Source organism: Epinephelus lanceolatus, chromosome 9, assembly GCF_041903045.1.
Source record: "Epinephelus lanceolatus isolate andai-2023 chromosome 9, ASM4190304v1, whole genome shotgun sequence".
In the NCBI taxonomy this organism is placed as follows: domain Eukaryota; kingdom Metazoa; phylum Chordata; class Actinopteri; order Perciformes; family Serranidae; genus Epinephelus; species Epinephelus lanceolatus.
In genome coordinates, this window is record NC_135742.1 from 15,337,888 (window position 1) to 15,401,056 (window position 63,169).

Below are 63,169 nucleotides of genomic sequence, written 5' to 3' on the forward strand. Positions count from 1 at the left end.
TTCCTCTCCATCACAAATGGGCACGGTGATCAGGCGGGTAAAAAGAGTTATTAAAGCAGCTTCATGTTAAAAAATCAGTGGTTTTCTAAGCTCTTGTCACAGAGGGGTTTCTAAATATGGTGGCCAACGTGAAAATACAAGAACATGAATGAGCCTATCCAGAGCCAGTGTCAGAGCCAGTGTTTGGTTTGTCCATTCTGGGCTACTGTAGAAACATGGCGGTGCAACATGGCACACTCAGTGACCAAGCTTGCTATGTAGATATAAATGGCTCATTCTAAGGAAACAAAAACAACAATTCTTATTTTCAGGTGATTATACACTAAAGAAAACATACTTTTTATGTTATCTTCCATTTCTGCCATTATGTCCCACTAAATCTGACACGCTGGACCTTTAATGCTGAGCCAAAGATTATACATTACGGACTCAGCTTAATTTGATGCCCCAATGATGTGAAAATGAAATGCTATGACAGCGGTGATGAGGGGGACAGCCTGACTTTTGTGTGGCACTGGTTTCCCTTCTCCCACAAAAAAACATCAACGCTGCTATTCAGAGCACGGCAGCCACTATTCCTGATTAGCTCCAGCATCTCATCAATAGGCCTGACTGTCTGCTCCTGCCTTTGGACAAATAACCCTTTCTACTCAACCTCACTCCTTACTGCTTTAACGGCTGGAACAGCTCAGAGAAGAGTTAATTATTGCATAGCACATGGCTGGCATACAGCACCGTGGCTGCACCAGTAGAGGAAGCATGAATGTGTCACAAGACACCCCACAGTTTAATGCATGTGATGAACAAGGATGTAAGAAGCTGCAGCGTCTGTTCGTACAGAAAGAAAGACACACAGAGAAAAGCAGAGTGTTTTCAGTAAATAGAATAGGTAGTTTTATTCAATTATATGATTCATGCATGAGCCAATACAAACACCTCAGTATGCACATGGTGGATAATCACTCACATGTGCTGACAATTCAAATATCAATCCTTTCAACACCACCACCAACATACGAGCATATACCAGCCAAAGACATACACACACCTCCCACATCAACACACCCACTGCACTTCACACTGTCAGCATCAATATGTCTTTGTTTGTGGTGTGAAATCCACAACATTAATTACTTTTCTTTTAAGCTCTCAGCATCATTCTGTCATGGTTTGATTTCAATAGACACTGACAATTCAGAGTCGGGTTCAGCGTAACGAGGCATTAGAAATGTATTGGTTTATTATTTTTAATTCTTTCTATTTATGTGGTCATTATCTACATCAAGCTGATTTTTTATTTATGCTATTGTTTATGTGCTGTCATCACCTTTTTGTGTCGTTTAAGATCTTGAAGCTTATTCTCTTCTTCTTGAATGTTTTTTTGTCTCTCAGTTATACAGTTTGTGGTGACACTTTTCTCTGTTTGTACTTCTCTTTTTTTTTCATCTGTCTATATGAAATAGACATATAGCATAGAAAACATTCCTTTAAAGAAGCTGTGCGTGATGTTACGAGCATATGAGGTTACAGTGAAGGAAAGAAGCACTGCTTGGCTCTGATGCCTGGTCTGACAGGTACTCTTTGTTGAGGCAGTTAAAAGTGAAAAAAAGAAAAGAAAACAAGATGTTGGAAGTCTCAAATGCAGATAACCACAGAAAGTCCTGCTTAAGGTGAAATTATCTCACATATTTAAGTCTTCATCAGGGTATAATCAAGGGTCACCCTCCGAGCCTGGAAAATGAAGCCAATGTGAAAGTGCCAAAAATTGCAGTTCACTGAAAGGCCAACTTAACAGCAGAAAAAAACATGTTTACAACCTGGTACAAAAAATAGTTTGAGCCTCCATAACTAATTTCAACATTCATGACAACTGTAAAAGGGGTGATTTTTTTGTAACATATTTGTTTTTATATTATTAAGGTCTAAAATTAAGCATAACTAAAGGTGGGGCCGCTCAAGTGAAAGGCTGTCTGCCAATAGTGTCTTCAGCTTCTCAGTCAGATCCACCCTCACTCCTCCACAACGCCAGCCTCTTGTCCAAAATGGATAGTTCTAGCTCCAAAAAAACAAGATGGCGACGGCCGAAATGCCACACTTGAGGCTTCAAAATGGCAGTCCAGAAAACACTGAATGATGTCAGGTAGCTACACCTGTTATTTATCCAGTCTGTGTCTGATCAAGACCTTGAATCATTATGCATAGGTCTGTTAGATTGCAAATGCTCAAAGAATAGATATGAGATTATTTCACCTAAAGAAGGAGTGCCTTCTTTTTTCATCATTGTCTGCATTAATTTGAAACATAGGGGACTGTGTTTTTTTTTTACTCACAACATATGTGCAGCATATGTCTGCATACTGTTCTCAACATTGAGGAGACTGAGCTGGCAGTGATCAGCTAATGGTCCCAGTAGCTAAAAGCGTTGACAATGGCAACAATGCTGACAGAGCTAACAGTGTTAACCTGGAGGGAACCAGAGGGTGGGCACTACACCTTCAAGACAATGCCATTCACCCACCGTGGGTCAGGACGACGTTTAACAGTATTGTCTGCAGTATCAGTGGTAACTGTTGTATGAGCGCAGTTCAGAGTGGCAGCAATAAGCTAGCCAGTGGGATACACACACAGGTACTCACATGCACCATCATGCACCAGCAGCCGGACCATCTAACACAACAACGCACAGAGTGGCTCAGGTTAGGACACACACAGGGAGTGTGACTTCATTCCACGCTCAGGACACCAATACTCCACAATATCTTTACGTAACACAATTGTTTGCTGCCGTATTAATGTTCTAAATGTCAAACACAGAACCTTTAATTAACAACAGAGTATGAGGAACATATTACTGCAATTAAAAGTGGATGCCAACAAAACTTTGCTTAAGCTGTCATTCAAGATTTGTGAGCCGGCCTAAGCTTTGAAGTTACGTGTGTCACTCTTGGCTATAGACTAGTACAGTGCAGATGTACAATCTGCTGTATGCACACACACACACACACACACACAAACACACACACACACGCACACACACGCGCACTACACTAACTACAGGGATTAGATCAGTACACCTGCAGGACCACGGGGAGTAGCCATGACAGTCAGTGATCTGATCTCATCAAAAATACATCAAGGTGTTTCCCTCTGGACATCTGTATGCAATGAAATATTAACCAAATAGAGCGTCAAGAATCCAGCCATAAACAACCATCAGCACATTTTGCTTTTCATTAAAACCTCCTGTGCATCAGCCGTGAGAACTAAAAGCAAGAGCCGCCCTGTGTGCTGTCATGGGATCTACACCTTTCTTTCCACCACTCACTCTCTCCCACTCCCTGTTTGGCCTCCAGTGTGTTGACCTGAGCTTGGTTGTCTCTTTCCTCAGGGCTCTCACTCTCCTTTGCTGACACACCCAACATCCACTCCCACATCCCTCCAACAACACACAGTCATTTATATGAATGCCAGAGTATCGTTTGTCTTTCCAAATGTAGATGAATAAATAATTTACATGTGATGGCAGGACAGCAAAATAAACCAAGACAGTCTCTGGTGCATTTTTGTCTCTAATCTTTCACTTTAAAAGCAGTTACCAAACATGTGTTTTTGAAGTATGTATTTGATGATGAATGTTTCCGATAATTCCCTGATGTCACCTCTTTGAGTTAACACACTCCTGTCAGTGTATTTGCAGAATGTAACACACCCACTCCCAGGTGTTTCTGTACATCAAAGTTTAACATGAACCTGGAGGGAGATCTGCCAATTTGTTGATGCATTTTTGGGCAGGGCACGTTTGCAAGAATTTATGTGATTCACACAATGCTGTGTCTAAAGCCCATATTCCACCGTGGCAGAAACAGGTAAGCACATGTTAGCCTCTATTTAAAGCCACACTGCTGTCAGAGGGCAGGACCCTCTTCAAAAGCAGAGTCACTTATTGCATCTGCAAATGCTCCGAGGCCTGCTCAAGGCCACTCTCATTATCTGACAGGGAAACACTTTGACAGCTGTAATGCCTGAGCTCTGTTTCACACCTTTCCTGGTATTATTTCAGTGTATTATATCTTATCAACAGTGAGAGCCAACCTCAAAAGCAGTAATGAAATCTGTGGATTTGATTTCACGCTAGTTATGACTGAGTGCCACTGAATCAATCATGAGTGACACTGTCAAGAACTTGGAGACACATTAAATGTGTCATTATGTGCTGCCCTCTGGTGGATATAAATATAAAATACAACACATTGGGGGTGTAGAGAAACATGATTTGCACATTGTCTCAAGTTGCTGGCACATGTCACACATAAATGAGGCTTGTGCTACATAACAGGAGGAGGGATCATTTGGTTCAGGGTGTCTACAGCTGTCATACATTTAAATTCAATGCTTTTAAAGACCTGTTTGAGATCACATTTGACCAAATGTAAGACAAAATTTGGTCAAATGTTTTTCTAATTCAAGCATTGCAGCTACGTATATGTAGTCCCATGCAGAGGTAGGTTTTATGCAAGAATACAGTTATTAAAGTGAGTCAGGTTAATCTACATTTGTCAGCGGGTAAGTGCAAGTATAAAATAAAGACACAGTATTAGGTTCAGTGGTAAGTTTAAAGATTTGTAGTGTCAGAAAATTGAACTTTCACTCACAAGAGTTGGCTCATTTTGTCAAAAAGAGATTAAAAGATGGATAAATGAAATAAGATAAAATGTCTGAGGCAATTAAAACCTCACAGATTCAAATTTAGGACTATTTAATGATTTTCAAGGCCTAATAGAGAGATTTTGGGGCATCCATAAATATAGCCCCAGGTACATCCCTCACTTCAGTGAGTATTGATTATGCTCTACTCCTACCGTTGTTTTAATGGAAGACATTTTTAACAATTATTGATGATATTTTCCTTCCCTCTTACTGTAAAATGAAAGACCAATAATCAATTCACCACCACTGATCTTAAAACAGCCATACTGGGGGACGATGCCTTCAGCTGCAAGATCTGATGATGTGGGTGCTTCACTGTTACAGCAAACATGAAATATAGAAAAATGATAAAACAGAGCGAATGATGTGCCACACAGCTGAGTTTAAAGTAGTTTTACAAAAAGAAACCCATCTCATTCATTGCACTTATTTGACAATACTCTGTATAAATAACATGTTTAACTTACCAAGTGTCTTTCCAGTATCACAACCTCCATGTTAACAGCCTACTGAGTTTTTGAATCACACTTTAAAAAACAGACTTTAAAGTAGCACTGACTTTTACTTTTTTTGTCTGGTCCACAAAAAAAACTAACTTTAAGTCAGGAACACACTTGTCAGAGATTTAACCATTTATTGCAACAAATGGAGACACAATTATACTTTGCGCTTATGGCTCAACTCCCTGGATCAGACAAGCAGCATGCTAAACCAATACAGGGGGCGCAATGCAGAGATTCCCTGGGGGTGTACAAGAGTGGGCCCAAAGCAGGACATAAAATAATCTTTTTACCTTTAAGACATGATAGGACTCTGAATTAGAAAGGTGGAGGCTGGGGTGGAGGAGGCAAAGCTTTACAAGCAGCAGCAGTGTGTGGTGGCATTAGTGTAACAGTTATTGGTGAGTAGGAGGCCATATTTAAATGATCGGATCATATTTAAAGCAGTAATCCAATCAGCTGGTGGTCAGCTGGTTACAGCTGGGGCGTATGACATCCGTGTCTTGCATGAACTAATGCAAAGCTTCATTTACTGAAACTTATTTTTCTCTAACTCCCGTTGCAGATGTGAGGCACTTAAACAGCACTTTGTGGTACCATAAAGTGTCTGCACTATGAATTTTTCTATATATAGGATTTATTTTACATATGTACAAGGGTGTAGGTTCCATTTCAACACATATGAAACGAGGGGTTTGGGGGTCCTCTCCCAGTGTGAAACATTTAATTTTCTGCATTCAGGTGATTTTTTTATGCATCAATTTAGGGTGGAAATGTCTTTAATTTCCACAAAATAAAAGACCTCTACTACTTTCATGTTTTTATTGGTAGGGATTAATGGACATGTTCTAAATATTGAGGTGGACATGTAGCCTGCATCCTCTCTGAAATATACGCCTCTGTATATATAACAACTGAAACACCACCAGCAAGCATAAGAATCTTTACGTTAATAGATCTTTATTTGATTTCATATCTTATGCATTCTCATTCAAAAGGCATGAAGATAGAAAAGGAGACAGAAAATGGTTCATGGATATAAATATACAAAGAGAGGCAAATCTTTACAATCAGTAACATTACATAAAGGCTTACGCTAGCCATATGGACATTAGGCACAGCACTTTGGATTACTAAAATAACTTTTCACCAAAAGCCACATTGGACACAGGCTACAGGGTAGTTACTGCTTAACTTCATGCAACTGCCCAACATTCAAGCTGTGTTTTTACCTTCATCAAAAAACAATAGAAAAGTCTGATTTATGTGCATTATCTTCCCCTCCCCCCTTTGGCAACGCTAAATGTACAAAACTCAGCCCCAGTGTTTCCCAGAACTTATGTGCATCATTTCTCCCGTGTGAAGCGCGAATACACAAACCAAAAAGAACAGACAGTGTAACTCATGTATGTACAGTCAGTCGTCACTGTTAAATACAAGACGAGTACCATGCTACAGATCTAAGAACTCTGACTGGTCCAATAAAAAGAGAAGCACAGTAGTACAGTCAGGTACGACATGACAGAAGAGGCCACATTGGTCAGAACTGAAACCGTCTACTTTAGCTACTTCAAGTATCCAATTACATTTCAAACCCCGTCGAAAATCAACAGCTTTAAGAACCCACATTCACAAACATTACACGTGATTTAAAATTGGCACAAAACTCTGATTAAGTGTTTGCTCAACGTGCATGTTACTAAGAGCTTTTTTTTCTTCTAAGTGCACAGAAGTCAAGATGCTAGTGCAATAATATAACAATAATTCATAATAACAATAACTTTAACATAAGATAATAAATAAGGGAACAAACATCTAATATAAAGAAAACATGGTCTGCGAGGAAACGAGAAGCAAAGGCAAACACAAGGAACAACATCCAACAATCAGCAGAAACAATGAGCCACAATCTTCAATGGTGAACATTAACAGAGGCACACACACAAATGCGCACACACACACACACACATACACACGTTATGTACCAGTCAATATATGCACATGCTTAGGCACAGACGTTTAGTATGGGATCTGGTTTTGGTAATACTGGATCATGTCGTAGGTTCGACTCCTGCAAGAGAGAAAAATATAAAAGCCATTAGCAAAGCAGAACAGCACATACAATTAGCACAGCAGTCACGTCAGATAGGTCGGCCCATCGTGTTTAACTATATATCTTTACACGTTACAGTCGCAGCTGAAAATGACAGCAAACATAATCACGTTTGCTGATTTCAATCTGCAATTGAAAACAATATCTGATTCGGCCTATAATGTTTTCTGGAAACCAATATGAGTTAGAATATGAGCAGAATATGTAAACTGGTTGGCTCTTGCACTGACCTGTTGCTGAGGAAGCAGTTCTGGATGACTTTGATAATGAAGGCCGCTGCATCTTTCTCACTCAAACCAGGGTTAAATCGCTGCCTAAATGTGGGGAGAAAAAGTATGAGCAACAACAGCAAATGACATGCAAACTGCTTATTATCATTCACATTCACATTTACACACACATACAGACGCATCCACACGCCCGACTCACTTGAGCAATTTGATGGTCTGTCCTCTGAAGCAGGGAAGGCCAGTGTCCAGCATGAGTGTAACTAAGGAGACCACTCCATCCATGTAGGGCCTGATTCACCACAGAGACTTGTCTTAATGTTACACGTCAGCCATCTTGGTAATGAAATGAACACACTTGCTTTGGCACTTGCATGCACACTCACCTGACAGCCAGGTATCCCCTAACACACATCTCCATGAACCATTTGAAGGGTGTTGCCTCCATCTTCCCACCCATGATCATCACCATCTCGTCAGTGAGCTTGATATCTGGCTCCCAGCCAAGGTTCCCACCAGGAGAGCTCTCGAACATGAACCCAAAGTCTGGAAACACACACATTCACAAGGACACACAAACACACTAGCTTAGGACCACACATACATATGAACTTCAATAAACACACGAGGAAATGCACACAATACACACCAATGTGGATGAGATGGCCCTGGCTGTCCAGCATGATGTTGCCGTTGTGTCTGTCTTTTATCTGCAGCAGGAAGAGCAGCAGGCTGTAAGCTGCCATACTGCGGATGAAGTTGTACCGTGCCTGAAAGAGAGGTGTTGAAAAGATAAATGTGAGCACTCATTTTACAATTTTACAGGCGTACATGACTGAGAAATGACTGGAAAAGCCTGTTAAAGCCTGTTTTAAGATTTGGCATTTACCTTCTGGAATGCTAGTGTGGATTCGTCTCCATACTGGTTCCTGAAGTAGTCATACATGCCAAAGTCCGTCTGTCGGCCCAGCTGGTCGCGAGACTTGCAGTCCGGGATGCACTCGATCACTCCACACTGTGGTGGAACATCAGAAGTAGGAAGTATGAGAAGTTGTTTGATTACAGGGGGAAAGTTAGTCTCAGAGGAAAACTTGTTTTGGAAATTCAGTAGCTCCTGTCACAAAGTAATATCAACATCGTAACACCTCAGAGCTCCAGGCTCAGGCCCACCTCTGGTAGATGGACAACATTTAGATGAACTTACACCAGGGGCTGTGGCCACCACCCTGTAAGGAAACACGTAGAGATCCAGGCCCACCAGCTGGAAGATGTTCTTAAACAGGCTGATGATCTGAAGAGCCAGCATGTCCTGTGAACACAAAGGATGAAATGGTAAAAAAAGGGAATTCAAAGGAAGATGTCATTAAATGGATGGGACATAGCAGTGTGGTAAGTGAAAGGAGAGAAAACTGTGAAACTGAGACCTGTCTGCAGTCATCTCCCACTTTAAAGATGGCCGCCTGCCAGCAGATTCTCTTGGCCACCTCTTCATTCTTCTCGTCATCTATAGAATCTGAGCGACACTTCAGACCTGAGGGGAAGATGTCATGACTCATTCATCTGTGCACAAATCTGAGAAATACAACATCTACTCGTTTTAACATTAGCAGTACCTTCTTTTTCCAGCTCGCTGACTCCACACCTCTTAACTTTGAATTTAGCCAGGTAGGGAGCTTTGGCAGCGCTACACAGAGACACAAAGCGACGATGAAAAGTGCTTTTGTAAGTTCACAGAAGCAGTCACATTTCTTTGTAAATCCTGGAAACAGTTTTGAGCATTATAGAAGATGCGTTTGAGGCCCACCTTTGCATGGGGGTGCCAGACTTGTAGTCTATATCCAAAACTATGGCCTCTGGGTTACTGGGCAGATAGCAGCCAGGTTGGACTTTGATCTGTGACATGGCCTCCAGGCAGGCCCTCTTCCTCTCCTCCCCTTTGGGAAAAGGTCTGATGAGGACAAACAAAAACAACTTGAGGACACAGAGTTTCCACACCTCTATGACTGACTGTACAAAGAACAACATGCATGGGTATCTCACTGCAGGACTTAATGCCACAAGTGACAGTCAGGCTCTGCTGTTATTCACAGAGGGGAGTCACTGGGGTAGAGAGTAATAGAGAGTGTAAGCCAGGGGACAGAACAAGTTTCTCCCCTGGATAGTTGCAATTAACGCTGTAATGAGGGCTGTGTAGTCTCTAGTGGGCTGACAAAACACTCTGTACGAACAAGCAGTAATGGCCTGTCAGAAAACTTCCAGACCGGTGAATAATCAAAGAGACAGTGCAGCAACAAATGGCTAAACAAATGATCAACAAAGGGATTAAGAGAGTAAACCACAGATGGTACAAGGCAGGGAAAAGAACAAAACATCTTGGCTCAGGGGAGCACTTGTTATCACTTCATAAACACCTTGAAGATCACCTGGAGGATTCTGTTTAAGACAAAAGTTAAACTCTAGTACTACTTTGAGGCCTTTGGCAAAGATCAGCTTCTTAGCTGCTTCATAAAAGTTTCTCTTTTCTCTCACTGTCCCTGTCAAGACTATGAGTGTATTATACTGTATGAAGAACGTCAGAGATAAGGTTGAAGCCAAAACAAGTGTGTTGACAAAGTGATGAAAATGAGATAATGACAATAATGACATATCAAATTAAGTGGAGCAGAAAGGGGAAGACATAGAAATCCAGTTTATGTCTTACATAACAGGGATTGCAGACCTTGTTACAGCCTGTCAACTACAAGTAACATTTACTCTACTGGCAGAGGACACAGCCATCAATTTGTATTGGATGTTTTTAAAGCAGTCCCAGCTTCCAAACTGTCCCAGCTCTCACCTGCAGTACTAAAACTCTGACAAAAAACACATTTAATGAAGTATTTCACTGCCGGAAAGATCATCTTTTCATAAAAGTGGACTGCCTTTGCAGGTGCCATTTGCAAATTGTCCAATGGCAAATTGGTGCTACAGGACCAAAGAAAACAGAGAAGAAGTGCTGTGGCATTTGCTTTTACTGAGGAGGTAAAAAACCTACAACTACTAGAATGCACTGTCCTGCACTGGACCAATTAACGCTCCAGCTGATGGATGACGCAACCAAGTTGCCTGTCTTAAAGCAACATGGTGGCCAGCTGGTAACAAACAATCTTGCATTACAGTTAAACAGTAAGCTAAAATGTGTTTATGAAAACATTTTAAATGAGAAACAGTAACAAAATATCAGCTCATATTTGAACAGCGCTGCTTAATTTACTGTTTGATCTGAATTTTTTCGTTTTTACAATACAGGGTACAGTATGGCAGCCATTTCCTGTTCACAAATTTTGTATTATAGTCAAACAGCGCATTGAAATATGTTTCTGAAAACATCTCAGGCGAGAAACAGGCAACAACAGTAACAGAATATTGGCTTATCTTTGCTCAGCACTGCCTAGTATTTAGCATTTGATCTGAGTTTGAGCCAGAGAGACAGAGAAAGAGGGGTGGCTTTGTCTGCTTCTGTACTCTTTGTGTCCATGGCTGCGGTGGGTATCCAAAAATGAGGAAGTGCAAGCTGTAGTTTGACCAACAGACCAAGAGCCAGGGAAAATTTGCAGGATGATGCGGCTAATGTGCAGGAATACCTGGGCCCTGGTAAAATGGAGGGAAGTCTACCACATTCATTTATACATACGTCCCACATTGTTATAATGCAAAGTTGGCTGTAAATCAGCAAGCTCTCCCTTTAAGTAAATGTTTGTTGTGGTGGAACCTCAACCAAATTTCAGGTGTCTAAAAACTGATACTTGCACTAAACTGAAATCAATGGATGTCAGTAGGCAGTCAGTCTAAAATATTATGGCAAGTTTGGGAAAAGTGCAACAGTAATGTAAAAAATATGCTACTGTAATTAACAGTCTAAAAGTTGAATAACGCACAGTAGTGAAAAAGTAAAGTGTGTTCATACTTGATAATGGCTGACACATTGGTGATCTTGTTAAAGAAGTCAAACTCTCTTTGGTAGAAGTCTTTGGCCGGGCCTGACAGAGAGCCAGTGATCTCCTCCACCATCTGCTCCAGCAGCTCTCCGATGTCAGCTGCAGGGACAGAGAGGATCCAAGTCTTTAACATTTGTATGTTCACATGTCGTGGTGCGAATGTGTTGAGTCAGTAAAGAGACAATGAGGATGAATATCTCACGGTCTTTCTGGCTTCCTTCCTCGTCCAGGTATATATTGGTCTTCATGTTCCAGATGAACTGGTGAGCCAGAAGCTGAGACTTCTGAGCGGCCCACAGGATGTACTCTCTCACATAACCCATCTACACCAGGTTGTAACAGGAAAGAAAGATCATTTCATAATCTGAAGATGCATGGGCTTTAAATGGATTAGCTGACTCAGAAATCTGATATTTACCTTGTCATAACGAAGCGCTTGGACAATTTGAGGAATGTAAAACAAAATGGCATCCTAGAAATGGTGGGAAAAATCATATTTATCAGCAAGAAATAAATGTGTCCTACCAATGATATGGGCATCACTTTGGCTAATTGGGGAACAAAAATAAATTCAACAGTAAGGACAACCAGCAATTGTGTACGTGTAGCACATGTGTGAACGTACAGGAGGAAAAGAGCGGAGTACTTTGACCCCGTACTGAGCTGTGAGGGGGTGAGGGGGGTACAAGGAGGAGAAGTAGGACAGTCCAGTTGGGGGATCTGCTGGTGCCCAGCACAGGATATGACTCAGCTCTGGAGAGTCAGCATCAATGGTGTGCCACGTCACCAGGAACTGAAGAAAACCAAAAAAGAGAGAAACTAAATTGAGAGATCGATACTCTACTTAATGTTCAGCATGCATCACAGGATCCATATTGCTGCATCAAATATGACACATCTGATGCAAGGCTACAGCCCCAAGCCTGATGGTGTGCTAATTAGCCTCCAGGGGTCAGGAGGATCATGTACTAAATTATGGTGGCCTCTGGGGAGGGCCGTGCTCTGCTTCCCCTGCTTCGTTTTTAGGCAGGTAAGAGGCTCATTAAGACTTCAGTCAGGTAGAATTAAATGAAGAGGACTGGAGGAAGCTGGAGGGAGAGAGATTACTTTGACAACATTTCTCTAGTGACAGAATATGGTCAGTGAGAGCAACACACTGAGTGAAAAACTTCTTACGTTTAACTTTTGTTGAAACTTAACAGCATGGAGAAGTGGGAACTTAAGAATTCAAGGAACAAATTACTTTAAACATCACGTGAGAAAATTGAAATACCAAAAACCAAAGAGAGCCAACAGCACTCAATGAAATGACAAAAACCCTGCTGAAGATAAAAGTGTAGCTATGGTTATAGATGATTGTAATGGCTCTATATATGTTTCATTCAAATGCAAAATGAGGTCAAGAAAGGGTGTTAGTCACAACAGATCTTGAGATTTATCATGAAAATAAAAAAAGAAAAAGTGAGTGCAAAAAAAAAAAACATAACACAACAATATGAGCAGAGTGGAAAGACAAACTACCAACTTGTCACGGTACAGTGACAGCAATCGAACCTCACGCAATGAGTAAGCGTGTAAGTGTAATATACATGCTGGTAGAAAAATAAAGCCTACTATACCAAACATGCACGAGCAGAATTTAGCCACAAAATATGTGGGGTTCATAGAAACCAGTCTTGTCCAGAGGCTTAAACCTGTTACAGAACTTAAACCCACTTAGTAAAAATGTGTCCTTGTCCTTATTATTATTATTATTATTTATTTATTTTTAGATATTTTTTGGGGCATTTTTGCCTTTATAGACAGGACAGTTAAGCATGAAGGGGGGAGAGAGAGCGGGGTAATGACATGCAGCAAGGGGCCACAGGCTGGAGTCGAACCCGGGCCACTGTGGCAACAGCCTTGTACATGGGGCGCCTACTCTATCCACTAAGCCCCGTCCTTATTATTTTATGATTATCTACATATCAATAACACGATGGCAGACATAACTGTCATCCTGTCAGTTTGTAGTGGCAGGTGGAGGACCTCACCTTGACTGCTTCTGGAACATCACATACAGCAGCCGGATCCATTCGCACTAGGCGAGTCACCTCAGAGACAATCACCTCTGTGTTTTTAAATCTGAAAAACAAAAACAAATTGAATAGGTGTATGCCCAATGACTGACTTTATCTGTTCAGATAAAATGCACTTTAATAAACTTGCACCTATGTGTGTATGAACTACATTGTGTATGGATAAAGTCGGTGCTTGAGAGGTCCACTTGCCAGTTATGTTTGCTTGATGACAACAAGAAGATTGCTTAAGTTGCAGTATAAGTAAATCATAGTCTGTGCATCAGCCATTTGTTGGAGAATGTATAATGCACATAAAGGAAAAATGTTGAGGGTAGTTTCATTCAGCTAGAAATTGTAGCTGTCTACACACAATAATGCTGTAGGATGATGTCACAAGTGCATCACTGAATTCTCTGTCTGCTTTTTTGTGTTATACTACAACCATCACTTGATTACTTCTGGCTGCAATAAAGGGCAACAATGTGCGATGGTTAAGGCTTTCGGCTTTTAAAAACTTCACTTCCTGGCTTGTGTGGGACACTTTTATTTGTTAGACAAAACCTATACCTACTGATGAAACTTGGGGATGTAATGCATTTTGTCTCTCTGTGTACCTAGCAGGCAGCTGCAGGGCGAGGTAAGGTGCTATGCTCCAGGCCAGGTTGATGTTGTCCTTCCACTGTTTCTCCGTCAGACTGATGTATTTGGACCTCCAGTTAGCAATGCTGGTCTCCACCGACTGCTCAGTGGCGATAGCGAGCTCCTGAGTGGATAATGGGTTGTACCATGTTGTCAGCCGCTCAATCTCGCTGGCCTAAAAGAGACACGCAGAGAATGGGATTCATCATAATGACCCAATATGATGTTAAGTATAGATCTACATGCAGAAATGTTTGATGCAATTTTCTTTATTATCACACATTTGTGAATACAGATAGTGGTTGAAAAAAGGTAAATACCAGTAGAGCCAGTAAAAGGGTTCGGCGTTTCATGTAGTACTTGTGCAGCTGAGTGCCTCTGTTGCTTTTTTTAGACAGTCCTGAAACGTTACAAGAGCAATACATCAGTGATACATAATGAGAGAGGAAATATTATATTATCGAAAGCTTGTTTCATCTATGAATAAGAAGCAGATGGAGGTTTAGGTTCACTGTGACCATTTTTGCAGCACATAGTGTGATCTAGCACAGCTCATTTGATGATGACTTTGGTATTTTTCACTCTGGACTATATTTTCCCATGTTTCTGTATCTAAGTGACTAATGGAGATAACAATTTTTGAAACTGGTCCAGTATTGAGGGAGACCACTGCAGCCAGCAGCTGCAAAACAAGCTGCAATTTAACCTTACAGGCATTTGTACATTATCAGTTTATGTCCACTAAAAGTGTTTGTTTTTCTACTGACTGGCTCAGATTATTAAAGGAGTCTGACAAAATTATGGAAAGGATCTCTTAAGTGTTGCTGAAGTGTAAGATCTTTTCTGTTTAACCAGAAACAGCCATGAACTTGCTATCGCCAAACCTACCAGACTCCATTTAAATAATCAGTAATTTTAGTATGTACAGAGCCAGCATATTTTCCACATCTACCTTGGTGAGTTAAGGGTTTACTTCAGTCAAACTAGAGTTGGTGATTGTTGGAAAGGTGGGAAGATGAACCAAGATGGTTTCAGTGTGTCATATGTTTTCTTTGTGGACTTTAAATGACGTGTGTTTTACAGTGATAAAATTACTGTTTATCTAAATGGAGTCTGTAGGGAACCTTTCAATTACAGTATATTGTCAGACACTTATTACAACAGTCTGAATCAGTCAGTGGCAAAAACAAGCGCTTTTAGTGGATGTAAAATGAAAGTGCACAATTTCCTAATGAATAATGAAGTTTGTTTCAACATTGTCAGCTGCAGCCCTCTTGCTTACTAGCAGACCAATTTCAAAAACTCCATTAGTCACTTAGACATAAAAACAGGGGAAAATAGCATCCAGGTTAAAAAAAAAACAAAACAAAGTTATCCTTTAGGTTTAACATCCTTTGAGTGTGTTTTACCTGATTTCTTTGACAGGGTGGACATCCCCGAGGACAGAGGGTAGGTGTTGATCCATCCCTGAGCCACCTGCTGCCTCTGGCCCACAGCTGCATCAAGACTGTTCCTGCTATCTGTCACTGCCACTACAGAAAGGCTGTTCACAGACATGTCTTGGGGATCTACACAAAGGAAAATCAAACATAAAGTGTGGATTATTGGGTTGTGTGAAGTTTCTAATTCAGTTATCATTACTTGAAGATGAGGCCACTGTGTTTTTAAGTGTTGTACCTGGGGGAACCAGCTGGTTGGCTGCCAGATACTTCTTGTCAGACTGTAGGCTGGCGTAGAACTTGATCATTATACTGATGTCTTCTCTCAGCCTCTTATCTGTCTGAGTGGGAAATTTTGGAGTGACACTGCACAAAGACAGAGGTGGCAATGAAGTTAATGAACAGGGAGATTAGAGTTTCCTTTTTTGCCTACGAAACAGATTACAGTTTTTATTACCTGAAGTAGTCAAAAGCAGTGGAATAGATCTTCTCTCGGAGCACATTTCTGATGGTGGCATTTGTCACAACATCAGCATGCAGAAGAGTCAGACCCAGAGTCAGCAGTCTGAAATAACGCAAAGTGATGACACAACAGTCTTGTCATGTTTAGTATACAGTATTTCTTGTAGGTTATTACTACAGCATGTAAGATAAAAACCAATCTGCTGTTGTAATAATGAGACACGGTACCTGAATCTTGGTCCAATGGCAGCAACATGTCGGTTCAGGCTACTTTTGGGGCCCCCGACGCTCAAAGACAAAGATCTCTGCAAAATGGCTGTGAAAATCTCCACCTGGTCAGCACTGCTGTACTTGGCTATCTCAAACCTCTGCACTAGGAACTGAAGGGAGAACGGAAAGAATGAATAATGAATCTACCCTTTAAATAATTAACTCAGTTTTATTAAAAATACGTCGAATGATAGAACCATTCTTAGTGAAAATCAGACTGAAACTCAGTGGAAGGATAAACTCTACATAATGGAAAATATTGTATTTAACTGTGTAAGAAATAGAAGCAATATAGAAGCTCACAGGTTTCTTCACAATACAATATAATGTTGATTCTTTGGACAACAATACTGATGATGCTGACATCACAAAGTCTGCCACAATATCATTCAATATGCCATAGGAGTTTGAAAACAAAAATGTATCTTAAAGATCACGGTACGTATCAATGTTCTCACTTTGCATCTATGATATTGGATCATTGGTCATTGAATCAATATAGCGATCCAGATCACTGTATCATCAGACCATTAATAACAGCAGTAGTTTATGTCAGTGTGTCACTGACCTCTATCCAGAGGAAGTGAGGGATGACGTCAGGTGCACAGGGTGCAGGTGGACTCTCCTCTGAGACAGCCAGAGGGCCAGTCTCCACCTTAGCCTCTGAAAACAAACCCATCTTCAGCTCTACTGTCATCTGCCAAGCTCCTGCCATCTCACGCATGAACTAGGCAGGTGGAAAAGAGAGGAGAAGAAGAGTCAGACCCCGTCATTTACAAAAGCTGGCTCTGAACAAAAAGCATGAAGTAAAGAACCTTGGTGTTATCTTCGACTGTGACCTGTGTTTTGAACCCCAAAGTTAGAAACATTGCTCGAAATGCCCGTACATCTTTTATCTTAAGACACTGAAAAACTTGCTCATGCTTTTATCTCCAGCAGACTTGACTACTGTAACGTGATTTTGGGAAAAGTAATAAATATACATACTGGTACTTCCACCCCGTTGCGTGCAGCCAGGAGCCATTCCCAGCAGGCGATAGTAGTTTCCATGCCGTGTTCTGTAAACATCTTCAGAGGAGACCAACACAGATGGTGCAGGAGCTGAGGATCGCAGTCTGAAAGACAAAATATAGAAAGTTACCAAAACTGAATCATCTAAAAAAATAACCAGCACTATTGCTGAAAGACATTAAATACAAAATAGAATGTGCTCACTTTTGGTGGTTATAAGCAGAGCAGCCATCTTGAACATGGCCTGGGTGAAGGCCTCTGGGTCTTTTTTGTCCAGAGCACTGGTCATCTGATGGATCATCAGCTTGTTGAGGTCTGACTGGCTGTGAGTCGCCTCTGAGAACTGGATCATACCAGCCACCTTGACAGCACATAAACAGACAAGTGTGAATCAAACTGTATGCAGACAGTCTAAGAAAGTCACATCACCTTCATAAAAGTAAGACTTCACCTCTCCTGTGTAGCGGTTGCGCAGGTTGAGGGATGCCATGAAGTTGGAGTAGTCTTTCTTCACGCATGCTGGTCTCTCAGTCAGCTGGGTGGTCTGATGAAGAACACAGTTTAGGGGCCACTTAGGTCCACACTATCATAAGCTACGAAGGTAAGATACATAGCTGTACTCTGACACTTCTGGATATACTGAAGGTATCATGTCTGAGCCCTGTCTCTCTGTATTTAGAGTTCAGACCAACCTGAGGGAAAGCAGCCTACGGTTGGCCACATGGTGGAGGACAGCACCAGCATGACCGGTTAGCCAAATGGGCAACCAGCCAATCAACCCACCCGTCCATTGCAGGTAAGTAACCAGGTAGCCAGCAAATCCGCAAACCAGCCAAGCAACCAGGTAGGTAGTTCGGTGCAGTTTAATAAAGACAAAATACAACAAATGAAGCAAATGAAAAGACAGATATAGCAGAATGCAAGCCCAAGAACACAAAGGCAACGCATAGCAAGCAAAATAACATCACACACACTGGTAAGCATGCACACATGGACATACAATGCTATACACAACTAGACAAGTAGACCAGTGTTTAGAGAGCTAGAGAGTACAATAGAACACATAATAAAACACATATATAGATACGAGACACTTCTGCTCAGTGTTAACAAAACTCCAAAGACCTCGACAAAGCAACTAAATGGCACATTTGTTAACTGAAAAAGCCATTAATGTTGGACAAATGTTAATAAGCATCAAATCAACAAGCCCGAAAGGCCAAAGGTAGAACACAAATATTGGTTTTAAGTTTGCTGTATGTTGCTGCGTCCTTCTTGATACTTCAGGAAGTGACAAGGCATTTCTCACTGCCTGGGGTAACCTCAATATTTAAACAACAAAACTTTGCTAAGACTGTGTCATTGTGGTGGTTTTAATGTTTCCTTAAAGTGACAGACTGACATTTTTTCCTGCAGCCTTACAATATACAAAAATGCAACAGGCAGCTCAGATTAAGACCTAAGCATTAATTTGGGATGTGTAGTTTTGTATAAATCTAGCTCGCCCTTAATGTGGGGCGAGGGTTTGTGTACAAACATGCAGGGATGCCCGCACATGTGTGTGACACTCACGCCCAGTGTAGTACTCTGTCTGTTGTAGCCTGCGAAGTGCAGTATGCTCTCCGTGGCCATGGCCAGGCCTGTATGCTGCGATAGTCCTGACACCCAGTTCTGATGCTTGTTCAGGTACTCCTGCACAAGACACAACACACAGGTTAGATATTAGCATGGAGTAAAAGAGAGAAAAGGGGAAAAGGAGAAGCAGTGATGGAACAACAATGACAAGTATCCTCTATAGTCAAAATATGCAAGGATTTCCCTCAAAAACAAATTAGTTATTTGGGGTATTAGGTTACTATTTCTTATTTTCAGAATAACTACTCTTCTTTTTGTCTTAATCAAAGGGAAGCACTAGCTACAATTAAATCAACCCTCTTTATTGAGTGTGTGTGTTGACCATCTTCTTAACGTGTCTGCTACACTGACCTTTCTGATGTCCAAGAAGAGATCTCCACACTGAGGGAACATAAAGGTAAAGAAACTCACCTGCAGGTGGGACTTTGTGACTGAAGGGGCCCATTTCATTGCCTCTTTCAGGATCTCACCACAGCGAGCAGCGAAGTCCTTCACTATGCTCTACGAGGAGATAAGGAAACCAGGATTCAACCATTTATGAAATACAGACTATGAAATACAGAAGGGCTGTTAAACAATCGATTTCAATAATATATATCACTAAACACAGTTAAACAATCCAGTAAGAGCAAAGACTGAGGGAGAAAAGAGGCTACTGTCTTCAAAACCAATGCTTTGCTGTCCTCTAGTGGTCCTAAGTGTAATACCAGTCCAAACTCACCTCTCGGGCCTCGTATGTATCAGGAACAGTGATACTGTACGGGGTGTCTGGAATGTCATAGTACGGCTGATCCTTGTGGATGTCCTAAATATAAAGAGAATATCCCACTAATATTCCACTCCTAGATGTTTAACACAGGAATTAAAACAAACACTCGGACACTATGTTGTTCACACCAGACCTCTGTTCATACTTACAGCACTTAGTGACAGAGAGAGTGTCTGCAAGATGTCCAACATGGTCTTCAACACACGACCGCTCCAAAGCAGATGGGGGAAACTTATAGAAGTAAAACAAATGAGAAATAGGATTCATCCTGTGTACAACATGATGGGGGGTGGGGGATGTAGGCAGACACAATTTTTGGATCATTAACACTCACGTCTCAGCCAAACCAGAAAGGTATTTGTCCGCCACTCTGCGGATCCTCTTGTGGGTGTGGTTAAAGTTGATCAATAAGAACTGGGCGTGTCGCTCTAATTCCTCCTCGTTCTCTTTGGTCTTGGGCTAAAGCAAGAGAAACATGATTTGACTGTTACTTAGTGATATCAAAGAATATAACATGTGGTCAACAAGACGTCCAAACTTTTTGAAATTGAAGAGAAACAATGCTACCTACCTTCTCAGCCATCATCTGGAGGAAGACGTCAAACACCTTATCGCCAACACAAATAATGCATTGCAGCATGCCTGAGAAGATTTTAAAAAAGTGGGGGGAATTTGAGAAAATGAATAAGACTATATGAGGAGAAAAAATGGCCAAAGGTGAACAGACGTAAAGCACTTACCAGATTTGTCTTTCTGGATGGCTTTGTCTTCAAAGTATCGAAACATGACCTGGAACCTGTCAGGGTCATTGGAACGCAGCATCCTGGAAGATAATACAAAGTTTCATCATTTGATGTCACAATAAACACAAAATGAGCAATGTAAACCAAATACAGAAGAGTAAAGCAGCTGACCTCATGTATTCTAGTCTGTAGACTGAGAGCAGGTACGTGGACATGGCGAAGTCTAGCCTGTTAATGAGGGCAGATCCTTCAGGAGGTGGATCAAGGAGATTGCTGATGGTTGCCCGCAGCTCGCTCAACTCGGCCTAATGGACAGAAGTGTACTTTTTAAAGTTCAGTCCTGATGTTTATGATTTCAGAAGTTTTTTTAACTTCCTAACTCCAAGAAAAAAGCCTAGATTGTGAACACTGTACCGGTGTGACTGTATCATTTTTCAGGGCAGAGTTGTATTGCAGTTCAGAGCGAAGAGGTTCTCCACTGGGGAAGGTGAGAAGAGGAGACGTGATGGCAATCTCACACACACCTTCGTACCACTCCTCTGGCCAAAGCCCTGAAAGGTACAAATAAAATCTTTCCAGAAATGCAGGAAACCACTGGACAGTTATGTCTGACGCTGATGTTGGTAAAATCTTTGCTTTGAATTAATTATGTAGAGCTGTGAAAAAACACTTTTCAGTATGTGGGTTGATACTGATGAGAGAAAAAACAAACATCTGTTTAATTGGTTATTTGATGAACCATTTTTTTCCACACAGATAAAATATTTCTATTTCCCCATCTGGTGTGAAACAAATCTCCATAATTACTTTGAGGTATATTCATGATGTTATTACAGCAGCTCCTTATAACTCTTCTTGAGATAGCCTGGGTAAACTGAGACAATAAGATCTATGACCTACAAATGAAGGCAAAGAGCACCCTGATGTTTTGTAACGCCACAGGTCAAAGCTGAGTTCAAAACAACAATATTGAACGGGGAAGACATTTTGTGATTTGGGGAAGCTGTTGACTATGTAACAAAATCAGAGAGTGTGCCTTTATAAATTAACTCACACTCAATGTATGTGACATTATCCAGAAGTGTAAAAGGTTTCAACTAAATATCTAGCACGCTGAAATCAGTTGCTCACCTGATCCCTCCACAGCAAAACCCATGACCACCGAGTACAACCAGAAGTCCCTGAACAGCTTTTGGAGACGGGGCTTGGCCTCTTTGATTGGCGGAAGCCGTCGGGTCAGCTGTGAGTTAGAAAAATGTACACAAGAAAAGGGTGAAAACTGTGGAGTGATTATTGTTGCACTACTCAAACTGTCTCGTTCTGTTAAAAGGGAATCTAAAGGAGTAATACATGTTGAATTCCTTCATATACAAATAGCTAAAATTATTTTCAATAAGCTGCAAACAGAATAAATTAAAGACAACAATAACTGAAAACTAGCCCTAAAATACTCTATTAGAACTAAATTTTGAGATGAGCTGAATTGTGAAGAGTTAAAGATTTTAGTCAGTCACAGCACTTTTTGCTCTGTTTGATCTGGTTTATTTGTTCAGGAGGAGCCCACATCAAAGTTCAGTTTTGTATTCAATTCTTTGCTCTTAGTCCTACACACAAGAGCAACACAGCACTTCCAGTCAGCCGTCAGCTCACAGTAAAGGTAAGACATTTGGGACTGCTGTTAAGGGGATTTTATGGAAGATATTTTGTATTTTTACCCAGTAAAGGCCTGACTTTACTCCTAAAACGTAATTTCAATTCTTCTAAATGTTGATCTGATCATTAATTAGGTCATATTAAATGTACAGTCCCTTTGCCTCAGCCTTCAGCATGTGGGTCATCACCGTCATCTCTGTGGCCTGTCTGCTGGTCAGTCCATCCCTAGCTGGGATCAAAGACCTCAGCTCCCACTTCACTGAACCTGAACCGGAGCCCAGAGGCTTTGACGCAGGGGGGGCAACAGATATGGAGGCCGTCCCCTTGGAGTTCCACAAAGAAAACACTGTCACCAATGACCTGATTTTTGATGGCTTCGAGGACGAAGATTATATTGATTTTGAAAAGATCCTGGCTGCTGGCAGTGATGACTACATGTGAGTATTAACTGTTAAGGATTATATGAAAAAGAAAATGTTGAGGAAAAAAGCTGAGGTGTGAAGTAATTAAATAAAAATATATGAGTTGCCTGGGGGAGGCCTAACAGCGACAACGCTTATCATTGACTTGGTGCCAACGTGGTGGGATTTTCCCTATTCAATGCCGAGAATATTCATATGTATAAAAGTGTATATAAATATTGTGTGTCATATAGTTACATACGTAGCAGTTACATATATAGCAGATTGTAAAATGAAGTGCTTTGAGTCTTCTGGAACAAAATACCAAAACAAGATCAGAGTGATTTTTGAATGTCTGAATAATGAGTTTATATTTCTCAGTGAAGGGGACGAGATAGATGACATTGCCACACCAGCCCCAGACATTGACATCTTTGCCGAACCCTCTGACCCAAAGATCCGCCGTGCCAGACTCCTGCGACTGTTCCATGGTCGGTCTCGCCTCCAGCGCCTCAACATTGTGAACGCCCATTTCGGCTTCAACCTCTATCGAAGTCTTCGTAACGATGTCAACCAGACTGACAACATCCTGCTAGCACCCGCTGGGATCTCCATCGCCATGGGGATGATGTCTTTGGGAGCAGGACCTGGAACGCACGATCAGATCTACAAAGCTCTGGGATTCGCCGAGTTTGTCAATGCCAGCCATCACTATGACAACACGACAGTGCACAAGCTCTTCAGGAAGCTGACGCACAGGCTCTTCAGGAGGAACTTTGGTTACACGCTACGCTCTGTTAACGATGTCTACGTGAAGAAGGATGTCACAGTGAAAGACACGTTCCGTACAGAGACAAAGGCTTATTATTTTGCAGAGCCACAGTCAGTGGACTTCAGGGACCCGGCCTTTCTGAACAAGGCTAACCGTCGCATCCTAAAGCTGACCAAAGGTCTGATCAAGGAACCGCTCAAGACTGTGGACCCAAATATGGTGCTGATGCTGCTCAACTACCTGTACTTCAAAGGTGAGTGAAAACAGAGACACACTGTCCTCCATCTACTTTAAATGATGCTTATGTTGCAGAACTTTGAGGAAAGTAACAGTACAATCTGTTTTGTTGTTTGTTTGTATTAACAGGTACATGGGAACAGAAATTCCCTAAAGAAATGACTCACTATCGCAACTTCCGAGTTACTGAAAAGACAAATGTACGCGTGCCAATGATGACCAACAAAGGAAACTATCTGGCTGCTGCCGACCACGAACTAGATTGCGACGTCCTACAGGTGGGGGGCTTTGGACTGATTTCAAATTTGAACTTGGCGTCTGAAGAGTGACAAACTGATCCACAAACAAGTCAACTAGGCTGCATAATAATGATGTAAACTTTCTTATTCACAGCTCCCTTACACAGGACAAATCAGCATGCTCATCGCCTTGCCCAGGAAGATCACTGGCATGAGGACCCTGGAGCAGGAGATCTCTCCCACTGTTGTCAACAAGTGGCTCAAGAACATGACAAACAGGTCAGCGGCACTCTCCCGACAAACTAATGAATAGCTGAGAAAACACACTGGCTTGGGTTTAAATGATGAAAATATTTAGATTTAAAAGCTATACCATGAGGAAACCTTTCTTTTCTTCCCTTCAGAACTCGAGAGGTGGTGTTACCTCGGTTTAAACTGGAGCAGAACTACGACTTGATTGTAAATATGAAGGAGATGGGCCTCACTGACTTGTTCCAGGAGGCTGGAGATTTCTCTGAAATGACCTCTGAAAAGGTTTTCATGAACTGGGTGAGTAAGACTAAATCTGCCATGAGGCAAACATCAAACATCCAGCCACCTGGACACCTTATAAACTGCGACAAACTAGTTCAAAATAACAGAAGCCTTCTGATCTTCCTCCCCAGCTGAAGCACCAGGGAACCATCACTGTGAATGAGGAGGGGACTGAGGCTGCTGCCCTGACCCAGGTGGGCTTCATGCCCCTCTCCTCTCAGATCCGCTTCACCGTGGACCATCCCTTCCTCTTCCTGATCTACGAGCACCGCACAGATTGCCTTGTGTTCATGGGCCGGGTGGTCAATCCTTCGCAGAGCTAAATCTGACCCAAAGGCACTTTGGCTAAACTATTAGCCTACAAATCCCAAGTTTGGTTTGATATTCCAACTAAAACATTTCTGATTTTGGTGTTTTTTAATAATCAACGACTTTTATTAGTACAATATGTGCATGTAACTTCCAGTAATGAGTCTTTATGTGTATGTAGTCTCTTACTCAACATTTAAACTTTTTGTTATTTCTCAAAGTGCTGTGAGTCTGTCTGAGTGTATCAATGAAAGTTTGTTATCTGTCTGTTAATGTTTTATCTTGTGCAATGAAGCAAGTGCAGAAATGTACTAAAAAAACTGACATTATGTAACCCTCACTACCCTAATGTGATATTGTAATAAGTGCAGAAAGACTATGGAAACAAGAATAACACCAAGAAGGGGATAATAAAATAATATATAAAACTACAAGCTAAGAATTTCTATGCAAACAGCTTAAAATTGTTACATTATTATTTTTTCCAAAAATGTAGAACTTTAATGGGGAAAAGTCATCTTATTTTTTTTTTAATTGTAATTATTTAATTAAAAAACACATGATAATTTTTAAGTTATTACTACTACTACATCAAAAGTTATTACTACTACATCAAAATATTTAATATCATTATTATCTCAGTACAATAAAAATATTACTTATTCATACAAAACTATAGGACTATTCATAAAAACTAGTTTTTCTTAAAATACATAATTATATAGAATTATTGCTGATTATTATTATTATTTTTTTTTTTAAAAGGTTGTGTGATTGTGACGACATGCAGCAGTGAACTGGTGACACAGATGTTTGTACTGCAGCTAACTAGGTAAATATTTGTCTGCAGAGTTAAATGCTAACTGACCATCTGAAGCACTCACTGTTCATCATTTAACTGTGCTCTGAGTGTGCTCTATAACACAAAGTCTTGTCTTAAATAAATAGGAATTGTCTCTACAGTGGCAGCAGCGTGCACAGACATCACACACTCACCACAGCAATCACTGGAATGAGGACTCCAAGGTTTCCAGCACTACTTGATGCCTGTGGGAGATAAAGAGTCATTACCACTTTACCAATATTGCTGTTAGCAATTTCCTGTTGTGTTTAGATGTTTGTGCATTTGAGCATGTACCTTCAGTGCTGGTCCCTTGTCTGAGGCCCTCTCACTGGCTCTCTTTCCTTCCAGGCCCAGTTGGACAAACAGCTCTAAAAGGTTCACCATCAGCTCATCCACCAGTTGCTCCCCCTGCAGGTTAGCTGCAATGTTGGCCAGGGCGTTTATCACTGCCAGAGAGCAGTGCCTTGAGGGGGGAGAGACAGCATAGAGAGGGAACAGTTAAACACAGTTCCAATGTAGACATAAAAGTAATGTATATACTTTTATTTATCAAACATTACAGAACACATGATGTAACTTTTCAGACCCTCTTGGTGACTGCATTTTTAAAAAACGACTAGCGACAAATTTAGTGACTTATTCATATCATCAGGGAAAAAGAGAGAAATAATTGCACTGTAATCTATTCCCATCGTGCTGCTCATAATAATCATATTCCATGACTCTGCCACTATCAGCATGGGGTCTCTCCACCTCTCTTCTCTTGCACCATGCAGTAGGTGTGGGGAAGGCAGGAGGAGTGAAGACATTACTCACCACAGAAGTGGAAGCTCAGTTTTAGCGAGCTCATAAAGGTACAGCGAAGTGGTGAAATATAGTATAAGCACCATAGCTCTCAAACTATTTAAATATTTTGTTGAGCACTTTTCTATTGATTCTAGTTCAGTGAAGTTTCAATGTCTCCATTATCCTGTAGAAATTAATGTGCGATGCCCTCACTGATATATAAATGAGCATATGATGTCGTCTGAGGACTGCTAGAGCTAATTCTAGCTAGTTCCATTGGAAAAGCATTGGCAATGCTGAAGGAATGTGCATTTGTCTACTACTGCTATCGACTTAGCAGCTGTTGGCAAAGAGCAACAATTATTAACATTCTCCCAAACTACATTTTCTGCTTCTATACATCAACAGTGACCTGGTGCAGCTGGTAATTCTGTGAACAAGGTGAGAACAGATGCTGACCTGTAGCCGTGATCTCTGTAGTCTTTGGTGGCTGAGTAGACCACCGAGCTGGCCTTCACACTGATCTGCTGGAACAGGTTCCACACCTCCTGATAGATGTATTGCTAAAAGACAGAAAGACAAAATGAAAAATGCTTTGTTTGTTAGCTAATCTTCTCTTACTAATTACAATTCTCTCAAAATCTAAAACCCCATCATTACCAAGGAGGGTATTTTGTAAGTGATCTGTATCTGCTGCATTTATTGTAGTCTATCACACTCTGGGTACACTGGCTGTCAAAAACACCTCATTATGCTCCGAGGGGATGCCAACTAAAATACTGAAACCTATTCTTAATGTCTACTGCACTGATCACCAAGTACACAGCAGCCAGCAGGTTGCCAGTAATTACAGCATGTCAGCCCCTCTGAGTTAAGAATTAAAGGGTACATCACTTCAATTTAAGTGATAGTTAAAGTATAATATTGTCACTATCAAATAGGCCTAAATCTGAACTCCCCCTATAACTGTACCAATGCTTCACACTTTTCACTGATCGCCTGGTGGCTATGTGCTGCCCTGATATCCCTTTAAACCACAGATGTATCATATAAAAGAGGCAAGACGCTTTAAAAATGTGTTATTATTGTATCTTTGAACTCACATTTCCTGTGATGACCATGCAGCCAAGCTGGTCGATGATGAGTACATCCAGCTGTGACGGAGGCTGGCAGAACTTCTGTTGAAGGATTTGCAGGATGTGCTCCATGACTTTAGGAGTGTCTCTCAGAGCCACTGCAATGTGGCCAAGTGCTCGGATGGTGTGATCCGGGATCAAATGGGCATCCCTGGCAGAGAGACAAGGTTTATTTTTAGAGTGGCTATTGGTCAGTGTTGAAGATTTTATTCAGGGTGAGCACAAAGCAAAATGTGGCTGTATTTCAACCAGAATTGTTGCTCACTTGTCATTCTCCTGTGAAATGTATAAACGATTGGACAGACTGGCCAGAAAGGCCTCCACTATCACATGGTCCATGGTCAGACCAGCTATTAGACACCTGAGAAATAAGAAATACACAAAAATAAACAATGATAGTTCAAAAAAATGCATGAATAATTTCTTCTAATCACAGCTGTGCTTGGTGTCCGTGTCTGACCTGCATATGTTGTCAATGGAAATGTCTCTGAGCTGCTCGTACATGGATGGCTGGTCTTTCCTGTTCGACAGGAGGTTGAAGGTGGCCTGAGAGTGCTCATTGGTCACATTAATCCTAATTTCTCCTGTGCCTTAAATGAAGAGTGATAACAGCACAAAGTCAGAATCATCAATACAAAACAAGCTGCTAAATCTATTACAATTTTAACCACTATACATTACACAGTATACAGTTTGACCGTGCACAGAAAAGGGCTGATTGCAGAGCCAAATCTTAACTGCATGTTATTTTTTACAATCTGACAAATCGGCAGCTAATCAATGAAAAGGCAGCACACTGTGAAGGACAACACAGAATAACCAGTAACCTCAACTGCATTTCCAATTGTCTGTATTTGCAGCAGCTCATCAATGAACACTCTGTTCAGATCGATGGTGGATGAGAGCCAGATGTGACTGTTATTGACGTATATTTGCTCTCTATCATCAGCTAAAGCACTTTTGTCCCATTAACTTTTGGCTCTGGTTCTTTGTACTGTATATGGGATAAGGAGGTTCCTGCTAGACACAACATAGATACATTCTGACTTTTAGGGTGTTACATTGTGTTTTGGTTTAAATTATGAAATATAACTCTCAATTGGTTAAATATTACATTTCAAAATTTCAGCCATTTTGTAGCTGTAGTTTCAGACTAACTCCTGTTAGTTTCAATAAGGAGTTACAGATATATATTGAATAATAAAAAAATAAATATGTGTACCTGTACTGTACTGGCTGTGATACTTGTAGAGTTTTACAAGAACAGGGGAAGGAACCACCAGGAAATCCCTGAGAGAGGTTGTGGCAGAGTGAGCAACTACTGGAAACCTCTCACACAGACGACCCAGGCCCTGAAACAGACGGGGAGACAATCAAAACATAAAATAAAATAAATACCCCCCAAGAAACTTATGGCATGCATCACAGGTCTGGGTAAGTTTCAAAACCAGACAAGGATGTGTATTAGCCCACTGAGTATAGTAAGGTAATTTTCTAGACAAAATCCCATGATCTAGTGTGTTATGTAACATTTTACTTTTATTATCTAATATCTGCATGCTCTGTCTACCTGGTAGTGTTATACCTGTAGGCAGCAGATGAGCAGGGGCATGTGAGCAATGATGACTTTACTGGAGGTTTTCGACTGCAGCTTCTCTGACAGCTTGGTGCACAAATTCTCAGCTCCTGGAAAAAGTAATGCAACCAGAACAAAATGTTTGCAACCTTGCGACGGTGTGTTAACTTGGCGAGGTCTTTCTCGATAAAGAAAACTTAATCTCAAGGGAGTTCCTGGTTAAATAACAGTTAAATAAAAGTTTAAAAAAACACAGCCAGCATCCCTCTGATTTTGACATCTGAACATGATGTTCTGCTCACGCTCTCAAACAATTGATTACCTTGCTCATCTTTGACAGCCCACACCATGAGGTCCACGCAGGCAGCGTTGGCTTGGCAACGAAGCTTGAGGGGGCTCTGTTCCCCTGGCAACCCCCCCGTGTCATGAAGTACCCGTTGCAGCTCAGATTGACTGCTGCTGAACTGTTCCAGTACAAAGTCGTGCACTTCCCGTACAAATGCCGGCTGCAACGCTGAGAACATGAAGAAAGTATGAAAATCTGATGAAGTAGGCTATTCAATGGACTACAGAATACGACAATAACATGGTTTTAATGTGTGATAAATACCTTCCATGTGGTATAGTGTGTCCCGCAGCATTTTGAACACACACACATACAGAGTGTCACTGAAGGATTTGTAATAGAGGCTGATTCCAGGATTAGACTTAACAACAAACAGAAGAGACAATAACACAGAAGATTATTTAACTGATTATTGCACAAATATAACTTTGAATTTACCATTTACAATTTCTTACAGACAGTGGTTACATAGTTACCTCAATAACTTCCGTCAGAGTGGCGTCCAGAGTTTTCAAAAAAGAGTCGGAAACAAACTTCTTCACCTGAAAATCAATACACACAACAACTGGTAAAGACGCAACACACGCACACAGAACAGGAGGCAAAAGATTCAGTATCTTGGTATAGGGGTAGCGAGCTACTGTACCATGCCAAGGAGCTGCCGGAGCAGATCTATGGGCACCTCCACCTCGTTTTCAGCTCCAATGTAGAGAGGAGAAACTGAGAAACTGGAGCTGACCGTGGAGAAATAGTAATCAGGATCTATTGTACTGCTGTCTGGGACGTAGGCACCTGAAATGAAGGTGAGCAGAGGGCATTAAAAAACACTGGATGTATAGTATGTCACAAAAGTCTCACCCAAATTAAAACACCTCAAAACAATGAAAGATTAGGGCCATACTGAAAAACAATTAGATTTTGATAATAAAGTCATAATTTAATGAGGATAAAGTCATGCTATTTCAAGAAAAAGAGTTGTAATATTACAGGACTGAGGTTGTAATTTCTGAGACAAAAACTGCATTTTTATGTGATTAAACCCATAAATTCACAAAAAAAAGTCACAGATTAAGGCTGGAATTATTAACCATTCATCCACTGCATCTGCAGGTCATCAGGGACCTGACTTTTTTTTCTTTTAAATTTACAAATTTAATCAAGTAATATTACAACTTTTTTTCCTCATATAATTACAGCTGTATTCTTTTTAAATTACAACTTTATACTAATACCCTAATACCCCTTAACTGTATGCATTACTGTATTATTACATATGTGAGATGTGTCAACAGTGTACCCCAATAAATATCATGCATTTAGGATATATAGGAATGAATATAAGTAACATGCATGTATGTAACTGATAATAATGCTGATGTCTGACAATGATAACTTAGGATGACTTGACAGAATCCAGGTTTACATTGGCAAACACAAATTTAATCAAAGCATCTTGTGTTTCTTGAGTGTTACCTTCAAAGTAATGTGGGCCCGGAGCTGTAGGAGAGCAGGGTGAGTGGCCTCCTGGATCTGTACAGACCTGTGAGACATTTGAGGTACATTACAACACGTTTAGGTTTTAGTAAAATAAATCAAAAAGCATGTGAGCATATAATTTAATTCTGCAGAGAATGACAACTGCTCTGAACACACATGTGTCTGTTAAAACACACACACACCTGTCCAGAGGAATCCAGGTTAGTCCCAGTGCTTCTGCGCAGCGTCTCACTCTGGTACACTGTAAGCAGTGAGGACGGCAGGATAGAACGAAAGTCATTGAAGGATCTGCGCCGCACTCCTTCTGTCTCCTCTGTGACGCAGCGGGCTTGTGGTGAATCTTTGGGGAACAGCTTGGACAGCAGGGCGTCATCTGTGTAGCTGTAACGGCCAAATGCTCGAGTCATGCCGAGCAGGCCGGGGACAATATACCTGCACAAGTAGACTGGACGCCAGAGAACATCTATGAAGCATTTTGATTTTGATGGACTTATGTTATGCACCTTGTTGCCTTTGTGTGTGTGTGTGTGTGTGTACCATTGTCATGATTATCAGGGGTTTGGCACATGTCCTGCAACGCCTGCATGACTTCCATTATGGTGTTTAAGATCTGGAGGGGAAACAGTAGAAAAATAACTTGTTTTTTAACTGCAATGCACCATAACCTAAGAATATTTTATTCTAACTTAACAAACTAACCTCTTGTCGGGACTCTGGGTCCCTCTGAGCCACATCCGACAACAGAGTCACTAAACAGTAGCTGAAGTTTTCTGCTACAGGAAGAAATTCTGAAGAGCAGAAAATGACAAAACACAAATATTCACTTAGCAAGTCAAAACTGCCATCTCATAGCAATTTATGGATATCAGTACAATCTCAACAGGTCTTGAGACAGCATTGAAACTGATTAGGAATAACTACAAATATTACTCAGTGCGCTGTTACAACAAGTAAATAGAGGCCATTGTAAAACAAAATGCCAAACGATAAGAGGATTGTTCTCACCCTTTCCTTTCTTCCCTGAGCTCTCTTCGATCCATTGGACCCGTGGTAGCCCTCTCAATAGGCTCAGCAAGTAGGAAACAAGTATGTCTTTGTGCTGCCAGAGTGAAGCAAATCATTACACACCACAAACAACTGCACTTGTCGGCACGCAGCAGCACGTTTGTTTCCCTAACAAGCGCTGATAAATAAAAACTAGGAAGACTCAAATGTGAGTAAAAGAAAATACATCAAACCTTACTTCACTGACACTGAAAAATGAAGCTGCAATCTTTACATAATCAGATGGCAGGGAAGCGTCCCACACTGTGTCTCAGTGTGATGAGGTTAGAGGCTTACACAGCCAGCTGAGTGTCTAATCGCCAGTTTAATCAGATTATGGGAATAAGCTTATCGTGGCGATATATGTGGAGTCCTGCTGACAGGCTGGCAGCAAAAAGGGCTAATATAACTAATAGAATAATACACATAATTTCTAAATATATCATGCAACTGCCAAGACAGCCTAGAGATCTATTGTTTAAAGTGATGATGAAACCCACCCACTGTGTTCAAAAGGGCTCTACAGCTCGACTCTTCAGTGACCACCACCCACCTGTAAGCCAGATTCCACCAGAAAAACAGCCAACGCAATAACAGCATCTCTGCGACGCACATCCAGTGTGAACACACCGCGGACTTCCACCGGACACATACATTGTAGCTTCTGGACCTGAAAATCAAACAAAATAGAGTCATTGGATTTGTGCTGCAATGAAATATGTGTTTGAGAGTGACTGCAGGTTCCAATACTGAATTTTTATTTTCCAACGAGTCCTGCCACACTGCTCTGTGGTTACATACTGTATATGCTTTTTTAACATACATTTTTATAGTAGTTGTACACATTTGTCTGCATTCTGTTCCTACATTATCTGCATATTTCCCTCCTGGGGATCAATAAAGTTTTCTCTACGTGGCTATTAAGGTGGGAACCATAAGCTATTATGTTGCTGCCCACTATATGGTGTTCATTCATTCATTCATATCATGTATTTGACTCATGACCATATCACATGGTATGGAGTACAAACAATGTTACTTAAACAAAGGAAGGACATTCTTTAAATAAGCACCTAGTTTAAAGATTACTTTTGGCTTACCTGATTGTGATAACAAAATTAATTTAAACATAGATGGACGGTTTAAATAATACTTTGGCAAATACCTTTCTCTGTAAGTCAATAAGCTTACACTCGGACATTCAAACAAAATATGATACTCATCTCCCACACGATTATCATCACAGAGGTTGCAGATCCTCTGGTTTCTGTCCAGCCCTTTATATCTCCCTGTGACTTTAGGAATTTAAGTATCATTTACTCTAAAATTACAGATAGCCTGTCTGTACTTTAGTTTTCATGCAACAGATACTTCTCCAGTTTAAACTCTTGATGTCATACTTCTGAGCTCACTTTGCTACTTTTGTATAAACTGATTTTTAGCCTCTGTTAAACAGTTTTAACCAGTTGATGCTGGTACACTTTTGTATGAGCCAGAGGTAAGACAAGTCACATTCATCCAGTATCTGCTTCACCTACAAGACCCATGGTGACACTAATACACCCATATTGTGCTGGCTGATCAAATAGTTGTACATTACTGGACTGAGTTTAGTTTCTTTACCCTCCATCAGCCTCCCCCAGTAGCCACTAATTCTCTTTTTAACTGCAGAGTGGATATCTTCCTAACTCTCCAGAGACCATGTTATTGCAGGTTGTCATTTTAACTCTGGGGATATATTTAGAATCATAGTGTGATATGTGATATAGTGCAAGACAGTTAGGTCACTATACCTCAAGACTGCGCACAGAAACTTGGCATTACATAACCATATGCTGCATAAAATAGCAATACTCGGTGACTGTGTGGATGATTGCCTCGTTATTATCTCAAATGCTTTGTTTGACTGCACCAAATTTAAATGAAAGTTAGCCCTTTAAACTCATCCACCATACTGACCACAAAACCCGTTTAATGTACAACTGATCATCCCTGCAACAGGTTGGTCTGGTATGATCTGTCATGCTAAACAGAGCCTGTTTGACTGCAGTGCTGATAAAGCCTGGCTGCTCTGCGTGTATGATGCAGTAACAGGCACCACACGGACAGCGACGCCACTTTCTTCTGCATTGCTCTCTGTCACTCTAACAGGTAAAAGACCCCCCCCCCCCCCGATTAATGAAAACAGACGCAACACACCTGTCAGATGTTAGCTTGGCTGTCACGCCAGTGATCAAAATAAGCCTCCGCCTGTGCGGAAGCGGAGCTACACCCTCAACAGCGCTGTTGTTTAACATTACTATCGTTGGCTAATTAACACAAATATGACTTGGGCTCATTCGGTTTCTTCTTCCTCACCTTTTCGACCGGTGCGGGACGATGGGCAGCTAAAGATCGGGCCAGCGACAGGACTGTGTTGAAATAAAACCCCCTCGTACCGCCTCCCATTACAGACATGTTTACCCCTACATCAAACGAGCGAAATTCAGAGACGAGAAGAAACTGGCAAGCCGCGGCAGCTGGCGCTGGCAAAGCCGCAGTACGGCAACCCAGCGCGGACAAACCTAACGAGAGCTCACAGTTACATTAGTGGCATTATATTTGACAGTTAGACAATTAAACCTCTACATTTATGAAAATGACAAAAACAACAAGACACAATATCACCTAGTGTCATATTTAGGCGCTTTTCTTTAACGTGTGACTTTAATATTATTGTGTGCGTTTTTGTTGCGCAGGAATAGTCTTTGGGACAGCACGCTGCAACGTCACCGAACGTGACAGGAAGTGTGCAGATGCTAACAGTCAGCTGATACAGCGACAGCAACGACAACAGCCGTAACGGTCAAAGGTTTGTCTTTTAAGTCCATATTACTTTTTATCTTAATAGTTTTATGTTAGTTATCATCTTTTCTACGATGAAGAAACGCCAATGTTGACACAGCGCCGGCTTGTCGTGGTTTATGGGTGTGGTTATTTGGCTAGCTTGCAATCATCGTTAATTAGCCAGCCAACACCCGTTGGCAAGCTAGCTTCTTCAAAACATAACATAAGCTGTTGTAGCAACAGTGTGAATTATTTAGCTTTAATTCGACCCAGTGGTTGTTTTGGCAGATGATTAGTGTGAAACATCTTGACCGGCTCTCTCCATTGCTCAGAACTCGTATTATTGCAAGTTGAGGCTAGCTGACGCTAACAGTCCAAAGGTAGGGTTAATCAGTTTCTCTTAAAGTTGGGATAACGTTGCCAGTTGTCAATTCAACATGCCAGCTGCTCCTCACATATTTTTTTAGGATTGTTTTATGTATGGATACACCTAGGATTTACTGAGTACTTTAACAGGTAGTGTATGTAATGGTAAAAGCTGATACATGCAAGTTACCAGAGCCTAAAAGATATGTTAAATGGTGTAATATTTATGATTTCTCAAACCAGCATCATCCAACATTTCATCCTATTCTATCTGTAGTGATATGACATGAAGATGAACAATTCTTAGAGTTAACTGATCAAAACTATATCTGTTATCAAACGATATCTAAATTGAAACCTATTAATTATCTGTTAGCCAATTTAGTTTCTTCTTGTTCCCATTTCGAACACATTCCCACTGGCCAGCTGTTCACAGAATAAAACACCAGAGAGTTTGAAAGTTCATTCTTGATTTTAGAAAAAAACTGCGAAGGTAGAAAGTCTGGAAAAGGCTTGTAGTCCTTGAGTTAAGATTATTTTGTTAAAACACTGTGTGTCTGCTCCACAGATGGCCTACCCTAGATCCCACAACCCTTTTGCTGATAGTGATGACGATGAGGAGGACTTTAGGCCCAAAAACAGGGGGTTCGATGACGACCCCAGTGACAGTGGGTTGAGTGAAGCAGAGCAAAGGCAGAGGTACCTCCAGCAGGAAGTGATGCGTACAGCTCAGTCTGCTGTGGACAGCAGTTATCGTTCCCTCGGCCTCATCTATGAATCAGAGAAGATGGGCGTTGAAACTGCAGAGGTATGTCGTAGTAATCAAATCTGCCCTGGCACACACAGAGAATTGTATTGTCTCTAAGAGAGTGACAATTCACAAATGATTCTCTCTCTCTGTCTCTTTGTCTCTCTCTCTATCTATCCTTCTGTCTTTGTGTCTATAGGAGCTGATGCGACAGGGTGAGGCTCTGAAGAGGGCCGACAAGATGATGGACAACATGGACCAGGACCTGAAGACCAGCCAGAAGCACATTAACAGTATCAAGAGTGTGTGGGGCGGCCTTGTCAATTACTTCAAGGCCAAGCCAGAAACAAAGCCACCACCTGAGGAGCCAAAGGCCTACCAGGCCAGTGAAAAGTAAGATTCAGTCCTATATTCTCAGAATGGTCATGTGTTAATCTCTGTTTATCGTCTGTATGATTTTCAGCCATAATTTGAATTCTTAAACCACAAAGACAATGTACCTCAAAGAATGTGATGAAAATTAGAATTAATTTTTGCCGTTTAATTTTGTTTGCTTATTTTTTGAAGCAAATGTATTTCTTATTATTTTGATCTTCTGAAATATGTAATGAGGTGATATAATAGTTGAAAGACTCATATATATATATTATACTAATGGCAGGATAGAAGGCAAAAATACTATGTGGGATTTAGGTTTCTGGCAAGTAGGCTGGTTGTGGTCGCTTAGCAACCTCAGACACAACTTGCCTCAGCGCTCTTTAAAATTGGCACAAGAGTAACACCCAGTGCATGACCTTGCGGTTTCTAGGCGGTTTAAGATGTGGCATGTGTCCCAGCCCTATTAAAACAACAATACAATGACATTATCAATTTCTGACTTCTTCAGGAAAGTATGCAACATACCCAAGACTCTTACATGAACATACATAAACACTGAACTAACATCATTTCAACCTATGGCTAAATTCTACTAGGATCTCATCATGTTTATGAGGATATAATAGTACATGTATTTTATTCTGTACGCTAATGCTACATGGTTCAGTTAGTGTACTATTCCATCTTGTCGTATCAGTACAGTGTATCATTAAATACTGTGTGATGACAGATGGAACTGTGTTAATGCAATTTATGATCTTAAATATAGGGTCTACCTTTGTATATAGTGGATGGACAGTTCAGGGTTTATTGCTCATTATGTCCCATAATTTCACATCTTACCTCAGTCAATTATTTTCATCACTTGAAAAAGGTGAGAGTTGAATTAAACATGGCTGCACTGTAGTGTTCCTGACACTGACTGCTCAAATATACTTTGTTTGTCCTTTGCTCTCTAAGTCGGTAGATTGTGTCAACAATAGAGAGGCCTTAGTCTCAGATGTAGTAGGACTTCACCCACTGAAGTTAAAAAGGGAAGGGGCAGTATTTTCCACCTGTTTTGACCAGGCAGTTATGTAACAGACAGATATTTTATAGTCTCTATCAATTTAGTATACCCATGGTATTAGTATATTTTGTTTGAGTTGTAAGAATCACCTGTCACCATGAGTGTGACACAAAGTCTGATGGAGAATAAGTCACAAACAGATGAACACTATTAGATATGTTTAATGCATCTGTGTAATCTATGATCCATTGCCTCAACAGTAGGTAAATGTCTTCATGTCACACACAGATTACTTTTCTATATTCAACTTATCTGGAGCCAAGTTGGTGATCATATTTCACAATAAAGTCATTACAACAGTGACTCAAATGAGTGTTTACTGTAAAATTGGTGCTTGATCCATGTACAGCTTTCTGTTATTGACTGTCCTTCACTAAACGGCTGAACAATATACTTATCTGATTTATCTGACAGATTACAGAATGCCATGGCCAGCAGCAGAGAACATGAAGATAAGTACCAAGCCAGCCACCCCAACTTAAGAAAGTTGGATACAGGAGGTAAGAGTTTGCACAAGAACCTCAGCGTGGCATAACCATAGTACGAAGTGGCTGCCACCATTCCTGTTTTCTGTGTTTCAGGATTTGGAGCTTCTTCATCAGTAGATGACGGCTCATCTAGACAGAATGGATACCCTCAGAACAGACACCTCCGAGAGGCTCACCACACCCTCGACAAAAATTTAGGTAAAAATATTTCTGTTTTAATTCTTTTGTACATTATTATGATATAGTTTTATACAACACAGTCACAAGGAGATGGAAGCTTTCGATAATGTTACAATTTTTGGAATTTTGTACAACAAAATAAATTTCTTTTGCCACAGTTTACCTCAGATCAAAACACCCATTACAATGAAATGTTTTTATTATTTTTGGATGTATAACAATAATCTTTAATCTGTCTTTAAGTATTTTCTGCCAGTCCACAGTTTAACCAATGTCCTTTGTGAATTACCTAGACGAGATGTGCGATGGTTTGAGTCGACTAAAAAGCCTTGGACTTGGTCTCCAGTCTGAGATTGACGACCAGGACGACTCCATTGATGCTCTGATGAATAAAGTGGACAGGATGGATGGCAAGATCCAGAACACGAACCAACAGATTAAAAAACTCAAATAAAACAAACAGTCGGACTTGCCTCACAGAGACAAAAGACAGTGTCAGCTCATCCTCTTACTTCTCTCACTCTCCATCCTGGCCTCTGTTGAATAAACTATGCGTTCTTTGTTGTTTTGTTTTTTATGGATAGGAAGTTGTAATTCTGGCAAGTAAGCAAGTGAACACATTTTTATTTAGATGATTTTATTCTTGAATGTCTGAAAGGTCCTATTCATTTGCTTTTCAGATTTGTCCATGAATCCATGTTTGCGTAGAATTTCCTCCTCCCACTCAGTTTTATACCAACATGTTCATTTAATGAGGTCTTTCACCTCAGAACAACTGTGATGTGCTCTGCATTGAATATTATATTCCATGTGTGTATGAGAGGTAAAGGACTGTCTTTGTCTGGGTGAAATCTTTGTTTTTTCCATCAAGCTCCATTGCACTTCTGTCTGAATGTAGTCTGTTGAATTGGCATTGTTTTGGGTGGTTAGAGCATTAGCTGGATCAGTCTGTCTTCATCACCAAAGACGTACCATTGGCTCCTTGGTGTCTCATCATTCAGGTAAGCAGAAAAACAGATTAATGGTTTGACTAATGAGGAGGAGCTTTTTTGATTTATGGGTAATTCAGTGAATAGGAAAGAACACGGCGTATTTCTAAAACTGGAATGTCTTGTGCATATGGTTCACATGTCAGTGCTACCTTCCTGTACCTGCCTCCACACATGTACTAGAACACTCTGAAAGTCCAGCTTAAGTCACTTTTGCCTTATACATAATCTGTATGTACAGCAGAGTAGCTTCTGGTTCTGTGCCATGATTCTGTGTCCACTGCTACATCTCATCATGAGGTGCCTCACTTTGTTTGATTCTCTGAATTAATGTTCAAAGTACATGCAATGTCCTTCAGTGTTTTCCCTAGCTTTATATAAAATGTTTATATTGATAAATATATTGAATTCTGCATAATGTGATTGAGTGAATTATTGTACAGCATAAATAATGTGAACAAGCTAGCTGTGAATATGAAAACTCAAAACTGAAGGAGCACCCCCTTTATTATCAGGATGTATCTTCACGGATACACTAATGAGTAGATGAGCCACCATGTTATGTTTTTTTTAAGAGAATAAAACAACATTATGCTAATAAAATCACAAATAATAAATGATTCGTGGTTACAATATTTCATTTTTGCCATGTATCTCATGTATTCTAATCAAGGACACATACCCAATAAAAACATTTGTGTGGGGAGTCTCTGGTGTTGTGGAAATTGTTTCTGTTAAAGTGGAGCAGAGAGTCAAAAGCACCACAAGGTGATGCCACATTTCCAGGACTGAATCATCATGAGCTCCTGCAGAAAGATAACACTTCATTGATGGTGTATGTTGACACACACCAGCATTGTTTAATTTTTTTCCTCATTGTGAAATGCTAATTTGGTCATTTTAGATTAAAGGGACCATTTTACAATCAAAGTACACTTATTACAGTTGAAAATAACTTACATATATTTTAAAACTCTGTACTTTATTCTCAGAGTAAACTTCAAACACCAAAATTAGTTTTAGCCAAAGCAAATAAGCTCATATTTTACTCCAACTACAATATACCAAAAGCCTTGAGATACTCTGTCTTGTAATGGTGCATAATCCTTAAAAAACAAGACACTGATGAATGTTTCTCAACACGATCATCACAGGATGTGTGTGTGTGTGTGTGTTTACTGTCTCTGTTGTGTTCCAGCTGTGTTGCTGTGTGCAGCTCAGGTCCTCATGTCCAACCGTCTATTCATTATCATTCCTCTGTGTTGGACCAGCTGCTCCTACAGTGGCAACAGGCCCTCATTAGGATGACTTGCTAATTACAGTACACACTTCCCAAAAACACGTATGCACAACACTGGGGTGACACAGAGAGGAAAATGGGGGTACCAACTACCCAGGGCCCCAAGCTGAGGGAGGCTCCAGCATGTCTCAACTAGAAGGATTTTTTGTGAGTTCTCAAACATCTCAAGCATGTATTTGTGGAGATTTTTTCAATATTATTTAATTTGATTTCTATTTATTTGAAGCTTGAATGCTGCAGAACCATCAACCAAACCCTCTCAAGAATAGACAGCAGGTGATGTGTTATTCGCAAAACAAATTAAACAGGAGTACTTGTCCTAAGATGGGATTTGAATGGGAGGATAGGTTAGGACATGATGAAATAACAACTATTTATTGGTCAGTAAATGCATGTTTTGGGTCAGGTTTGTGGATGGATGGACACAGATGGTAGTGCAGATCATGTCTATCCTGCATGTGTGGTATACACACACTAAAAAAAACTAAGCAAAGTTGATAGAAACCCTGTTATCAGTACCCATCATCATATCATTTATACATTAGGAAAGCAAGGAAAAAGTCAAGGATGTTCCAGTAGACAAGGCAGTGCAGTCATACAGATAAATTAATTTCACCTTTCTTCAGCAGTCACCATTTTTGTTCAGGTCAAGGTTTGGAGATACACCTAGCTAGTATAGCTGCATGTTAGAAAAGTTTTACTTGCTTATGTGACTCTAATCATGTAAAATGAACATGACAATGTGAGATATAGACTGGAGCTACAGATAAATATACTGCTGAAGTGACCTCAGGTGGAGGTGATACCGAGCATCCAGCGACACCACCAATAAACGGAAGTCACCCCTGGGTTCTTTCCCTTAACGCCATCCGTGGGGGCCGGGAGGGCTTTGAACAGCTGTCTTGTCAAAAGCAAACAGTGGCCGTGCTGTGACAAAGGCCGCTGGTGCTGGAATGCCCCCCTTTTCAGCAGGCGTAATCCCAGAACACACTGCTGTCGGAGCCCATCAGGCACTGGGCCAGAGATGGGCCTTCCTGCCCTTTGGAAAGCGGGTTAGCAGCAGAGGCAGGGCAGCCAGGGGGGTAAAGCCTGCTTCAGAGGGGATGGACTGTCAGGCTGACAGCACTCTATTGCCACTGTTGTAGTAAGAGAAAATAAAGAGTTGTGCTGACCGAGGGGAGTTTGGTAGGGATCTGGGGAGAGGGAGGAGGGAGGAGTGCAGAGAAAGGGGGGAGGGTGGCCGGAGAGATTAATGGAGGAGGTAAAGTTCAAGTGCCTCTGAGATGGAACACATGAAAGTGGCCAGGAGAATGAAGCTTCCTCAAAGGACTAATGTGGGGAGTGTTGATTTGTCAAATCTTGGGTCAAGTCTTGGGTCTTCAGACAAAAATGCTCTTTATCTACACAGACAATAAGTGGTCTTTGTTACTGTCTAAACTTAGGAGGCATATGTAATATTTACATCTGCCAATCTATTCTAAATTGTGCTTTACTTTATCTTTCCTTTGCTTAGTCTTATTACCTTCCTGCTTACATACTGGTTTGTGATGAAGGGCTGTGCTGTACAGTCAACAACCAATTTATGTTTTTGCACAAAAAACAGAAGGTTCTGATGTGGTTGGCAAATGTTTAAACTGTCAGCAAGGACAAAGAGCAATGTCTTTATAAACAACTGTCAGGGTCAGAGTCAAGGTTTAGACATCCCCTCCTCCGTGTTCAGTTAACTACATATATCACATAAAGGAGGAGGCAAAGCGGCCTTTAAATTCTGTATCTCCTGAACTTGTGTGAAAACCAAAAAATGTCAGTAACAGATGTATTTCGTGATGATGTAAGTTGCTCAGTGACTCAGACTTAATGTTTAGCCTGTCCACCCATCATCTCTGGCAGTTACATCATGAAAACAAACTCCAAACTGTGGCAGAATGTGGCACGAAAGCATGATTATACACATTAGCTGTCATTTTTGTCGTCATCCCGTTAACACCACGGGACAAAAATGCAAAGAATGCAACAAAAATATGTTGATGATAGGTACATGTTTGTTACGTGTATGTTCAGCGGAGCTCTTCTTTTAACTGTGAAAAAGTACTGCGTGTAAACACCGGTTAAACTGAGGGATATACTTAGCAGGGCTGGCCCCATCGTAGTAATTGCAGAGGGGAGAGGTCAGAAATGTTAATGCAGTGATGCAGTGCAATACTCACATTAGAAAATATGACAAGAGGGGAAGAGATGATAGTATAACTGTTTATTTTCACTAATGGACAGTGTACAGATATATGCTGTGCTGCACTAATAAAATCATCACTTGTTTTATAATAAATAAACACACAAACACAGACACATACATGTAAGAGAGGGAGAGAAAGAGAGAAAGTCACAGCTTTCCAGAGAAAAAAGCCCTCTACTGAGACTGAACTTGTCCTTGTCTTAAAGGTCCAGTGTGTAGGATTTAGGGGAATATATATTGTCAGAGATGCAATATGTTTTCTTTAGAGTAAAATCACCTTGTGTTTTTGTTATATTAGAATGAGTTGTTTATATCTACATACAGAGCAGATATTCATCTCTGGATATCACCATGTTGGTTTGCCATGTTTCTACAGAAGCCCAGATCAGACAAACTACACAAGACAACACTGGCACAAGATAGGGCCATTCATGTTATCCCGTTAGCTACCGCAGTTCGCAGCCCCTCTGCAGTGAGAGTGTTGGAAAAACACTGTTTTTTTCCGTGAAACTGCTTTATTTGGTGTTTTACTGATTTAAATCACCGGGTCCTTTTGTTTTAAAGAGGAAGAGACCTCTGGAAATAACTTGGCTCCTGGTAAAAACCTCCTGAACATCTGGATCTTAAGTTATAATAGTAAAAGGTGAGCAATTTTAAGTGCTATATCGTAGCCCCTCATCCAAGAGTTCGCCTTCAAGAAGCCTCTTGGATGAAACATCGAAACATCCTCAAGAAACTCAAGCAAGTCCAGCTGGCTACGATATAGCTCTTAAGATTACCATGACCTGGATGACTGAGAATCTTCACTGACATAAAAGGTGAGCACACTTTCGCAGGTGTTAGGCTAGCTAGCGACATTCAACATGCCAAACAGTGTCGCAGAAACACTGATTTGTAACATGAAACTGCTTTACTCAGTGGTTTTACCAGTTTTAAATTACTGGTCTGTTTGTGTTGGTTAGGAAGAGACTTCTGCGGATAATTTTGCTTGTGATAAAAACCTCCTGAACACTAAACACTGAAGGAATTCCAACCTGGAGAATTTTCAGCTGATTGCAATCTGCTAGATGCCACTAAATCCCCCTAAATCTAACACACTGTTCATTTCAACCAGAAGTACAAGAGATGCGGGAAGGCGTACTGAGCCAGTTGACCTCAGTAGAGGGCGGAGAAGAAAAAGAAGTGCAGATAGAGGAGCTGAGGGGAGTGCTGGGAGGAGATTCTGTTAATGAATAAAATGGGAGTAACATGGCTGTATGTAATGGTTATATTGGATGACAGTTTACTGATGGTAATAGGATTTCTGAGCAGGGCAGGGAGTGAGAGAAAACATAGTTATGAAGCAGTTCTTTTCAGTCTTGGACACAGAGGACAGAGAGAACCACAGTGAAATTCTCTTAAATGGCTCTTTTTCCTCTCCAACATTATTAGGTCTACTCAGAAGGGACCGATTTCAGCTATGAGTCACTTTAAACTACTAAAAACATCAGTGACCGACCGTCAGAGGAGGCAGATATAAAAGAGGAAGCTTGATGGGAGACAAAGACACAAATCTCAGCACCTGAGAATCAATACCTGATATTCAACTTGACTTGCTGGTATAAATGTTTTTGTTGAAAATAAACAATAACAGGGACAAAACTGTAAAACACAGATATATTCATACAAGACTTCTCAGCAATGGATACAATTTGGATGAACCAGTTTTCAGCATCTCCAACCTGCAGGTGATTTAGGGACCCTTTGGACTGGGGCTTAAATTGGGTGCAGCAACTGCTGTTTGGTGTTTAAATTGTTGGATACAAATAAGTGTAGCTATATAGACACATATACATAACACGTAAACAATCAAAAGTAGAAAATGTATAAAGCAAAATAATATATTTATATATTTATACATTATGCATTAACAAATGCACTTGCATTGATGGAGGTAGATAGCAAAGATTCAGAGGTAAAAAGGCATATAGATGTCGCTGTGCTTTGGAGGAGAATAAGTACATAATGTGGCTGAAAAATCTGAAGTTAAATGCAAGAATTTCTGTGTGCTTATTAATAGTATGTACAGTACAGAGTATGAGGTGAAAGGAAAAAGTGGCAGGATGCTGCTGATGTCCTTGAGTTACCCATCCAGTACTCTGGATTGGAGGGGTCTGGCTTGGCTGGCAGGGCTCTCCACAGTTAGCAGGAGGTGTCGAGGGAAATCTTGTCCCTGCATACAGATGTCTGGGGTTTGCATGTCGGATCACACGAAGAGCACGGAGTAGGGAGGACATCGGCAGCTCTCAGAGGACGACTCTCGCACCCAGGAACCATGACAGCCTGGGACTGAAGCTGCTGCCCAGAAAGTTCTGGGGAAGATAAGGACCATGTCAGGCATGGAATAGTGTGTTTTAAATGTTTTTTGTATTTGTTTTGTTTTGTTTTTAAAGTCCACTTTGTCTTTTATTTCAGTTCTTTCATTGGGTGACATATGGTTTGGTTTGTAGAAACAATAAGACAGTCTAAGCGAAAATAGATGCAGATGTTTGTGGATTCAAAGGTCTGGACCCAGGCAATGCAGATGTTGCTTTGAGCCACAAAGTCTACACAAAGTGGCTTGAATGTTGTCAGAGCTTTCGGGGGGAAGCTCAGACAATTTTTAGTTTTTGTCCAGCCATTCTACAGATGGCTAAGCTACATTAAAAGCCACGCAGACCCACTACCCTAAATTGAAAACTATCTGAGGTGTAATGGATGAACTTGTCCGTGGTTTTCTTTTGTCTGCTTGGTTTACCTGGTGCTCTGTAGGCCGTCGCCTCCACAGCGGTCTGACTTTGACATGGCATCGCTCTGACACTCTGCACAGACCAGCCTCTCTCTCACCAGCTGAGCACTCCACAGTTTAAGCTTACACGCTGCACTGGCCTGTTTCAACCGCAGGTACACACAGTAACTGTAAGCACAAGGTAAAGACAGAGAGAGAAAAGTGTCACAAATGATTAACTCAGGTATACTTACATTTGATTCGTAAATCTGTAAAAAAAAAAAAAAAAAAAAAAAAAAAATAGATAAAAATACAGGGGTCAAAAGGTCGAATCACACATTTCTGGACTCAGAACCTGATCCTAATCCTGACTAAACAAGGTGCTGCTCACACAGCCAAGGGCTCACTATCTAACTTTTTGTTCATTGGATTGAGCTTCAGACTGTTATCTTTCCCTCGTATTAATGTGGTAGAAAGTGCGCCAAATGAAATGAGAAACATCTGTATGCCTCGACAAAATCAACAACAAAAGAAAAAGTCCATATTAATACAGAGACACAAGTCAGGTTTAAACTCTCTAAAAAGAGTTTTTCTCCTCCTCTCCTGAAGTAGTTAACAATGAAAAGCGATCCAACATGGCCTGATCTATGGGAGCCAAGTGATCATCCACCTCAGCAAGCTGTGCTTGATCACGACTATAACCAGACAAAGGACAAATCAAACTTTCCCGATAAGAGATTTGTTCCATTTGAAGGTGATTCAGCAGTGTCACGGTCACCTGCAGTATCCTAATATCAACACAGCTCAGTCTGTGCACTGGAAACAATAATAAAGTCGTGTTTCTCTGATCACTGTGTTCTCTGGCAGGCACTTTGAACTTGTGCACTATTTATTTTGTCTCTGATTCAGTCAGCTGGGACAAAACACCATTCCCAGCGGGGTGGTTTGTCAAAGAAAACTTGAAGCTGCATTTTTTTTTCAGAGTGGTTCTTGGAGATTTTGTCCAACAGTAACATTATAATTTAAACTCATGCAAATTTAGTCTGATAATGCTTGCATTTGAAGAACGCTTTGCAACAAGGCAAACAAAGTGAAAAGAAGGAGTGAATAAGTAAGGCAGAGAGAGTGCAGAGAAGTGAAGAAGAAATTAACATTATCACTTATGCTTGATGGATTCCATCAGCAACTTTCATTAGCATATCTACCTTTGGGATTATTTACACATTTTGCAGAAATGACAAATATAATGAGGTTTTAACACAAGGGGGATTTCCTCACTTCTCCCTTGATTGGGCTTGAACTTGTTCATGCTGCAAAACTTCAAATAATGCAAATCCCTCAAACCAACAACACAGGCGCTCTGTTAAAACACACAATACCTTTATGTCTTAACTCTTGAAAGTTATCAGCACAGGTCTGTGTTAAGCCTTTACAAATTCAAAGAACTACATAACAGCAACCTGGCAATTTTTAACCTAAACATCATCATGAAACATATTACCTCAGATAATTTCATATATATAACTGGAGATCCAAAGGCAACTACGGATCATGCTTTCAAGTCATTTTAACCCCTTGATTCCAGGGCAAATTGCCATGACAACACCAGGGACCCATCATCAAGCACACCAGATGTCTCTGTGAAATCATCCTACTGCATGGCTTACATTCATGAGTAATGTGCCTCCAATCCCCTGATACTTCTTACTTCAGTCAAAACAGAGGTATCCGATGTCCATTTCAATCAGTGTAAAAAGCTGTGGGCTGTCAGGAAACCAACAGCGATTTTATTCCCTGATTTCTGAGAACATCAGCAATCAGCTCAGATGTTCTCAGAAATGATGATCTACGCAGGAAGGCTTTGCCTCTTACATGGATTATGGTTGCCTTATCGGTAAAGGTCAGCTCATGATGCAAATATTCAACGACAGCCTTCATGTTACACAGTCAAAGCAATTTCAAGGCTCTGCCTGCTATGGAAACCTTGGACATGATCTGTGTTCTCTAATCTTTTGGAGCACAAAGTTGATCTTATAGTGACCTTTGAAACTAAGTTGAAACTGTGAAAAAACTGATATGAACCTGAAGTCAAATCTAGCTGTATCTGAGATGTTGAAATGCAGCCTTGGAGCTGGAACAAAAGAGGTTCGTGCCATATAAAATGCTGGCAAAAAAAGCTGTTGGTTAAGGTAAGACTTGGTAAATTTCACACAAAACACAGATAGCATTTTTGATGCAATAGCCTACTCTTCACTTGCTATAAAGTCTCACTCTCTGTCCAGGACGTAGGATCATTCAGTGCTCCACACATTTCAGCTGTAATTACACCCTCTCTACATCGACTGCACATGAAAGCCGGCGCTACAGACAAAAACAAAATGGGCTGGGTGGGTCAGTAGTGAGCAGTCTGTGTGTTTGTTTGCAGTCTGATAATAGAGGCCTTACCTGGCCTTCTCCTCCTTCATCAGCATGTGTGGTCGCCTCCAAGGGTCCTTGAAGTTCCTCTTAAAGGAATCAGGCAGGATCTTTGCCACCTCTGCAGGTCAGGCGTGGGGATAAAAAGGTGGAAATGAAAAAGGAAGCACTCACGTCAGATAGGCTCTTGTTTCCAGAGGAGGGGATCTTTTTTTAATTACAGGAAAGTCATCCCAATGACTTGATGTATCAGATGACTCAAAGTGGCGTTATTTCTTTGGAAATCTTCTACTTATCTGTGTTCTGGTGTTTTATTACCAGGAAAATGATTCAACAGTAAAGAGCATAACTGAGGCGTTTGAAATAGTGCAGCTGGAGATAAGGCCTGTTTCTTACAGCAGAAGTGTTAGCAAGAGGTACCCCAGAGAATACTGAAGCACTAGATTAATATGTAACAGAGTTCAGAGCAGGAGAGCATACATGCATAAATGCACGGACACGGCATAAAAATGTCATAGCCTCACCTTTTGCGGTGCTGCATATGGCATTGTTTCCAAAGCATCCTCGACGCTGTTTGAGGTCAGGACAGGGCGTGCCTCCGTTTCTAGGGGGAACGGACACTTGGCGACTCCTCTCTGTGCTGCCAACTCCACATGGAGATGTGCACGATGACCAGGGACCCCACGATCCCACTACACAGTCAATGGCTGCTGGGGATGCAGGGAGACAGAGAGATCAGCTGAGGGTTTTAGATTACCTTTAAATCTAAAGATGGGGAAAAGATCATAAAATATGAACAAGAAATATATAAAGAAAGAGCCTCTTGGAGTTTAAGGTTTCTTCAGGTTTTCCCAGAGTTATGTACAGAGAAGGTAACATACATTTTGGGGAAGTGAGATGAGTTTCCTGTCCAGTGGCACCCCAAAGGGGGGTCCAGGGGGTCCACTAAGAAAGAATTATTTCTCTTTCGCCATTGAACTCTTCAGCAGAAACATTTCGTGATGGTTTGTGTTTTTGTTCGCTGGCTCACGGTAAATATGCTTTGTTCTTTCAACACTCTGTTGTGTTGTTAATGTGCTAACTGGCTAATTACTATCTTGAATCTGTCTTGTCGGCTTTTAGGTTTCCCTTTTTTAATGACAAATACGGTCTACTGCTCTCTGCTGGTATGGAGAGCTATTTCTTCTCACACATGTGCAGACCGACATGCTGGTCGGCTGTCATCTTTGCGATGTGTTCTGAAGTTTTGGACTTGAGGTGACGCAAAAGTCTACATTTGTTGCCGCTAGTTCTTTGATGTTGGTTTGGTCCGTCTTGTCCTTTAGGTTACATTTTGGTGAGGAGAAAGCCTGCATGGTGATTTTCAAGAGGTACCTTGAATTCTCACTTCAAAATTTCTGAATGAAAATGGGTTCTATGGGTACCCATGGTTCTCCCCTTAACTTGAGAAGGCTTGTTCCCTGTAAATGTTTTGTTGCTTATAATCAATGTACTCCTTTAAGTAAAAACAGTATATTTATCCTTTTAAGGATAAGAACTACCGGCCTATTTGAAGAGCAAAAAATCGACTAATATAAGACATTGAAACAGGAGTGCTGTGGAACTCAAGCTATTAACTATATTGGTATTGGCCTATGCACATCAGATAATTAGTGATATTAACTGTAAAATAAGAAACCAAAGTATATCAGTATGCAATTCTGTAACTGTCATATTGACATGTTTTCAACTAGCCTATGTGCTCCTCTCTACGGTTCACAGTGGCCCTTTCTGGCCGCCACTATTGAAAATTTCGGGGGGAAGATTTAAATGTACTAAAGCAGAAGAGAAAGGTTTTGGGTTTTTTTTGTGAGACTCAGAGGAACTCTCGCCAGCTGTCAGCAAATGGTTTAATTCTGAAAAATGAATTGATCTTTACCCCAGGGGTAGTTGTAAACTTTCCCCTAATCTTTGCTGTCATGCCTAACTGAAAGTGGGAGCTGCAACACACACCCAGATACAGAGTTGCATAATATTTCACTGGGCATTTACTCAGGTAGGTGGGTGGCAAACGAGTGACTGGGTCATTACCATCTGCTAATGTCAGATCAGCCAAACCCCAGACTCAGGAAGTCTGTGACCCAGGTCACATGTGTGGGGCCATTTAAATAAGGGGCTAATTTTGCATCCTGTTCTCTCTGGTTTCCCTCTACACCACACACACACACAAATACACACACACACACACAGCAGCAGCAGCAATCAGGCTTCCCGTTCAGTAGGCTGATTTAGCCAATTACATCAGGCTAAGAGGAAGCTGTGTTAGTTAGATGGCTGCTCTGATCAAAGCCAAGAGTCTCCAGCAGTAATCAGGCTTTGTCCAACACAGAGATTTAATTGCAGCAGACATTTAACAGCCTTGTTTTAGGGAGGAAGTGCCCACTCCATAAACATACAAACACATAAACACTCAAGGGGCACTCAAGAGGCACTCAAATTGATAAATGCCAACATTTATGTTTACACCAGAATACTTTATTGAAAAAGCCTGATGTTGGTGTAGAGCTTCTGTGTAGACAATAAAAGTTTAACACAATGAGAGCAGGTGCACACAGCTTTAAGCTCTTAGATGTTCTTGGTGAACTTACAGGGAGGCAGAGGATAAATATACCATAACTGAATCTAATCCTCCCTCGCCATCTAATCTACCTCACTCTGTCTTTATAATACTCACTCGCCCCCACAGTACAATGCTGCAAGTGAATAAGTATGTGTGTGAACAGGAGAAAGAGAGAGGGAGAGCTTTCAAGGTGCCGCCTGTTTGGTTCATTCCCATGGTCCTGTTGGGGTTTTGGAGGGGGGGCGGCTGTCTCAGTGACACAGCCGATCCACAAAGCCACTGTGGAATCTCTGCATTCCTGCACATTAGTGCTGCCCACCTGACACTCGCCTTTCCCAGATCACCACACACACATATACATACACACATATCGAAAACAATTTCTGTCAGATCAACCCACCCACTTGGGCCTGTTCCACCCTCAGTCATCACCCCTAAAACACACAGACATACACATTACCCCTGTGCAGACTTGTAAAGTGACATAAGCTTTCCTGAAAGGCTACTGAAGGGCGTGATCGAATCAGACACCACAACCATATCAGCTTTCTAGCCTCCTCCACCTCGTCTTATCCTTACCCCTCGCCTTTCCTTCCCTCTTCTACATCCTCTGACGTTCACAGAGGCGCTTTTTAAGTTGCTGTTTTTCTTTCTCATCGTGGGAAAAACACAAGAAAGCAGGGCAGATGAGGTCTTTGCTGCAGAGGGAGTGCAATGAAACCTATAGGGTCAGTGAGTTCTCGCACCCGAGGGGAAACAGGGCTATGATCCACACACACCCACACACACACACACACACACACACTAACAGGACTGAGGCCCAGTCTGGAAGTCTCAGCCTGTTGGCCCCAAGCCACCAGAGGTCAGAAGGCAATTACCTAACTGTGGTGGTCCCCCCGCTCTGTTTGTGGTACCACCAGTGCGACAGTCCCACCACCCACATGATAACCCTGCTGACAGCCTGACACAGCCTGACCCACACAGAGCTTACAGCCGCTGTTGTCCCCTGTCCCCATTGTTGACGAGAAAGTCCCCAGTTGGAAAGTATGCCACCACCTCTGACCTCTAACCCCAATACAGGAAACAAATGGTACTTGTTGTCAGCATGTTAAGCTTTTGTCCTTTCGATCAGCTGGTATTTTTTACGAAGTGTTTTCAAACACAAACCATGTCTTTTTTCTGTTACTGACTTTAGACATGTATTCTCTAACCTTTTGGAGCACAAGGTTAATTAGACCTAGAGTTGTCTTGCTTTGGTACGAATCAGGGACTAATTTTGTTTCAAAGGTGCATAACTGCCTAGAGTTGGTTCGTGTTCTCACGGCAGCATTTACAAGCGGACCAGATAAAATGCCTTGAGCGAGAAAGCTGCTCTTGATTGGTCAGAATTTCCATGCGGGAAAAATCCAGGAAGTAAACAAAACGTTGAAGAAGAGTACACTTACAAGATAAAGGTGACACTTTCTAATGTCACAATGGAAGGACAACTACGCAGGTTGATTTTAGCGCTGGTCATCATGGACTATATTGCTGTCATTGTTCATTTTAGTCAAACCATACAGTTTGAAAACGAGGCGCGGCTCCAAATAGAAAACAATGTTTTGATGCATTGGATGTGCTGAATTTGGTGCGCACCTGAGTGTGATTGCTGTGTTCACACCTGCCCAAACGAACCACAGTTAGGGGGCAAACGAACTTGAGTTTGACTGAACTAAACCAAACAGGGCAGGTGTGAAAACACCCTTAGTTTTTGTTATTTAAAGGAACAGTCAAGATTAGGGGGATTTAGTGGCAGTACAGATTTCACAGTTCCACATTAAAAATTCAGTGTTTCTCCTACGCTGTTTGGCATGCCACAGATGCCTGCTAACCCAGTACTTGCTAATGTGTGCTCACCTTTTTACTCAGATAACTTAAGATCCAGACATTTTAAGAGGTTTTTACCAGGAGACAAATTATCCACAGAGGTGATTTTAACCATTACAAACACTGAACAAAGCTGTTTTACATGAATGAGAGAGGCTGCTAACTGTGGTGGCTGATGCAAAAATGCAAATAGCCCCATTGTTTGGTTTGTCCATTCTGGGCTACAGTAGAACAACATGGTGGACAAGAATTGGCTCCCTATGTAGCTATAAACAGCTCATTCTGAGGTAATGAAAACACAACAATTCTTATTTTTAGGTGATTATCCACTAAAGAAAACATACTTATTATGTTATATTCTATTTCTGTCAATATATATACCCCTAAATCAGACACACTGGACATTTAATATAGAAGATTTTTGTATTTTTTTTCCTCTGAGCTTGCTAAAAAAAAAATCAGTTCAAGTTTTGAAAAATATTGAGCGTAATATGGGTTTGTTTTGAAGAAGTTTACGGCACTATGGCTAATTTTCCTGGCAGTTGGCAGAGCTTCACACAAATGCCACTAAATGAACCAAACCCCTGAATGTGTATCCAACATCAGCACTTTTATCTCCTGACTTGTCAGCCAATCTCCAGTCACACTTGTTACAGTGAGATAATGGCGTATTGACATTCCTTTGCTTTCTCTTTCACTCTCCCTGAATTCTGCTTCCATTTTAGGGTTTCACAACAAAAGACTTATCAGACCTGCTTGCCCAATTTGCTTTATCTTCTTCTCCATTTATCACTTTGTCTCGCACTCTCCCTTGTTCTTTCTCCCCATCTGTCTCCTTTTTTTCACTCTCCCACCCCCTCTCTTCTCCCTCCGTCTCCTCTCTGATGGGACCCAGATGTCCAGCTGCTCTAGAGGACCGCCGCACCTCAAAATCCCCACAGCCAACATCCCTCCTGTGTACAGAGCTGGGCTTTGGTCCCATCAGACAAGCCTTATAATGTTTGGCAACACAAGGGAGAAGCCTGTTAAAAGGGGTGAAGGACACGGGACTGAGCCCTAATAACAGGTTTGCACATAAATGTTTCCTGTAGACATCTTGAAAAGAGGAGCCAAGCCAAGCAACTAATTAAAAGGATTCATTACAAACACAGCTGAGACAGATTTTCTGTTAAAATTTAACACACTAAGACACGTTTGCACTTCATGGCCTCCCAGAATTTGATCATAGCATAATAATATTAACTAAAGATATGATACACAAATAACAGTTATCACTTTTGAATATTCACTTTAGCTCCTCACAAAAATAAAACACAACCAAAAACAAAGAAAGAAATAAAGATAGACATAAAACAGAAAATGAGATATTCTTGTCAGTGAAAGTTCACCTGCTTACCTTTAAAAACACCATCCAAAAATGTAATGTGAACTTTTCTTCACAGTTGTGGCAACAGGTGAGGAATGAAAGCAGCAACAAAAGTGGAATGTGGAAACCTGCACAGCTATACCGCCTCGGTTTCCATAAAAAAAACTACTTGAAAGACACAGAAAACTATATACAACCATTCTGGATTTGAGTTTAACTAATAAACGACTCGTTAGAGGAAGACTGCTCCTCAATTGCAATACTAAGATGAGTAACATTTTATGGTGAGCATGCTAAGATGCTCACTATAACAATGCTTACATACTGATAATAATCAGGCATATTTACTATGTGGACCTATTTATTTTATCATGTTAGCATGCTAGCATTTTGGAGTTAAACATAAAACACAGCTGAGGCTGACCTGATTATTAAATGGTAAATGGACTGCACTTTTAAAGCACTTTTCTAGTCCTCTGACCTCTCAAGCTCTTTTACACTGCATGTCACATTCATCCATTCACACACCAATGGAACAGCCATTGGAAGCAATTTGGGGTTCAATATCTTGCCCAAGGATTCTTCAACATGCGGACTAGAGGAGCTGGGATCGAGCCACTGATCTTCTGATTGGTGGATGACCCACTCTACCCTCTGAGCTACAGCTGCCACAGCGATGGAAATTGCCCTTAAAGTGTTGGTTCGCCCAAATGTAAAACAAAACATTTTACAGTGGAAAAAAAAAAATCAGGGCTCACCAAGGACATGAACGGGTGTAACACGTTTTACACAAATCCACCTAATGAGAAATTTCACTTACACCAAACAAATGTCAAATTCATGGTGGCGCTAGAGAAAAAGTCAGGGGATCACCAAAGTCAGTAAGATTCATCCTCTGGGGATCAGAATCTATATGATCTGTTAATTAATCAATCTTATTAATCTCTTATCTTGCCATGCAGATAGTTTTTGGTTTAAATTGTCTAGGATATCCGTTTTTTCTACCACAGATGGAAAGCAATGTAAAGGAACTTAAATGTCTTCATGGATATTTCACAGACCTGCAGTGAAAAGTTTTCCCATTAAAAGTGTTGACACCTTCCAAGTTCAAGACAGAATACTGATGTTTTCTGGTCATGAAGAGGCCAGATGAAGACCATCAAGTTCGCAATCAGGAGCATCTATCAGTGCGTGCAATATGTGAAACTGGGCGGGATGCTGTTTGTCCCAAAAACTACAACAGCTGGCTCATCTCAGCCAAGCTGGGTAAGAACACTCACTACTTACAGAAGTTAGAAGAAGAAGGTGAGGGAAGCAAAGAAGAAAAATTAGGAGTGAACGTATGAAAACATCATGGCATGACAGCATACCATTCCCTAGAGGAAAAGAAAGAGAAGCAGAAGTGCCTGCAGAAGGAACAGATGAATGATGAGGGAAGCTCTGGTGCATCTGAGGCTACAATATGTCTTCCTGCTGAAGTGAGAACTACCAGACACCACAGCAGGAGAGGAGAGGAGCTGCCCCTTCCATCCTCCTGTGGGCAGGTTTCATCTCTGAGGAGGAATGAGCAGTTAGAGACTTACTGTGGGGAGGATGTGGAAATAACCAAAAGGTACTCCTACAAGAGGAGAAAACTCCCCCATGGGAAATATAATTTAATTTAAGTTGCCTCCTCCTCTTCTGTTATATACGGTAATATCCTTGATTTCTGTTAACAACCCCTTGTTCCCTGTGGTAATCACATAATACGGTGAAGAAATTGAAAGTATATCCAGCAAAAAATGTCTTCATATGCCTTATATTGTGGAGGAGGCCACAACTGAAACTGCATTAAGTTTCGATGTACTGAATCCTCTGTCAGTCCAGATATAGGCATCTTCTCTTTCATCTTCCATGTTGCATTTCTTTTGTACCTTTTAAATAAAGTTTGACACCAAAGGGAAGGGGATGTTACACGAGAAATTGTGTCACCTTGCTGTATTAGGGCTACACGATATGAGAAAAATATACTCTGAATGGGCCGAGGCAGCGTGCGCTTTCATAGACTTCTTCTCTCAGTTATATTTTCAGCTCTTTATCCAGGAGATTTACCAGAAAAGCGAACATCCCCACTCTGTCTTCCTGTGATTTGGGAACATTAAGAGTCCTCAGATTATTTTGGCGATGGCGATTCTCAAGTTGATCAGTACAGTCCATTGCAAGCTGTCGTTTAATTTCATGCTCTCTTATGCGGTGTTGATGAGCCCCTTGTCCAACCACCTGCTCGTGCATATCACTCACTAGCATTTCAGTTTTTTATCCAGATGATAATGGATGACATGACACAGATGACAGTGTGTTGGTTGCTGCTTGGAGATTTAAAAGTTTGTCTAACTTACTTTCCAAGTCATCACACCTAGCATTTGCTGCGGCTGGCGTGTCCGCCTGGGTTGCCACCTGTGATCTTGTAACATTAGGCATCGCAGAAGCCTTCAGTGTCCGTCTTTCTTGACTTGTCATAGGTCCAGCTCAAAGATTAAACATTCCATTTTACTTTTTTATTTTTAAATAAGTTACATTTCTAAATTTCTCACTTATTTGACCATTGCACACCACACTGCGAGGGGACTCAACCTCTCACGCTGCGCATGCTCCAAAAAAAGAAAAAGATATAATATGCAATAACATTATTGAATATCGTCAGTACAATATGTGTACATATAAACAGATATAAAGTGGACTAAGTTCTTGACTAAGGCTTGCACAGTGCCTGTTCATGACACATTTTCTCTCCTGTATCCAAAATACTGCCAAACAGCTGGCATGCTGTTTTTTTAGGCACCAGTTCCTCTCTGGCATTCACACTTTTGTCTGCACCCATCTTGTCACAATTTCATGCTTCAACCATGCAGGGCAGTAAACAGCACTAACCTCACTCGCATGCACGCAGATTCTGAGCAATCAGATGATGCCTAACAGTGAGGGCTTACAATGACGATAAAAAAAAATTACATAATGTGCTGCCCTACATTTTGTCTATCACCTCCTCAACCTCAAGAACTACTTAAATTAACTTGTGGATCTAAAACTAAGCTCGACTATACAACTCCATAACTTTATTTAGGAACTAGTTTTGGTGGGTTGTTCTGCTGAAATGTTTATGTTTCCAGAAATGCAATCACATTTTAAAACCTCAACCTCCCCAAAAACACACTAGCTATCGACCTGTTCTGTCAGTCCGCTGCAGCAAGAGTTGCCAGACCACAAGAGGTGAATCCAGGACTGACTGCACATCACTTAAACTTGTTTTACATAGTTGTAGGGAGGATCTCTGTTTTTCCTTTAAACATTCCACATCGACTTGTTTTACATTAATAATTCTAAGCTCTCAAGTGCAGAGGAACATCCCCCACGCTGTTTACAACCAACACATATTCCTGCCAAAAAAAACATTTGAATGACATCTCTGGAGAGAACCATCTAAACTCTAAAGAGCTTTAAGTGTTTGTGTCCAAGTGGTGCAAACAGTCTGCCAGTTTTTTTTCTGTCTCTCCCCTGATGTCACCCACTCCAAGCTCTTCGCTCAGCCACAGCTGTCACGGCTAAATTACAGACTGTGACAGACAGTACACAGACAGACTCCTTGATGCGTTACAGAGCTGCAGGATCAAGATCAGATAAAGTTCGAGTGTAATGTGGGTGAGGGCGCTTTGATGGAAGTGAGCCAAGCCACATGATGCATGTTGTGTTTTAACTGTAAGATGCTCAGGTTGCAGAGGGAGGAAGTCAAGGTGGTTTTCACTGCATCACTCAGTGCTCAGTGAGCCATAGAGCATGTACAGGTCATGGCCAAGTTGATTTGTTTTCATGTTCAGATTTAAACAAATTAAAGACTGTAAAAACTTTTAAAACACACACTCCCAAATTTACAGCTGTAAGAATAAACCAGTCCAATTTGCAGATGACTGTGAGGCTTGTCACACATCCTGGTTTATAGATATCCTGCAGAGTGACCACATTCATCTGGGAAACATTGTCCAACCTGTAACACCTGCATCACACCACTGTGTGACGTTTTTTTCTGTACGATGTCACATGAGGATTGACCTGTCAGAGTGACACATGAGGTCCACAGCGATGAAAAAAAATCCTCATCTGACACGTGAGTGAACCGGTACACATGGCGGCCGTAAGCTGACCTCTGAGGGAACCAGCTGCTGTTAAACAGTGCAGTGATGACTCAACACTGACTTGAGGTGCTTTCCTGTGCTCTTTCTGTTAAGTTTCAATTTGGCAGACATGTGGGATGGATCAAGTGATGCCTGGACTCCACTCAGCTGGCTGTTGGGTGATAAATACTGTCTCTACATAACTCTTTGACTGATTGGTGGATCAAAAACATAAATTGTGATTTGAAGTGATTTGTATTTTTTCCTATGTGTGGTAAGATGTATTTGCTGATACCAATACATCTGCTGTTTGCAGCATTGCAGGGTATATTTATTTATACTGACTTATGCACTGCAAGAAACCTCTTTTTTCAACATTTGCCATGCTATACTGGTGTTTTTGAAAGTTTTAGCAGATTTTGCGGTTTAGAAGTTACATTTAATTTTACATTACAGTCAAACATGTCTACCAGTTAACATACTGCCGTTGAAATGGTTGATTACAAGAGTCTGCAGAGTGTGACCATCTGACAATATCAGACATGATGCTTACTGGGACTGATCACGTCTCAAGCAAGTTTAAAGACTCCAAATTCAAGTTAACTTTATTTAGGCAGCCCCAAAACATAGGTGTAGATTTTGGGAGGATGCAGGGGACATATCTCCCTTAATATTTTAAACATGAAAGTAGCACAGGACTTTTGTTTTTGAGAAAATTTAAGACATTTACTCAATAAATTGATGCAGAAAAGGTACAAACTGGTGCATAAATGTTCACCGGAATGGAGGAAATTATGAGTTTGATGCTCAAAATTTCCTTGCAGAGGACCCCAAATCCCCCAAATGTTGAAACAAAACCCTCACATTCGACATACAGATTGAGTTTTACTGAAATTCTATCAAATTTTAACCAGATTAAGGGATCCTCAAGTTGTAAAAAAACATTAAAACATCAATTACCTACACCTATTTGCTTTGCAAAAGGCCTGTTGTAATGTAAAGTTTGTAAATATTTAATTAAGTTGACTGAAATGTGCAAAACACATGTATGTCTCTTTGAAATTGACTGCACGCTGCAGTGATTAACAAGTGGTTCAGCTATCTTTGACATAAACAGGAGATCTAATAAAGTTTATTACAGCCTCCATGACAGTACCTTTGTACACACTTGTAAGTGACTGACTCAAGTCTGTCTGAGGCAGCCTGTTCACATCACAGCACAGATACAACACTCAAACCAAAGCTCCCTGTGTATACACTGATTTTGCTTAAATAGAGGGACCCCTGCAGCATTTGAAGTGCTCTTTGACTCCATACGACCGACCCCGCAGGTGCTTGTTAGTGTGCACTTAAGACGAGGGTCACACACTGAGTGTATCTGTGCACAGATAATCACTCCTCGTACACTTGAGCTGTTTCAACACACTGTACAGAAAGACCTGCCTCAGTTACTGGTCTAAGTGTTTTCTCTCTGTCACATCTCAGACACGGCTCTACTGTATTCCTGACCATCTTTGGCAGTCTGTTCCCATGATGTCCATTCCCTCATTTGTCCATATATAGCAGCAGCCAGGTTGATGAGGGAAGAGGTTAGCCTCATTCACATTTTAAGGATTTTGTAAATAATTAACCTCTCTCTCATGATTCAAAGTGCAGCTTGGTCTTCCTTTGTTGAGGAGAAAACTACCCTGCTGATTTGTGACTTTGTTATGATCACTCCACTTTCCAACCACTTCATGTCCTGGTTTTAAGGGCCAGGGGTCAACCCTACAAACTTAAAAACACACACATGCAACCTGCTTTTGAAAACACCATGAAGACAGGACATACCCCTCTTACAAATGGTCACTTAAAACAAACAGCCTTAGTGGGCGCACTGGAGACAGCTATGTGTAGTATGTCTCACTGTCTCCATGTCACCTCAATGCCAGTCATCTCTGGCTCAAACTGGACAACAATGAACAACAGGCATCACTAGACAGGACACAGATGAAATCTACTATCTGTACAGTATAGGTGTTAATATTCCCCAAACCTTGCCTAAAGGCAGAATTTGAGGATAAAACAAGCAACTCACCAGATATTTGGCACACACGCTGGTAGTCCTCGCAGCAGTCTCCGGTTTTCTGACAGTAGGTATCACAGTAGCACACAGTTTTTCTCTTGCTGTACTCAAAACACTCGTTGTTCCGGCCGGTGCAGCAGTTTGGGCTCTCTCTCTCCCTGCAGCCCGCTTCGGCCCGTGGAACAATTTGCCCGCAGAAAAACGCTAAGTATCCACAAACAACAAACCCGAGACGCGCTGCGCTCCATCCGTGCGCTCCCATGACGGAAGGTTTTCTGGATCCACTTGCTCCACACTCACACGCGCACACACTCTGGTGGTGTGTGCTTCACTTTGGGTGGTGCTTAAAGCTGAGTTATGTTACACTGGTGGAAATTACTATTTAAAATCCAAATCCGAGGTAAGTTCGGCATTGACACCTTGACGCGGACAAGTGATGTGTAAAAGTGGAGCCTGTGTGCGCACCAGCTCTCCTCTATCAGTGTGCCGGACACCGCCCCTCACAGCTACTGTTGGTTATTAGGAAAGACGTACAGTACCAGTCTCCCTCCCTCTCGGTGCCTCTCTCCTGCGCACTCGGTTGCGCAATTTGTTGCTTGACAAATGACTGGTATTACTGAACGTGTTATTTTTCTCTCAAAGTGTGTTGGACCACCTCTGCTGCTGGGATACACGTGAGATGCAAATCGGAAAAGTTCAGTTGAGGGGAAAACACTGAAAAATAAGCTCTGATATTTACAGTGCTTTGCACCGCTGCACCAAAACTGCAACCATAAACACTTCAAGGAATCAAAAACACAGTTTCACACGAGTGAAAAGATATCTGTGAAAAGTGCCTAAAACCATTCACATATATTTTAGCTTCCAATCAGAAAATCAAATTCAGCACCACGGACAGCGGCGCAGCCACTTTATATCAAAATCAGTAAATAAGAGAGAAGTTTACATGAAGATAAGATTCAGCCAACAGCTGCTGCGGTGAGAGACGAGGTCCTTTTTTGGGCTGCAGAAACAAAATGATCCTCCACTCATCCCGTGGAGCTAAGAGCATCCACCCTTTGGAGCAAAAGACTGGAGAACAATAACATTACTCACCCTTCACTGGTTCTGAGTGAATGGAGGCTGTCGGGGAGAAACTGAGCAGTGGGGAAACTGTAAAAGGGCATGAGGACGAGGAAGACACAAGAGAATCGCCCTTAGTATCAGCTGAAGGGAAATGCTTCAAATCCACTAATTCAGTTAAAGTAGCAATGTTACAGGTCAGTAGGAAAATACTAGATTACAAATACTGTACATGTACTGACTGTATTTTCTAAGCAAATATTAGTTCATACAGTTATAGTTAGTATATCCTCCTGAGACCCTGTGTCTTCATATCAGGACATCACATTTTGGGTTTACTTGACCTTATACTTCATTCTACCTAACTCAGACCTGTTGTCCTCGTCCGTGGACACTTTTTTGTACCATCTAATGGTAGTAACAATACACTAATACATGTAAAACCAAGATGGCAGTCATCTCTGCCAAGTCAGTCTGCAGCCGATCCTGACACAAAAGTGGACAAGGCCCAAAACCTGATCACATTTTAAGGCTGAAACTTGTTTATTTATTGTCAAAAACCTTTGTAGTTTGATAGGGCAACAAATTTGACCAATTTTAGCAACAAGCTGAGACTCAAATGACCTCAAAAGACCCAAATGTCCTTCAGTATAAGGATAAGTAGGTCTCATTGCTGTTCAGGGGCCTGCTGGTTATTCAGACTTTAAAGCTACAGTTCACCCCCAAATTAGAAATACATATTTGTCCTCTTACCTGTCATGCTCTTTATCAGTCTAGTTTGTTTTTGTGTGTGTGTGAGTTGCCAAGTGTTGGAGATAATGACAGTAGAGATGTCTGCCTTCACTCAAATATAATGTAACTAGATGACACTGATGCCCAAAGTGTTGTTTTTCAAATACATTTTAAAAACTTAACAGCAATGTCTCTTTCCAGAAATCATGACCCGGTTACTCAAGATTATCCACAGATGTTGTTGTGAGCAGTTTGATGTAGGAACTACTTTCTTTCTACCAAACTAAACCCCTAAACCATATCATCACGCAGAAGGAAGCATGCATCTACTGCTAGCTCACCTAGCAACACTGAGCTAGCTAACAGCTCAGCTGAGAAGGACGCCATTAATGCCTACATCTCATGCTGTCACAAGCACCAGCCTCTCCCCCAAGTGCCACCTGTCCTTTTGCTGTTACATATGAGCTCACTGTGGCATGCTGAACCATAGTCTGCAAAGTAACTCACACCAGCCATGATAAAGCGATAATGGGATATAACATCTAAAATGTCTAAATCTAAAGTATAGGCTACAAAATGAAATGCATGTTTCATTTTTCTACTTTTTTTACTTGTGAAATAGTGGAGAATTTCGCCTCTACAGGGCTCTAAAAGTCCTGCACATCAGAGCTAAGCTTATATAGTCTGTGAAGTGAGGTCACAGGGGGTCAGAAGCCAAAACAGTTGGGAAGTGTTTTCATCTGTAAAATGCAGTGGCGCAAACATTTGTACTTCATTAAATGTGCTTTGTTAATTTCTACCTCTAAGTATTTATAATATTTGTGGTGTACATGTTGGAGAAAATAAAGGTAGTGGAGCTATAAAGCCACTTCTGAACTTCTCTCAGAAAACAGTGAAACTCAACTTTTCATCTCTGGAGTTCAAAGGTGATGTCGAGGCCTGATCTGTGATCTGTTAATATCTGTGAAAATGATGAAAGATTTTGAGGCAATTTTGGCCCAATCCTGTCTCCAGCAGCAGAGAGGAGAGGAGGATGCAGAGGAGGAGGAGGAGGAGGACGTGATGATGTTAGGATGAAGGGAGGTTGTTAGATTCTTTGCCCCTTCTCATAAAGCCCTATTGTACAGATATGAAGCGAGAGGAGTTCTCTCTCATCACCTGTGTGTGTGTGTGTGTGTGTGTGTGTGTGTCAGAGCAGTAGGGAGGGGGAGATTCACAGATGTGTTTGAGGATCTGGCGACAGCTCCACCTACAGTTTAAGATGAACTTTTTGGCCTGCACTGTGGTTGTGTCTACTCAGCTACGGTTCGGAGGCAAACATTGCACTTATCACTTTACTATATTTACTTCTAAGCTCTAGTTACCATTTACTATGCCATTTCAAATTATTAATACAAAGTATAATCAAGGATAAGATAAGTTGCAATGCAAGGTTAGAGGACTACAGATACAAAGAGTGCCACATATGAGGACCAAAATAACAGCAGAAAAAAATAAATGTATGAAATATCGTAAAACTTCCATTAAGCGCCCAGTCCCTTTTACTGGGCCGGTGTGGCGACACATTTTGACAAATAAACACTTGTCTCAATTAGACACCTGGTCCGGTTGCCAGTCATTTCATTTTTTACAGAAGTTTCTCTGATGTATCTAATTATGTATCTATT

At 41.1% G+C, this 63,169-nt stretch overlaps 4 protein-coding genes across 7 annotated transcripts; 2 read left to right on the forward strand and 2 right to left on the reverse strand.

Annotated features, from left to right (window-relative positions):
• Positions 1-6,150: 6,150 nt before the first annotated feature.
• Positions 6,151-34,458, reverse strand: pi4kab (phosphatidylinositol 4-kinase, catalytic, alpha b). Of its 2 annotated transcripts, XM_033618463.2 has the most exons (55): positions 34,285-34,458; positions 32,480-32,596; positions 31,888-31,981; positions 31,582-31,670; positions 31,420-31,492; positions 31,065-31,327; positions 30,859-30,925; positions 30,032-30,177; positions 29,862-29,927; positions 29,650-29,746; positions 29,362-29,553; positions 29,049-29,149; positions 28,686-28,815; positions 27,924-28,053; positions 27,729-27,824; positions 27,431-27,614; positions 26,787-26,890; positions 25,836-26,004; positions 25,694-25,744; positions 21,684-21,792; positions 20,967-21,103; positions 20,724-20,857; positions 20,550-20,632; positions 20,381-20,451; positions 20,144-20,268; positions 19,959-20,040; positions 19,762-19,845; positions 19,452-19,541; positions 18,978-19,097; positions 18,098-18,112; positions 17,857-17,949; positions 17,610-17,766; positions 17,382-17,509; positions 16,963-17,121; positions 16,353-16,504; positions 16,120-16,227; positions 15,901-16,028; positions 15,633-15,791; positions 14,544-14,623; positions 14,199-14,398; positions 13,558-13,648; positions 12,150-12,317; positions 11,943-11,996; positions 11,727-11,847; positions 11,494-11,623; positions 9,352-9,495; positions 9,161-9,231; positions 8,972-9,078; positions 8,752-8,856; positions 8,437-8,562; positions 8,197-8,317; positions 7,934-8,093; positions 7,750-7,839; positions 7,551-7,634; positions 6,151-7,278 (listed from the first exon to the last, which is right to left on the reverse strand). In XM_033618463.2, the coding sequence occupies exons 1-55, from the start codon at positions 34,381-34,383 to the stop codon at positions 7,227-7,229; spliced, it is 6,306 nt and encodes a 2,101-aa protein (XP_033474354.1). In that variant the 5' UTR covers positions 34,384-34,458; the 3' UTR covers positions 6,151-7,226. The 2 variants fall into 2 exon arrangements, with proteins under 2 accessions (XP_033474354.1, XP_033474355.1); XM_033618464.2 differs by lacking the exon at positions 18,098-18,112 and having other exon boundaries at positions 34,285-34,457.
• Positions 22,085-25,128, forward strand: serpind1 (serpin peptidase inhibitor, clade D (heparin cofactor), member 1). Of its 2 annotated transcripts, none has more exons than XM_033618465.2 (7): positions 22,085-22,209; positions 22,372-22,642; positions 22,988-23,631; positions 23,745-23,893; positions 24,009-24,133; positions 24,259-24,403; positions 24,520-25,128. In XM_033618465.2, exons 2-7 carry the CDS (start codon positions 22,380-22,382, stop codon positions 24,709-24,711), a joined length of 1,518 nt encoding a protein of 505 aa, XP_033474356.2. In that variant the 5' UTR covers positions 22,085-22,209; positions 22,372-22,379; the 3' UTR covers positions 24,712-25,128. The 2 variants fall into 2 exon arrangements, with proteins under 2 accessions (XP_033474356.2, XP_033474357.2); XM_033618466.2 differs by having other exon boundaries at positions 22,112-22,209; positions 22,358-22,642.
• Positions 34,459-34,663: 205 nt separating the features above from the next.
• snap29 (synaptosome associated protein 29) lies at positions 34,664-39,676 on the forward strand. Its single transcript, XM_033618468.2, has 6 exons — positions 34,664-34,777; positions 35,687-35,926; positions 36,066-36,259; positions 37,728-37,813; positions 37,895-37,999; positions 38,275-39,676. Exons 2-6 carry the CDS (start codon positions 35,687-35,689, stop codon positions 38,433-38,435), a joined length of 786 nt encoding a protein of 261 aa, XP_033474359.1. The 5' UTR covers positions 34,664-34,777; the 3' UTR covers positions 38,436-39,676.
• Positions 39,677-42,506: 2,830 nt separating this feature from the next.
• On the reverse strand, positions 42,507-60,205 carry LOC117252102 (somatomedin-B and thrombospondin type-1 domain-containing protein). 2 transcript variants are annotated; one of them, XM_033618786.2, is made up of 5 exons: positions 59,721-60,205; positions 48,189-48,371; positions 47,695-47,785; positions 45,280-45,438; positions 42,507-44,854 (listed from the first exon to the last, which is right to left on the reverse strand). In XM_033618786.2, exons 1-5 carry the CDS (start codon positions 59,968-59,970, stop codon positions 44,749-44,751), a joined length of 789 nt encoding a protein of 262 aa, XP_033474677.1. In that variant the 5' UTR covers positions 59,971-60,205; the 3' UTR covers positions 42,507-44,748. The 2 variants fall into 2 exon arrangements, with proteins under 2 accessions (XP_033474677.1, XP_033474676.1); XM_033618785.2 differs by having other exon boundaries at positions 48,189-48,374.
• Positions 60,206-63,169: the final 2,964 nt, after the last annotated feature.

Coding starts and splice junctions, on each gene's coding strand:
- serpind1 (XM_033618465.2), top strand. CDS start 22,380: ATGTGGGTCATCACCGTCATCTCTGTGGCCTGTCTGCTGGTCAGTCCA. Junction 23,632..23,744: donor CAACTACCTGTACTTCAAAG/GTGAGTGAAAAC, acceptor TTGTATTAACAG/GTACATGGGAACAGAAATTC. Junction 24,134..24,258: donor CTCAAGAACATGACAAACAG/GTCAGCGGCACT, acceptor TCTTCCCTTCAG/AACTCGAGAGGTGGTGTTAC.
- pi4kab (XM_033618463.2), bottom strand. CDS start 34,383: ATGTCTGTAATGGGAGGCGGTACGAGGGGGTTTTATTTCAACACAGTC. Junction 27,825..27,923: donor TCCATTGACAACATATGCAG/GTCAGACACGGA, acceptor CTTATTTCTCAG/GTGTCTAATAGCTGGTCTGA. Junction 17,510..17,609: donor TCTGCTTATAACCACCAAAA/GTGAGCACATTC, acceptor TTTGTCTTTCAG/ACTGCGATCCTCAGCTCCTG.
- snap29 (XM_033618468.2), top strand. CDS start 35,687: ATGGCCTACCCTAGATCCCACAACCCTTTTGCTGATAGTGATGACGAT. Junction 35,927..36,065: donor TGGGCGTTGAAACTGCAGAG/GTATGTCGTAGT, acceptor TTGTGTCTATAG/GAGCTGATGCGACAGGGTGA. Junction 37,814..37,894: donor AAGAAAGTTGGATACAGGAG/GTAAGAGTTTGC, acceptor TCTGTGTTTCAG/GATTTGGAGCTTCTTCATCA.
- LOC117252102 (XM_033618785.2), bottom strand. CDS start 59,970: ATGGGAGCGCACGGATGGAGCGCAGCGCGTCTCGGGTTTGTTGTTTGT. Junction 47,786..48,188: donor CATATGCAGCACCGCAAAAG/GTGAGGCTATGA, acceptor CCTGACCTGCAG/AGGTGGCAAAGATCCTGCCT. Junction 44,855..45,279: donor GACGGCCTACAGAGCACCAG/GTAAACCAAGCA, acceptor TATCTTCCCCAG/AACTTTCTGGGCAGCAGCTT.